Genomic DNA, 72,089 nt, shown 5'->3' with positions numbered 1-72,089 from the left:
ACTCACTTCCAAATGTAAATTGTTTTTAGGTTTTATATACTATCTTTTAAAATGAGCATTTACTGGACTGGAGAGATATCTCAGTGGTTAGGTGCCCTTGTTGGACTAAACTCCCAGCACCCTCATAGTGGCTCACAATAATCTATAACTCCAGCTCCAGAGTATCCAATGCCCTCTTCTGTCCTTTACAACACAAGGCAACACAACTGTACTGGCTAGTTTTGTGTCAACTTGACACAGCTGGAGTTATCACAGAGTAAGGAGCTTCAGTTGAGGAAATGCCTCCATGAGATACAACTGTAAGGCATTTTCTCAATTAGTGATCAAGGGGGAAAGGCCCCTTGTGGGTGGTGCCATCTCTGGGCTGGTAGTCTTGGTTTTATAAGAGAGCAAGCTGAGCAAGCCAGGGGAAGCAAGCCAGTAAAGAACATCCCTCCATGGCCTCTGCATCAGCTCCTGCTTTCTGACCTGCTTGAGTTCCAGGCCTGACTTCCTTGGTGATGAACAGCAGTATGGAAGTGTAAGCCAAATAAACCCTTTCCTCCCCAATTTGCTTCTTGGTCATGATGTTTGTGCAGGAATAGAAACCCTGACTAAGACAACAACACATACATACATGCAAGCAGAACATTCATACATGCCTTAGTTAGGGTTTCCATTGCTGTAAAAAGACACCATGACCAAAGCAACTCTTACAAAGGACATTTAATTAAGGCTGCTTACAGGTTCTGAGGTTCGGTCCATTATCATAATGGCAGGAAGCATGGCAGTGTCCAGGCAGGCATGGCGCTGAAAGAGCTAAGAGTTCTACATCATGATCCAAAGGCCAACAGGAGAAGACTGTCTTCCAGGCAGCTAGGAGACAGGCCTCAAAGCTCACCGCCAACCACAGTGACACACATCCTCCAATGAGGCCACACCTCCTAACAGTACCACTCACTGGGCCAAATATATTCAAAGCACCACAAAACACATAAAATAAATAAATATTTAACATTCTTTAAATAAAATTGAATTGGCATTTACACAGAGAAACTTATGATACATAGTGAATTTCAACATTTGTTTGAAATCAGTTATCATATTCTGCTGAAATTGTCTTCAATGGCTCATTCAGAACAAAGCAAGCCCTGTTAGAAGGAAAGAAATCTTCTTGCTTTTTAAATTTTGCTTCTTTACCTGCCTCTTTAAGTTTTTCCAAGTTTTTTAAAACAAGTCTATATGACAATAACTTTTTATCTTACAGGAAGTAATTGGTTCTCTGCCACTAGCAACTATTTGATATTTAGAAGACAGCACAACTCCTTTAATTTTCAAAGGGGGAGGTAGTGCTCATAGATAACGAAGGGCTTCACTTAGCCATGTCACCAACATGAGATATAAACCTGAAATACTATTAGAATGTTTAAGCTATCTGAGAAGTGTGCCAGTGGTTACAGAGGCAAAATTAAGTATCCGAAGGTGCTTTCTGTGTATTCACGTAATACTTTTCCCTTTTGAGGAATAAATACTTTCTTAAAATACCCTTTTCTTACTTAGAATCATTAAAGAAATGAATATTGTTCATTTTCTGATTATTTCATCACAAGGGACATAGTCCCTGGATCTCCTGTATTAAAAAAAAAAAAGGAATCAAATGAAACTCTGAAGGCCTTTGTGATGATTCTAGTATGTATAAAGAAAATCTAAATATTTTCAACTGCGACTAGAAAAAGAGCATCTAATATATTTAGTAGTTGAATAACTGATACTTGTCTTTTGATCACCTCATCCATGTTAATGTGTACTTGAAGTAACTGATATCCTAAAGCTGAAAGCAGATCTCCCACTGCCCATGTGGCAGAAACACGTGATGTTCCCAGTTGCTCAGCAAGAAGGGAATGGGGTCCAGCAGTAAGCAAAGCCACTTCTCATCAATGAAATTGAACAAGCTGGAGCCAGCCCTCATCTACTACACCTCTACAGACAAACTCGCTGAAATGGAAATGAAGTGGGGAGCCAAGTTTTCTGATACAGTGCTCATTCTCATTCTAAGAAAGAGAAAATCACATGAATGAGAAGTGACAACAGACATCAACACCAAGACAAATCAAATTCAGAACTCATGAGACAGCATGTTGTAACAGCTACTGAAAAAATACTTCAACAAATAAGTGCAATTCCTCTTAATCAGAAAACCAGAACATTTCAGTCAGAAAAAAAGAGAAATTATGGAAGAAAACATCAGTAAATTAGAGAAAGAAAAAATTAAAACTTAAGTCAAAAATCCTTCAGGTTAGAATCAACAGGAAAGTGAGAGTAACCAGATCTGAGAGACAGGGGGCAGAATTTACTCAATCTAAACAACAGCAAGAAAAACAGTCTGGAGGGAAAAATGTTTCCCAAAGACCTATGAGACAGTAACAAAAGAGTTAGCATTCAGAGAGTAAGATGGCTCGGTGGGTAAAGTCGCTTGCTGCCAAGCTTATAACCTGAGTTAGTCTTCAAGACGAACATGATAGTAGGAGAGAACTGACTCTGGTCTGGCAAGCTACCCTCTGACTTCCGCATGTACTCATGACATGTAAGACTCTGGAGAGCCTTAGCTTACCAGGGACCCCCTGAGTGAACCACGAGGAGTTGGGAATCAATGCAAAAAGCAAGAGGAATTTATTGTTCCCGTGCACTGGGGTCGTCCCCAGACTGGAAGGAGAGGTGGCGACCCTGCGCAGCTCAGTCAATGAGCTTTTTATACAGTTTTTCAGGGCAGCAGTCATTAGGCACAATGTGATTGACAGAACAGTGTGACTTTTTAAACTGATTGGTCTTTAGGGAATGAGGTGGCAAGGACTTCCCTTGTCTGAAGGTGGACAATGATCCAGCCCCACGGAATATTAGCCTCTCCCTTGCGGAAGGGGGTGGGGGAGGCGCAACTGTTCCATGACCTTTTCAGACACACACACACACACACACACACACACACACGTGGTGGGTCTGTCAGGTAGCCAATCAACGTGATAGCAGTGACCTCAAGCAAGTCTGTGCAATCTCCTGCTTCACTGTAGGGCTACACAGTGTTTAAAATACAATAGCAGTGATAGTCTTACACTTCCGAGGTTCATTTATAAAGACGATGACGATTTTCTCTCCTCCTCTCTTCCCTACCTCCCTCCCTCTCCCAGATTCTGCTCCCTCCCTATATAAGTATACTATTTTTGGATATGCATCCTCTAATCAAACCTTTAGAGAACTTCAACTTTACAAATAACTTAAACTTTATAAAACTTTCCGTGTGAGGGCTAAGGCACTATTGTTAGCCTCATTTTATACGTGACAAAACTGAACTGATCTTTTTTAAAACTCAATCAATAAATGTAAAAATCACTTTAAGTTAAAGTGGCTCATTTAAAACCACCCAGATAGAAAGTGGCAAACTCAAATCTGTTTCCAAGGAGCCTAGTCTTGATTCACAGCAAACACACACTCAGGAAATGTAACTCCACTCCTGCTGTGTCCCTCTTAGAATTTCTGTGCAGCTGCAGAGGTTAGCACAGTCACTGTGTCCCTCACAGCACAGAGGTATGAGGCAGAGTCTTTGATCTGGAGCTCTGTCAGAAGCAGGTAACTGTACCCATTCGAGCGGCTCAGGAAAGTGGAGAAATGCCCACTGTCCTTCAAACCATCCAAAACAACATAAGAAAGAAATACAGGGGCTTGGCCTTCACGTTGCTGGTACCAGGATAACCCGTTGAACCCTGAGGTGCTGTATGTGCAGTTGACCCGAGCAAAGGTTCCCTCCACAGACATCAATTTGGCAGGCTGCTCCACACCCTGTCCTGCAGCACCTACGAGACACAGGAAAGATTAGCAGGGGGAAAGGGAGCGTGGAAATGCTGTAGATAGATTATTCCCACGTTGAATTGTTTAAAAATTAATTTTAAAAAATGCCATGCTTCCATGTGGTCCAGGAAAACTTAGAGTAACAGGGAGTTTTCAAGATCAACAATGAGTGTCAGAAACAGTGGTAACAATGACAGCTGCTCATTACAAGAAAGCCCATAACAGTGGGTACATCATAAGAAAGCATCTATCCACAGGAGATGATGGTGCACGCCTTTGATCCCAACACTCAGGAGGCAGAGGCAGGAGGATCTCTGAGTTCAAGGCCAGCCTGGTCTACAGAGTGAGTTCCAGGACAGCCAGGGCTATACAGAGAAACCCTGTCTCAAAAGACATTAAATAGATAGATAGATAAATAAATAAATAAATAAATAAATAAATAAATAAATAAATAGAAAATTAAGAAAGAAAGGAAAATATCTAATAGCAAAGGCTTTTTTCATTATAAAAGTTGCAATTATTTAGCTGGAGAAAAATTATTTTGAAAACTCCTAGCCATGTTCTCTATGAAGTTGGAACTTACCTCCCACCGTCAGGAAGAGATAGAGAACAAACCCCCACATCTGCAGCATGACACCACCAGCCTGACACTGAGTCCCCAGCTCCTGAGCACCAACAGCTTCAGAGAGAAAACCCTCTGTGGGTGGGGAGGAGCCTCATCCTGGGTGCAAACCCACAGAAGCAAGAAGAGGATGTCCTTTCTTGAGGGGTGTCTTCAAGATGCTTCAGTGACAGCTGAGGAAGTCCCTTTGAAATCAGGAGTCCCTTCTGAAGAGTGTGTTCTGACTACTCCATAGAGTTTAACCCATGTGACTTTGATGAAGCTCAACTGTGAAGAACAAAAAAGACAGCTGGGTGAGGTGGTGTGGGGATCTAACAGTAGCTCTTGAAAGGCCTGGGAGGGTACTGTGCTCAAGGCCAGTCTGCGGTATCTACCAAGAAAAAGGACAAGAAAAAAAAAACAAAACAAATCGGAACATAATGCAAGAGCAGAAGTGGTCAACTGCCCCATGCTAAGCTTCTTTTCCCAGGATAGAAGAAAAACAAAGACACAAGGCTGTAGATCATGCACACGATGTGATACACTGCTATCTCCACAGTGGTATTTGTGCCGGTGAATAAATGGACGATAAATCTCTGTGTGAGGATATGCGTCAATGTATGTGTGAACAGAGCAGAAGTGGAATGTTAAACTATTCATTATTTCAGACACCTGGAATTAAAAAAAATAGACTAGAACCGGGCGGTGGTGGCACACACCTTTAATCCCAGCACTTGAGAAGCAGAGACAGGTGGATTTCTGAGTTCAAAGCCAACCTGGTCTACAAAGTGAGTTCCAGGACAGCCAGGGCTATACAGAGAAACCCTGTCTCAAAAAACCAAAAAAAAAAAAAAAATAGACTAAACGTCAACACTTTCTTAAATTTTTCTGTTATTTAATATTTTTGCTCAGTTACATATAACCTTGAAAAAGAGAAAAGGCAGAAGGCAAGAAGTGGAAGACTAGGCTAAAAAAAATGAAAGTTGATGAAGACATTCGGGAAGAAATCTGCACTTCAACCTACTTCCTAAGTGTTAAAAGTTAACCCAGAATTGTTCCTGTCTAAAGGAGATACAGGGACAAAGAGTAGAGCAGAGACTGAAGGAAGGCCATCCAGAGACTGTCCCACCTGGATATCCATCCCATCTGCAGACACCAACCCAGTCACTATTGTGGATGCCAAGAAGTACTTGCTGACAGGAGCCTGATACAGCTGTCTCCTGGAAGGCTCTGCCAGAGCCTAACCAATACAGATGCTGATCCTCTGATGCTCACAGCCAACCATGGACTGAGCATAGGGATTTCAGTGGAGGAGTTAGGGGAGGGACTGAAGGAGCTAAAGGGATTAGCAACCCTATAGGAAGAACAACAATATCAACTAACCAGACCTTTCCCACCCTCCCCCAGAGCTCCCAGGGACTAAACCACCAACCAAAGAGTACACACAAAAGGGATCCATGGCTCAAGCTTCATATGTATCAGAGGATGGCCTTATCTGTCATCAATGGAAGGGGAGACCCTTGGTCCTGTGAAGACTCAATGCCCCAGTGTAGGGGAATGTTAGGGGATAAGGTGGGAGTGGGTGGGTGAGTGGGGGAGCACCCTCGTAGAAGCAGGGAGAGGAGATGGGATGGGGGATTGTGGAGGAGAAATCAGGAAAAGGGATAACATTTGAAATGTAAATAAATAAAATAACCAATAAAAAAAATTTTAAATAATAAAATAAAAGCTGCAGTTAATACCACATGTTGTGGTGAACCATATCCCAACACTCAGGGGTAGGGGAAGGAGGATCAGGAACTCAATATCATACTTAGCTATGTAACAAGTTCAAGGCCAGTTTGAGATATATGAGACCTTTTTAATGCATTGTTTTCTCAAATTAATGTCTTCCATGTAACATCTTTTTTCTATTATTTGTATTATTTTTTTAACTTTTTATTCTTTGTGGATTTCACATCATGTACCCCAATCCCACTTATCTCCCTGTCCCTCCTTATCTGCCCTCCACACTTGCCATCTCTTCCACCACAGGAGAAGAGGGAGAAGAAGAAGAAGAAGAAGAAGAAGAAGAAGAAGAAGAAGAAGAAGAAGAAGAAGAAGAAGAAGAAGAAGAGGAGGAGGAGGAGGAGGAGGAGGAGGAGGAGGAGGAGGAGGAGGAGGAGGAGGAGGAGGAGGAGGAGGAGGAGGAGGAGGAGGAGGAAGTAGAAAGGGAGAAGGAGAAGGAGAAGGAGAAGGAGGAGGAGGAGGAGGAGGAGAAGGAGAAGGAGAAGGAGAAGGAGAAGAGAAGGAGAAGAAGAAAGAAGAAGAAGAAGAAGAAGAAGAAGAAGAAGAAGAAGAAGAAGAAGAAGAAGAAGAAGAAGAAGAAGAAGAAGAAGAAGAAGAAGAAGAAGAAGAAGAAGAAGAAGAAGAAGAAGAAGAAGAAGAAGAAGAAAGAGGAAGAAAAGAGGAGAAGGGGCAGGAGGAGGAGAGAGCAGGAGGAAGAGAAGGAGAAGAGAGGAAGAAATAAAACAAAAAACAAAAGTCATCTTGCCGTGTGTCTTAGTCAGAGTTTCTATTCCTGCACAAACATCATGACCAAGAAACAAGTTGGGGAGGAAAGGATTTATTCAGCTTACACTTCCATACTGCTGTTCATCACCAAAGGAAATCAGGACTGGAACTCAAACAGGTCAGAAATCAGGAGCTGATGCAGAAGCCATGGAGGGATGTTTTTTACTGGCTTGCTTCCCCTGGCTTACTCAGCCTGCTCTCTTATAGAACCAAGACTACCAGTCCAGAGATGGCACCACCCACAAAGGGACCTCCCCCCCTTGATCACTAATTGAGAAAATGCGTTGAACTGGATCTCGTGGAGGCATTTCCCCAACTGAAGCTCTTTTCTCTGTGATAACTCCAGCCTGTGTCAAGTTGACACAAAAATAGCCAGTACACCGTGGAAGCTGCAGTCTGTCACAGATGTGTCACATAGTATAACCCCTTGTCCAAATGTCTTTACTTGCAAATGTTCATTGCAATGAGTCATTGGTCTAGTTCAAGGCCTCTTGGCTTCTGCTACACTATCAATATACTAGATCCTCCCTGGAACTTTTCTCAGTTGTCCTGTTGTTGCTCTGTGTCATGGAGATCCTGCAGCTTTGGATTTACAAGATCAGCTTCTTCACACACTCAGTTCACAGATGAGGCAGATGTTGGGCCGAGCCAGCACAGAGCCCTGGATCTGAGTAGCTGAGTTGGCGAGCCTGACAGCACTTTTGCACTCACACCACCAGGGCCAGCTCTCCTGCTTTCCCCAGGTGAGGGACAAGGCCAGCTCTCTTGCCTATGACAGCCATCAGGGGGCAGGACCAGGCTCTCCCGCACTCACTCTACACTCACACCAGCTCACCTGCACCCGTGACACCAGAGCCAGATCTATTATGATGCCCAGAAGAAGTGGGTGCAGGGCCCATTCTCCAGAGTGCTGCAGCAAGAAGAGGTGAAGTCAGATCTGGGCAACCCTTGGACGTCAACATGACCCCAGGTGGCAGCCCAGGCTTCGGACATCCACATAGCCTTTGGTGGTAACATGGGCCACAGACACCAACACAGATCCCTGCTTCTGCAGGGCCATGAACCCAGACATGGCCCTTGGTGGTAGGCCATGCCAGGACCTTGCCATGGCCTCGGGGGGCACCACAGGCTCCTCATAGCAGGCTGACCCTCACTACCCTCCTGTCTGGAGCTCCGCCCCCCCCCCTCCTTCATTGTGCACACACCACTCTGCCTCTATTCCTCTCCACCATATTCTCACACACATTAGTGGTGCCTGTGATGGCAGACGACTCAGTGTCTTTTGCCTGCCTGCCTACCTGCCTCATTTAGTTTTCTGTTTGTTTTCTTTTGTCTTGTCTTGTCTTGTCTTGTCTTGTCTTGTCTTGTCTTGTCTTGTCTTTTGTCTTGTCTTGGTTTGGTTTCCTTGCCTTTCTTTGCCTTTTTTATATTGAATTGACTTGTTGGTTTGGCTTGGTTTTGCTTTATTTTAATTTGTTTTGGTTTGGCTTGGTTTGGTTTGGTTTGGTTTGGTTTGGTTTGGTTTGGTTTGGTTTGGTTTGGTTTGGTTTGGTTTGGTATTGAAGTAAACCTAGCAGTGTAGACCAGGCTGACTTCAGAATAATATCCTTCCAAGAGATTCTTTTACAAACATTTACCTCCATATATGGATCAACATGTGGTATTCTTACTAGAGTATCTACTCTCATCATGAATCATTTGGATTCATTTCTGTGTAGTCATTCCATAAAGTAGAATGTAATACATTGCTTTATTAAAAATTATAATGGGTTGTGGATCCTGTATGCTATTACTTTGACCTACTAGGAAATATTCATCCACTGGGCAGTAGTGTCAGACTACTATGAGCTAACCAACTACTTTCTAATAGAATTTGAAGCCCTCTCCAGGAGAGTGAGCATACACCTTGTACTATAAACCTAGTCAAAAGCCTCTCATTGAGGAGATTACAGGCTCTGGAGAAGAATGTACTACTGATATTATAAACAAACTGTGGTGGTTTAAATGAAAATGGCCCTCATAGGTCCATAGGAAGTGGCACTATTGGGAGGTGTGGCCTTGTTAGAGTAACTACATCACTGTGGGGGTGTGCTTTGAGCTCTCAGATGCTCAAGTCAGGCCCAGTGTCTCTCTCTGTTCCAGTCACCTGCTGCTCTAGATATAGAAATCTCCACCCCTTCTCCAACACCATGTCTGCCTGTGTGTCCCCATGTTTCCCTCCATGATGCTAATGGAGTAAACCTCTGAACTTTAAGCCAGCCCCAGTTGAAAGTTTTCCTTTATAAGAGTTGCTGTGGTCAGAGTGTCTCTTTACTGCAATATAAACCCTAAGACACAAAGTGTCTCCTCAACACTTGTGCCCACAGACTAGAGCTGCTCACAATCTAGTTCAGGGAAGTTTCTTTCTGCAGAGTTAATACAGAAATTGACAACTGTCAGTGTGTTGAGAATCAGTGAGACTTAGTGCTCTGCCCTAAGCAACACATCTCTGTCACCCATCCCCAGGCCTGGAGAGCATCACAGAAGAGAAGGAAGACAAGTGTGGAGGTAGAGGATGGAGAAGAGGTGGAAACACTGTCCTCTGGATATGGCAGGGCTTCTGCAACCTTGAGCACACAGCAGATATGGCTGCCTGAATGAGGCCTGCATAAAAAGGGGAGGGAGATGGGGCTCACTGGAAAAAGAGTCATTGAGAGTGGAAGAGGTGACAGAGAGTGATGAGAGGTGAATATGATCACAATACACTCTATACATATATGTAACTGTCAATCAATCAATCAATGTGGAAAAATAAAGATGATACAATCATCTTTTGGTGAGATATATAAAGCTCTGCAGTTGTGCACACATGCACACACACATGCACACACACACACATCACTACCACCATCAAACCAAGCTTTAAGCAGTTGCTTCCTAATTTAGAATTGAAAGACCCTTTAGAAGCCACTCAATCTTCACAGACCTCCATTAGTCAGTATAGTCTCCTACAGCTAGTACCACACTCCAAGAATTGTTTCTTCATTTCAACCAAGTCTCCAGTATTACTTATAATATTAACTTATTTTATGTAATTGTTTTCTTTTCTTTTCTTTTTATTTATTTATTATATGTAAGTACACTGCAGCTGTCTTCAGACACACCAGTCAGATATCCTTAATGATGGTTGTGAGCCACCATGTGGTTGCTGGGGCCTGAACTCAGGACCTTCAGAAGAGCAGTCGGGTGCTCTTACCCACTGAGCCATCTCACCAGCCCTGTTTTCTTTTCTTTATTAGTTACAAAATAATAGGTCTCCTTGTTTTCACATTTTATTATACATACTACTTTGGTTGGCTGGCACTCTCTTCCCACATTTCCCTGCTCCCTGTCCCTGCTCATACACTTCTACCTCCAGTATTCCACCTCACTGTCACCTTTCTAGTCACCTAGACTCTATACATTACAAATGAAAGGTGGGTAGACATATAGACAGAGAAATATATTAGAAGGAAGGATACACATATAAAAAGAACATTCAATAATGCAATATTTGTCTTTCTGAGCCTGAATTATCTCACTAAATATAATCTTTTCCAACTGTATCCATTTTCAAGTAAATCACATATCATTTTTCTTAACTTCTGAATAAAGTTCTATTGTGTATATGTACTATGCTCTCATTACCCCTTCATCTGTAGATAAGTTAATTCCATTAGTTGTCACTGTGTATAAAATAATTAACATGGATATACAAGTATCTCTTTGATAGGACATAGACTACTTTAGGTATATGCTCAGAACTGGCTTAGCTGGGTTATATGGAAATTCTGTTATTATTTTTTGAAGGACCTCAATACTGGTTTCCTTATTCACTGCACAACTATACATTTCCATAGGCAGTGAATAAGGTTTCCTCTTTCCTCACATCCATGCCAATATTTGTTGTTTTGTTTTCTTCTTTTTGTTTGTGTGTTTGTTTGTTTGTTTGTTTTTTCAAAATACGCTTTCTCTGTGTAACAGCCTTGGCTGTCCTGGAACTCACTGTGTAGACCAGGCTGGCCTTGAATTCACAGAAATTTACCTGCCTTTGCCTCCAGTGCTAGAATTAAAGGTGTGCACCACCACCTAGCTGTTTGTTTTCTTCTTTCTTTTCTTTTTTTAAAGATTTATTTATTATTTATTATTATTATTTATTATTATATCACTGTAGCTGTCTTCAAACACACCAGAAGAGGGCATCAGATCTCATTACGGATGGTTGTGAGCCACCATGTGGTTGCTGGGATTTAAACTCAGGACCTTCGGAAGAGCAGTCAGTGCTCTTAACCACTGAGGCATCTCTCCAGCCCTCTTCTTTCTTTTCTTTACCAGTTATGAAGTGTCTATTCACTATATACACCTAAAAGAAGCACTGCATACTTTTATTTCATGTTCTCCATAGCAAGATTATGAAGAGACGGTATAGAATATTTATAAGTTAAAATACAATTGGATTAGAGATAAGGGCAACTAGAGCTCTTCACAGCTATGCTGTAAGAACATAGGTGGTTTAAGTTCAGGTTTTGGTCATACAAGCAATTCAGTTTATCTAAAAAGACACAAAAGCAAGTGTTGAATTGTGAGAGCTCCAATCAATTATTTTTAGAACGCCTATTAAGGTTTCTGTCCCCTGATTTCTTGTCTTCTGTGCCTAAGTCTTAAACAGGCAATCATTTCAGGGAATGTTGGCCATGAGGGAAGTGTTAGCAAACATGAGAAAGCAAATCTGACCACATCTATATAAACAGTCCACACAAACTGTTCAGTCACATACCTGCTAGTAAACCCAACTACTGCAGAAAAAAAAATCCCTGAAACATCTATTCAACTAGATTCTTCCCCTTGCAATCCATGACTGGCTGAGAAGATCGAGACCGATAGTAAAACAAGAATAGACGATTCTTTTTTTTTTTTCTTCATTAACTTATTTATTTATTCACTTTACATCCTGGTCATTGCCCAACCACCACCATCTACCCCTCACACAATCCCTTCTCCCATCCCCCTCACCTTCTCCTTTGAGATGGTAGAGGACTCCCTGGGTATCCCCCAACCCTGGCACATCAAGTCTCTGCAGGGCTAGGTGTAACCTTTCCCACTGAAGCCATACAAGGCAGCTCAGTTAGGGGAATGTATTCCACAAATAGACAACAGCTTTAGAGACAGCCCCCGCTCCAATTTCTGGGGAACCCACAAGAACACTGAGCTGCACATCTGCTACATATGTGTGGGGAGGCCTAGGTTCAATGAGTATGTTCTTTGGTTAGTGGTTCGTAGAGTTCCTATCCCATTCGGGGCCCTCAATTGTTCCCCCAACCCTTCCATAAGAGTCCCCAAGCTCCATTCACTGTTTGGCCGTGGGTCTCTGCATCTCTTTCAGTCAGCTGCTAGGTAGAGCTTCCCAGAGGACAGTCATGCTATACATTACAGAATGTCTGCAAATAGAACAGAATGTCATTAATAGTGTCAGGGATTGGTGCTTGCCCGTGGGATGGGTCTCAAGTTGAGCTGATTATTGGTTAGCCATTCCCTCAATTTCTGTTCCATCTTTTTTCCTGCATTTCTTATAGATAGGACAGACTTTGAGTCAAAAGTTTTGAGTGTGTGTTGACATCCTTATCCCTCCACTGAGGACTCTGCCTGGCTACAGGAAGTAGACTAGTTATCCTTAAGGCATATGGCTTGTGGGGTGTGACACTGGATGTAGCCTGACTGTTATTTTGGGTTTTTTTTTTCTCTTTTTTTCTTTTTTTTTTTCCAAATTGGTTATTTTATTTATTTACATTTCAAATGTCCCCCTTCCAGGTCTCCCCTCTGTAAACTCCCCATCCCACCTTCCCTCCCCTTTACCTGTAAGATTGTGCTCCCCCACCCATCCACTCCTACCTCATCCCTCTAGCATCCCCCTATGCTGGGGCATCAAGGCTCTACAGAACCAAGAGCCTCCCCTCCCACTGATGCCAGATAAGGTAATCCTCTGCTACATAGGTAGCTGGAGCCTTGAACTCATCCATGCATACTCTGGTTAGTGGTTTAGTCCCTGGGAGCTCTGGGCAGTCCAGTTAGTTGATATTGTTTTTCTTCCTATGTGATTATAATCCCCTTCAGCTCCTTCAGTCCCTCCCCTAACTCTTCCATTGGGGTCCCCAGGCTCAGTCTGATGGTTGGCTGTGAGTATCTGAATCTGTCTTAGTCAGCTGCTGGTAGAGCCTCTCAGAGGACAGTCATACCTGTCTTAGAGCACTTTTTGGCATCAGCAATAGTGACTCAGTTTGGTGTCTGCAGATGAGGTTGATCCCAAGGTGGGGTGGATTCTGGATGGCCTTTCCTTCAGTCTCTGCTCCATTTTTTGTCCCTGCATTTCCTCTAGACAGAAACAATTCCAGGTTAAAATTTTTGAGATGGGTGGGTGGGCCCATCCATCAACTAGAGGCTATGCCCATCTACTGGAGGTGGTCTCTTCAGGTTCTATCTCTTCTCTGTTGGGTATTTCAGCTAATATCTTTGCTGTTGGGTCCTGGGAGCCCTCATTTCCCTGGAATCTAGGACTTTCTAGTGGTTCCTCCAACCTCCCACTGCTACATATTTCTATTCATTTTCCTGGTCCTCTGGACTTCTCTCCTCTCTCTTCCCATACCTGATCCTGCCACACACACACACACCCATTTTCCCTCCTCCTCCCCTCTCTCTCTCCCAGGTTCCACCCTCTCTCTACCTCTCGTGATTATTTTGTTCCCCCTTCTAAGTAGGATTGAAGCATCCTTAATAGTAGTCTATCTGACTGGGGTGAGATTTAATCCCAAAGGAGTTTTAATTGTCATTTCCCTGATGGTTAAGAACATTGAACATGGTTCTAAATATTTACATTTACATTTTTCCTTTGAGAGCTGTCTGTTCAGCTTATTAACTAATATTATGATTCAGTCAATTCTATTTGTTTCATTTTTCCTTTGCATATCTTTATATTAATCCTCTGTCAGATGTATATAGCTGACAAAAATGTCCTCCCACTCTGTAGGAGTCTCTTCAATCAATTGTCTCTTTTTAATTCTATAAGGTATATTTTTTTCATTGTTGAAATTAAGAGCTAAAGAGGCAGTTTAGTAATTAAAGGCATTTTTCAGGTTATATTTGGAAATATATATGTAGGTACAAATACATACATGTATGCAATAGTAATTAATGAAAAAGAAGCCATGAATTTGAAGGAAAAGTGGGAAGGGTATAAGGGAGGGCTTGGGTGGAGGAAAGGGAAGGGGAAATAAATTACAATCTGAGAGAAGAGAGAGAGAGAGAGAGAGAGAGAGAGAGAGAGAGAGAGAGAGAGAGAGAGAGAGAGAGAACTTGTTGCTCTTTCAATGGACCCAGGAACAATAGTACCCAGCATAAACACAGTGTCTCACAACCTAACTCCAGTTCCAGGGCATACAATATCATCTTCTGATTTCCATGGGTATCAGACATACACACAGTGCACATAAATACATTTAGGTAAACAATTATACACATAAACTTTAAAAAATATAAGTCAATCAATCAATTAATAAGTGTTGTGATTCCCATTGAGAAAGTCCTGTGTCTTGAAATGTTTTCCTTACTTTTTCATCTAGTGGTTGCAGAGTTTCAGGTTTTCCCTTAATGTCTTAAAGTTCCATTTGGAACCTATTTTTATACAGGGTGAGAGATGGGGATCTAGTTTCATTATCTTACATGTGTATAGTCAGAGTTCCCTGGTCAGTTCAAGGTTGATTTCTTTATGTCTTGTGTCCAAAGTCAATGGCATCTTCAACAAAGAGGTCTTACCATCTAGTTATGGTGGGCAACCAAGAGCAGTGACAGTACCCTGTGTTGTTTGAGGACCTCCCTAGCCAGTAGTTGATATGGAGGTATCCTATGCATGACAGCCTGGCACTGAGATTTCCACTTGCTAAGCCATGTCCTCTGTGAGAAGCACTGTCCACCTGCACAGAATAGTTCTGTTCAAACCCATATGAATTTGTGTGTGTGTGTGTGTGTGTGTGTGTGTGTGTGTGTGTGTATTCTTAATTGTCTCACAAACTAATGGGTTTCCACAAAGCTGATGTATATATCCTTATGAATACACAACTTACTCTTTCCTTTCTACAACCCCACTACCCCCCCTTAGATCTTGAATCCCAGGCATTCTCCCATCTCTTCTGTGTCACCTGTGTTCTACTATCCCCTTTCATTAAATTGTAATCAGATAACATAGAAAAGTCCCCAATCTGCACAGGCTGAGACACACAGAGCTCACAAACAAGGCCAGTCTGTATTCTTTAAGAAAGGAAAATGTAAAAGAAGAGGATCTGGAGTGGGAGGAGGGAAGACCAAGTAGGAATGAGCTGACTGGCAAAATTAATGTGTATAAAATAGTAGGATAAATATGAAGGAGGGGAAGCAGCTGAGTGCTGTCTGCACTGATTCCTGGACCAGTCTCAAGTCTCTTGATATTTCTTTGCAGCACCTGAAAACCTGTCTTATCCCTGAGAATTCCTTTGCAGTGGGGCATCCTGTCCTCCCTTCCAGCTCTTTCTTTGGAAGATTGGGTACAAGTTCTGGTCAAATTCATGTGGCGCCGCATAGATGGGGTCTCTGATACTGGTCACACCTCAGGATGGTCCTTCAGGAGTCCAGTTGTGAACACTGACCGTGTCCCTGTATAATCTGACATTTCTTCATTTTATTCCTGGAGGCTCTGGCAGACTGTGCCTGGGTATCATCCACCATCTTCCAAGCTTCTTTCAGATTACTGAAACTCTGATTCCCCTGAATATTAGAAAAGGAATTCTGTGGCAGTGGGTGTGGTTCCCACCTAGCCCTGGGGTATAGGGCCCTGATCCACCGATTTCCTAATTTCATCAGATGCAGATAGGCTACGTGGTTTTCCTTTTTCATTTTTTACTAGAGATATCATTTTTGGCAGGGCCACATACACACCATGGTGCATATGTGCAGTTTGAAGGACTGCTTGTGAAAATTGATTTTCTCCTTCTACTATGTGGGTCTCAGGGTTCAAACTTAGGTGTACAGGTATGCTAACTGACTCTATGTCAGCTTGACAGAAGCTAGAGTTATTTTGTAAGAGGGAATCTCAAGAGATTGTGAAAATGTTTCCCAGATTGGACTGAAGGCAAACTTATGGCACATTTTCTTGACTGATGATAGACGTGGGAGGGCCCAGCTCAGTGTGGGTGGTACCACTCCTGGGATGGTAGTCCTGGGTGCTATAAAGAAGAAAGCATGGGCTCTGCTTCATTTCCTACCTCTAGGTCCTGTTTGAGTTCCTGCCCTGACTTCCCTCGGTGATGGACTGTGATATAGAACTATAAGCTGAAATAAATCTTTCTTCTATAAGTGGCTTTAGGCCATGGTGTTTGATCATGGCAATAAAAGCCCTAACTAGGACAGCAAACTTTGTGGCAAGCATCCTTACCCACTAAGCCATCTTGCTGGTCCTAAAGCTATAAACAATTTTCAACAAAACCATTCCGGTCTCTTTGGGTTCCTTTCCTCAGTGAGTGACAGCCACTGTCACTCACTGGCTCCAGAACCCACACAACAAGTCTCAGGTGACAGACTATTGCACATACAAACACCTGACACAAAGTTTTATAAAACAAATAGAGTGACTTGCCTTGGAATATAGACATAAGGGTACATGTAGAAATCAATTTGATATCAAGAATACTCCAAGTAACTTTGTTCTCTCTCTCTCTCTCTTTCTCTCTCTCTCTCTCTCTCTCTCTCTCTTCTCTCTGTCTCTCTCTTCTCTCTGTCTCTGTGTGTGTATGTTACAGTGTGTTTGTATATGTGTAGTTGGTATGTGTATGGTGTACTCATATAGGGTATATAGTGTATATTTCCATATATGTGCTGTGTGTATGTACATGTGTGGTATATATGTGGGGGGGATGATATATAGTATATCCATATGTATAATTGTGTATTTATGTGTTCTTATGTGTGTTGAACATGTATGTGGGTACATGTGGGGTGGCATATGATATATTCATGTGTTTATGTGTGTGTCAGTGTATATGAGGGGGTACATGCTGTATTCACACGTATTGTTCATGTGTGTGCACACACACATATATGTATGTGGTGTATGTGTATATATGCACTCAACAAACACTTCTATCCAGTGATCCATCTCCCCAGCCCTACTCCAGGTAACCTTAAATGTGAGGTTCATATTTGAAACCATGGCTTTCTTTTTTCTGCTCAAGGCATTCATTGAAAGTTATCTATTAAGAACCAACTAAATGGGGGCTGGAGAGATGGCTCAGCGGTTAAGAGCACTGACTGCTCTTCTGAAGGTCCTGAGTTCAAATCCCAGCAATCACATGGTGGTTTACAACCACCCATAATGAGATATGACGCCTTCTTCTGGTGCGTCTGAAGACAGCTACCGTATACTTAGATATAATAATAAATAAATCTAAAAAACAAAAACAAAAACCTACTACATGAAAAGCACTATGATAAATGGTGCCAGGAGTTACACAGTGAGCCAAAGTACTATTATGAAGCCTACATTCTAGGGGAGGGAGACAAATAATTTGACAGGCAAATACAGTATGCCCAGTAGTATTAACAGGAACCAAGAAGACTAAATAGAAGAGGAGGAAGATCAAGGGAGATTTCATCCACTCAATAGCATCTTAAAAGGAAGCAGCCAGAGCAGGGTAAGTATGTGAGAGACAGGGGGATAAATGGAGATCCTGAGGCACAGCAAAGAAGTCTGCAGAGCACACTGAAAACACATACTGAGAGCTCACATACATGTGAGCATTCTCCATTTCCCCTTTCCAGACAGCTACTGTTCATGTTGCCTGATCCCTCTCTCCACAAAAAATAATGAGGATTCAGGGAGGAAGGCCTCATTAGGGGAATACTTTGCAGTAGGATTTCCCTTGAGGTCAGAATTCTGCTTCGAATCTCTAGGCAGTGCTTCTTCTTGCCCCCTCCCTTAATCAGACGGAGAAAAGCAACACGATAAAAACTGGTGACTTGAGATATAGAAGTCACACTCCTTGGAGAGCCATGAAGGGCATTTGCCTACAGGGCAAACTCTTGAAAGAATGCTAAATCCTTTTTAAAACAGAGAGAGGAGCCCTGTACCACAGGCTGGACTGAGCCTCTGGACGGCATCTCTCTATCTGCAGGACAAGTCCACTCAGGGACAACCAACCAATTCTGCAGCTCTATACAGGTAAGTCTAAGAGGAAGCAGTGTGGAGAAGCGCTCCACCCAAGAGAGCACAACCAGCCTTGGAGACCAGATTGTATGGTCTAAACATTAGTCTCTTCCCATTTCTTTCTGGAACTTTCCCCAACTACTAGGATAAGTTTGACTTTTATAAAGTTGAAAAGAGGACTCAGAGAGCTTAATATCTTTTTTTACTTTCTCTTTTTATTATGATAGCAATGAAAGGCAAAGGCCGGGAATAGCTCAGGAGGAGGTGTTGTTAGCTATGCAGAAACAAAGGCAGGCCAGATGCACTTTCCTCTCCATTGAAGAGGGGCTAGGTTTCTTCCAAGGTAAGCTCTTTTTATCTATGGTAAAGGACAGAAATCTACTCTGTGGAGTACTTCAAGTGTGCCCAGGATACTCTACATTCCCTTTGATCTGCCTGTCCTTACCAGGACATCTAACTGAATGAAGGAGGAGGAAGGTAAATGCCCTTGCCAGAAACAGATTCAGACTAGATACTTGCCCCATCATAAATAGGCGTCCTTTGAGCACACTGAACACAGCACTCAGCCAGTTTCCCTCCCCATCTTCATTTCTTACCTGTTTTTTCCTAGTACCCCAGATCTCCAGGGTCACTGTAGAAATCCAATGTTTCACTCTGCTAGGGAACTGCTTCACACACTTTAAACCTCCCCAGGAAATATGCTCACATCAGAGAAGCCTGACGTAGGTCCAGGATGCACACAAGCAGCTCATCCTGGGGTCCCAAGATGTAAGAGGTCTCTGTAATGTTTCCCTACCCTTCGCATCCTTAAACACCTCAGTGGCACTCTTCTGACTATCCTCACAGCCTTCCTAAAACTTTAACTGCAATTACTTTTCAGAGATGTGCCATTTAGTCTCTGATGTCACTGGAGTTTTATTGTGCAGTGCCTTTATATTGAATTTTAGTCATTCAGTGTTTTTATGTGTTCTGATTAGATTTGACCATATTTCAACATAATTTTATCATTATCAGATACAAAATAATATTTGGATTTTTTTAGAATATCTTGATTATTTAATCAGCCAGAGTGGATATACTCAAACTATTTGCAACATTTTTTGAAAGTTTCAACAACTAAAAACAAGAAAGAAACTAACAAACCACACAGGAAGCTAAAGAATGGGAGAGGCAGTGCAGGAGGATCCTGGGTAGTCGTCTTTGCTTCTTTTAAGCTAGCCTGGCCTGTTCTAGTCTCATTATCTGATCCAAATCTTTGGCAAAAACATGCTCCATTGTTCTAAAAATCTATATCTGGAAAATCCAAGATATGTCCTGAATACCATACCTCAAGTTTTGAACTTCTTTATTTACATGTGTGAGACTGTCCCAGAACAGCAGCAGTAGCAGCAGCATTAGGGATAATACTTTAACACAGAAATTCTTATTTTAGAAAATAAAATAAAAATCTATTTGGAGAAGTAGGTGTGTGTGTGTGTGTGTGTGTGTGTGTGTGTGTGTGTGTGTGTGTGTGTGTGTGTACATGTGTATACACACAGGCATGGGTATGAAGATCAGAGGAAAACTTTCAAGAATTTGTTCTTCTCTTCTGTGTGGGTCCCAGGAACTGAACTCAAGTTGTCAGTCTGTCAGCAAGAGCCTTTAACCACCAAACCATCTTGCCATCCCCTGTGAGAGTTTTTGATGGCAGCTAAATGGTTAAACATGGCTATAATTTTGTTGCCTTCTAAAAAATACTCACAAAACTATAGATACTTTATGGTTAAATGGCAGATGAATGCATTTTAAACTCTGGGATAGGAAAAAAATCTTTATTCAGCAAAAACAATGAATTAACAAGTCTTTCCTCTTTGTCTTTTTGTTTTTATTTTGGGAGTGGTTGTTGCTGCTGCTGCTGCTGCTGCTGCTGCTGCTGCTGCTGCTGCTGCTGCTGCTGCTGCTGCTGCTGCTGCTGCTGCTGCTGTTGTGGGTGGGATCTTAGGGGTTTCGGGAACTTGGGAGGGTTTTTTGGTTTGGTTTGTTTTTTGGTTGGTTGGTTGGTTGGTTGGTTGGTTGGTTGGTTGGTTGGCTAGTTTTGGGGGTTTTGTTTTTTTGTTTCTTTTAAGAGAGGAAAGATATTTGGTTCATAGTTTGGTACATGTCTGCTTGGCCCTGTGTACCTGGGAGAATCTCTGTGAGAGAAACCTTGGTGGTGACTTCTTGGTAAGCAAGAAGCAGTATGAAAGCATTTCCTTGTCGCCTGGTTGGGTCAGGTATTTGAAATCTTTAACATTCTTTAGAAAGAGCTCCTGGATGGCAAACAGAAACTTGTGTGTATATACATGCACAAGCTTGCTAACAACCATGTGCTGGTCAATACTTTTATAACACACAATAAAAAGTTCCTTTGCAATTCTGCATTTTACAAAATTCAATCTAAATCAATAGACATATAAATCAATAAAATGAAACAATATTCTGAAATACTAAAGAGCATGAATGATCGTTAGAATTTGTTATCATGAAACTAGATCCATATTGTATAATCCCAAAGACTGACTTTGGCCTCAAAGAAGTAGAAGGGTCCAACAAGCGAGATTGAATTATTTATCACTTTTAATTCACTAGCACTTGAATAATGGAAAGATTGATGAGGAATTAGACTATGTAAATAGAGTAAGATAGTTATTGAAAAGGTGTATATCATTATCATCAATAATCAGAAAAGAATTCTTCAAGGTAATGATCCCCTAAGCAAGGCTGAAGGGAAGAACGGGTCCCACCCAGGGAAATGCTAAGTGCAAAACACATACAGGAGCACACTTCAGAAGAGCCTTCAGTCTCAGGGATGCACCAAACACTAGGTGGAAATGGACAGAATGGTGAAGAAGGGCCAGACACTGCACATTTTGCATGCTATGGTGAGTATAGCTGATTCTTAACTGTAGACAAAAAGGCAATGTGACAGTGAGGTCAGTGAGGGGGAACACATGATTTTAGCCCTGCATTTGCTTTAGCCTCCCTTCATTAAAATCCTTTCTGATTGAAATTATCAGTCCATCCTATAGCTGACAGTTTCTTCTGTTCCTTGATCTGTGCAATATTGCTCCTTGCTGCCCCTCACTGAACAAGAGGTTCCATACATCCACCAAAACAGCCAGCCTCTGGGTAATTTTTCCCCCACATAAACCTAAATAATTAATAGGTGACACCAACTCTTCTTTCAAAACAATTTTATACACATATATTTCTCTCCTGCTAGCCACTGGTCATCAAACAAAAGCATCACCTTACCTCCTCCCTCTCTGCATTTCCCTTGTCTAACTTCATGGTTCATCTTAACAGACTAAGACATGAGAAGAACCAGAAACACATCGCTGGACGCTGTGGTGACAGATTTCCTTCTCCTGGGCTTGGCTCACCCCCCAAATCTAAGAGCCTTCCTCTTCCTGGTCTTCTTCCTCATTTACATCCTGACACAGCTGGGGAACCTGCTCATCCTGCTCACTGTGTGGGCTGACCCCAAGCTGCATGCCCGCCCCATGTACATTCTTCTGGGTGTGCTCTCCTTCCTGGACATGTGGCTCTCCTCAGTCATTGTTCCTCGACTTATTTTAAACTTCACTCCTGCCAGCAAGGCTATCCCATTTGGTGGTTGTGCAGCTCAACTATATTTTTTCCACTTCCTAGGCAGCACCCAGTGCTTCCTCTACACTTTGATGGCCTATGACAGGTACCTGGCAATATGCCAGCCTCTTCGCTACCCTGTGCTCATGAATGGAAAATTATGCACAATCCTAGTGGCTGGAGCTTGGGTGGCTGGCTCCATCCATGGGTCTATTCAAACCACTCTGACCTTCAGATTGCCCTACTGTGGGCCCAACCAAATAGATTATTTTATCTGTGACATTCCTGCAGTGCTGAGACTGGCCTGTGCCGATACGACTGTCAATGAACTGGTGACCTTTGTGGACATTGGGGTAGTGGCTGCCAGTTGCTTCATGCTGATTCTGCTCTCCTATGCCAACATAGTTCATGCCATCCTGAAGATACGCACTGCCGATGGCAGGAAGCGTGCCTTCTCCACCTGTGGCTCCCATCTCACTGTGGTCACCGTCTACTATGTCCCCTGTATTTTCATCTACCTTCGGGCAGGTTCCAAGAGTCCCTTTGACGGAGCAGTTGCTGTATTTTACACTGTTGTCACTCCATTACTGAATCCGCTCATCTACACCCTGAGGAACCAGGAAGTGAAGTCTGCCCTGAAGAGGCTAACAGCAGGTAGAAGGGATGTGGGTGGAGAGAAGTAGCCAGTGGCTCAGGGACCACACACACACATCATCGTCATCACCATCGTCGTCATCATCATCATCATCATCGCTGCCATGTTCTTAACTACTGCTCCCGGTGGGGCAAATGCTCAACAATGATAATGGTTTAAACTAAACTGAGTTTAATTAAAATTGGAAGAAACTTCCTATCATAATCTTTTCATTGTAGACTATTTTAGAAATAAATGGGCGCATGATTTTTACCATCTAACGACTTCCTGAGAGGAGAAGATGCTTTGTGTAAGGCAGAGGCAAACACTAATGCAGGTACATCTTAGCAAGCACATAATTATACCAGCAACTTTGGAAGGAAAATAAGATAAAACAACGCCAACCACGCTCCTGTTTTCACTGTCTTCACCCTTAGTCAGGCCCATCCAAACTCTGTGGGATTTGCTTGTCCATGGCATCAATACTCCCCCAAGTAGCTGAGCTTGGAAATCCTGACTCATTTTGATAGTTAATTTTGGTTGTCAGCTTGACACACCTGAGAGAAGGGGACCTCTCTTGAAGAGTTGGTTTTATCCTATTGGCCGGTGGACATGTCTGTGGGGTATTTTCCTGATTGCTAATTAGTAGATGAGGGCCTAGCCCACTGCAGGTGGCGCCACCCTTGAACAAGTGGTCCTGGGTGGCAAAAGGAAGGTAGCTGAGCAAGCCACCACGCAGGACTCCTCCATGGTCTCTGCTTCAGGGCTTTGTCTCCAAGTTCCTACCTCAAGTTCCTGCCTTAGCTTCCCTTGATGGTGGACTACAAGCTGTAAGCCAAATAAATTATTTCCTCCTGTAAGTTGTGTTTGCTTAGTCCCTTGTCATGGCAATAGAAATCTAACTAGGATAATATAATTATTAATGGTTCCTTCCTGTTGTTTACTGCCACTATGCTTATATATCAAACTGATTCCTAATTAGTCATGTCTCCTTTTACTCCTCATTTATACCATAATCAAATTTAATTTTCTCCTAAGCCTGCTGGTGCAGGCCTATGATCCTAGCACTTAAGAGACTAAGCAACCAGATCAGGAGTTCAAGGCCAGCCTGAGAAACATAGTAAATTTGAAGTCACAAACAGCAATCCCCCAGCGTTGGCCTCTGCAGTGCTAGGATTATAAGCATAAGCCACTATGCCCAGTTACTTTATTACAGACCATGTGACAGTCTGTCCTATATGATACTCAAGGTGCCATCACTTTACTCCAAATATACTGTAAGTCCCATGACAGACACAGTATTCTTTTGTTTCTCATCCCTAATAACTATCAATCCGATTCCATTTTTTCCAAGTCAAAACATTGCTGGAAAAGTGTCCTGAAATGTTTCTTTAAACATTAAGACATCAGGCTGGAGAGATGCAGCAGTCGTTAAGAGAACTTGCTGTTCTTGCAGAGGAAGTGAATTTGGTTGTCAGCGCCCATCTTGGGTAGCTCACAACCACATGTAACTCAAACTCCAGGAGATCTGACCTCCTCTTCTAGTCTCTGTAGGCATTCACACTCACATTGATATACTCATGAACAGACACACATGCGTATTCAAAATTAAATAAATATTTTAAATAAATAAAATAAAGCCATCATGGGGCTGGAGAGATGGCTCAGCAGTTAAGAGCACTGGCTGCTCTTCCAGAGGATCTCGGTTCAATTCCCAGCAGCTACATGGAGGCTCACAACAGTCTGTAACTCCTGTTCCGGGGATCCGACATCCTCATACAGGACACACATGCAGACAAAACACCAGTGCACATTAAAATAAATAAAATTATAAAAACGTTTAAAATAAAAAATAAAGTCATGGTACCCGCTGGTGCTAGGGTGGCATGTGTGCTGTGGGGTTAACTTCTAACTAGATTTGAGGTCGGCCCTACTGGAAGGAACTCAGCTGGTACTGTAAACCTGGCCCTGAAGAGGAGCCTACACTGTTGTTTTGCTAAATGGACATGTTACCAAACTGACCAAGCCTGCTCAGTCAATAGGTAGTCCAGCTCAGGAGTGAAGATTAAAAAGAAGAAAAAAACCAATTAGACAACATTGTAGCCTGTCCCCAGTCAATTCTGAGACTGAAGGCAGGTTTAATTTTTCCCAATCCACTTTTATACCATTTTAATTACATGCAAGTATTAAGGGTGAGCAGTACAATAAGGAACTAACAAGGCAGTAAGCAAAGTCCAGTGATTACTCCTATGAGTTGTTTCCAAAGGCTTGTCAGAATGACCAAAATACCTGAGCCCACTTCCTTGACCAAGCCCAAAATCTTGCCTGAAGCCTACTTCATTTGTTCCACCCTAAGATTAAAATTCCTTCCCTATTATACCCTAAATTTAGATTCTTGCCTGAACTTACTTCCTCATCTTGCTGGGATGTCAGATTCCTGCCTGGAGCCCATTTCCTTGTCCTTGGCCAATGTCAGGTTTCTGCCAAGCTACCCCCAAAAGGCTCTCCACACCAAACTGACTTCAAATATTTATGCTTATACCTCTAGATTAGTGCTTGGTCAAAGCTTCTGCCTGCAGTGGACAGGGTTAACACAAAGATTCAAACCACGGAGAAGAATCAACTGTTGAGCACTGGGTTCTGAACAAGACATCTATCACCACCATCAGCCCATGCAAGGTTCAGGGTACATGGAGGAGGAGATAGAAAATGGAAGAGAGTACCGTGAAATGCTGACTTCTGGATAGATTGAGCCACTGTACCCACAGACTCAGATGGGAGAGAAGGTCATGAGGCTCCTCCCCTGTCTGGACAGCCATTGGCAGTTTATGGCTACTGAAGGGATAAATAGCCATGTTCCTTTGATGGTCTAACTATTGGTAAGTCGTGAATAGGCCTTCACTCGGGCTCATGCAGCAGTCCTTATTAAACTCAGGAAGGAGGAGGGAGACGGGAGACAGAAAAGAGTGATGTGGATGAATGTAATCAAAATATAATATATACATAAAATATAATATATACATAAATGGAATTTTCAGGGGTCCGGAGAGATGACTCAGCAGTTAAGAGCACTGACTGCTCTTCCAGGGGTCCTAAGTTCAAATTTCAGCAACGACATGGTGGCTCACAACCATCCGTAATGAGATCTGACGCCCTCTTCTGGTGTGTCTGAAGACAGCTACAGTGTACTTACATATAATAATAAATAAATAAATCTTTTTAAAAAGTGGAATTTTCAAAGAGAGCATTCTTAAAATAAATAAAAAATAGAAATAAACTCAAGATAGAATCAGTTATTCCTGTTACCTGTTTTACTTTCACCTGGAAAAACTAGAGCTCAAAGAAACTGGAGGAAGAAGATCCAAGTATTTGTGCTCTAAACACACAGTCAACAACTTAAAAGCATGTTCTTACTTGTTGTAAATTTCATCTCTTTGAGTGAATGAGGTCTTGGAGAGACTTAACTTCAGAAATATCTTAGTATAACACCACCTCTGCCTTGCAGAAAGACCATAGCAACAGAAAGTAGACATGATCAGAAAGAGGAGCATTACAGTCCTAGAACAGTGTGTCAAGCTTTAAACATCTAAGCAATTAAAGAATCATGTATTTGAAAAATAGTAAGAGGGACACGTGTAAAGATGGCGAAGCAGCTCATTAGTAAAGTGCTCCTAGGCATCTTTGAGGAGCTGACTTCAGTCTTCACCACAAACAATAAATAAACAGAATCTAGAAGTCATGACAGGTTTCTTCATGTCATTTAAGTCACTGTGCCAGGTTGTTGATAAAAGACCTTGAGATCATAGACAAATTCATCCACAACATGTAACTACTTTCAGAATTATATGTGCAAATGCCAAGCTCATCAATAAAGCAAGTAATTTTGTATTACAAGTTTGTTAGTAAGAACTCAGTCTCAACATAAAGCAAGAAGTGAGGGCCAGGGACAGTCTCAGCTGGTAAAGATGCTCGCCACTAAGTCTGACGATCTGAGTTCAATCCCTGGACCCGTATGGTGGAAAAAGAGAACTGACTTCAAGTTGTTCTCTGCCATCTACAAGCATGCCATGACACTAGAGCACACAGGTGCCTATGAAACATACACACACATTAATTAACTAATGATTTTTAAATTTTTAAAGAAAGAAATGAGTCAGCTGATCAGAGGAGTATATGCCTGTAATAGCAGCACCTGGAAATCTGCTAGGTGGATTGCTATATGTGAGGTCAGCCTGACCACCCAGTGAGACTCTGTCTCAAAAAGAAGATAAGAGAGGAGGAAGGAAGGAAGGAAGGAAGGAAGGAAGGAAGGAAGGAAGGAAGGAAGGAAGGAAGGAAAGGAGGGAGGGAGGGAGGGAGGGAGGGAGGGAGGGAGGGAGGGAGGGAGGGAGGGGGGGGAGGGAGGGAGGGAAGGAGGGAGAGAGGGAGGGAGAGAGGGAGAGAGGGAGAGAGGGAGAGAGTCAAACTGAAATACCACTTCCTTTCCCACAGCTGCCTCCTTTTTCCTTCTTTACCCCATCCACTTTAAGATCATTTCCACCCCTCTAAAAGAACTAGAGTAATTTATGTTGAATGTGGATGGCTGATGGGTCATTTAGTGTCCTACAGATGACCACCAAGGAAGCCTTACTTGAGAAACCTCACATTTCAGTGATGTAGCCCAGTTACCTGCTCTTGAGAGAAAAAAAAAAAGTACAATTTCTAGAGTTTATTAGCAGATACTAATTTGTCACCAGCTGTCCTTCCTGTCTCTTCCAGCTGCCTGAAGATCCAGATGTAGAATTTTTGGCTCCCTCTCCAGCACTATGTTTGCCTGCATGCTGCCATGCTTCCTGCTATGACAATAATGAATTAAACCTCTGAACTGTAAGCCAGCCCCAATTAAATGTTTTCCTTTATAAAAATTGCTGTGGTCCCCAATGTAGGGGAATGCTAGAGCAGTGAGGCAAGAGTGGGGGGGGGGGGGAGCTTGCTCACAGAAGCAGAGGGAGGGGGATGGGATAGGGTTTTGTAGAGGGGAAACCAGGAAGGGGGAACAACATTCGAAATGTAAATAAATAAAATAACCAATAAATAAAATAAAATAAAATAAAATAAAATAAAATAAAATAAAAAGTAAAAAATTGCTGTGGTTATGGTGTCTCTTCATAGCAATAGAAACCCTAAGAAGAAGAAGGAGAAGGAAGAAGAAGAAGAAGAAGAAGAAGAAGAAGAAGAAGAAGAAGAAGAAGAAGAAGAACAACAACAACAACAACAACAACAACAACAACAACAACAAAAACAAAAACAAAAACAAAAACAAAAAGAAGAAGGAAAGAAAGAGAGAGAGAGAAGAAAGAAAGAAAGAAAGAAAGAAAGAAAGAAAGAAAGAAAGAAAGAAAGAAAGAAAGAAAGAAAGAAAGAAAGAAACTATCACAGGTGTACCTAACCATTGGTTTTTAATTGATTCCAGATGTAGTCAAATTGACAACCAAGAATAGCCAACATAGATAATAAATCTTGGATAAAAGAGAAAAGAGAAAGACACCATCATTGTTTGAACTTCAATTTAGAGAAAGAATAGAATAAAATTCCTGAAATGTCGAGAGAGGAAAACCTCCAAGTGAGTCCATCTGAAGACTGTTCTGCTTGTTTGAGTTGAGGTGATCTAGCAGTGGTGTAGTGACTGCAGGAAGCTTCATGGCCGGCCACAGCATCAGGGAGGTATAGCTTCTTGGAAGCCAGCACAAAAATAAACCTGGGACCAACTGGATATTGGACCCAGAAATGAACCCACACTTATGTCACTTAGTTTTTGACAAAGTTGACAAAAGCAGACTATTCAGGGAAATCCTCTGTAACAAATTATGCAAGGAAATCTGGATCTCAGCATGTACAGTGACAAAGCTAAACCTGTATTTTCCTCCCTGAGCACAACTGAGGCCATGATAGAAGTACCATTCAGGACATAAAATCCAGCACATAGCCAGCATCACAAAAAAAAAAAAAAAAAAAAAAAAGACCTAACCCATCTGTCTTAGTCAGGGCTTCTGTTCCTGCACAAACATCATGACCAAGAAGCAAGTTGGGGAGGAAAGGGTTTATTCGGCTTACACTTCCATACTGCTGTTTATCACCAAAGGAAGTCAGGACTGGAACTCAAGCAGGTCAGGAAGCAGGAGCTGATGCAGAGGCCATGGAGGGATGTTCTTTACTGACTTGCCTCACCTGGCTTGCTCAGCCTGCTCTCTTATAGAACCCAAGACTACCAGCCCAGAGATGGTCCCACCCACAAGGGGCTTTTTCCCCTTGATCACTAATTGAGAAAATGCCTTACAGTCGAATCTCATGGAGGCATTTCCTCAACTGAAGCTCCTTTTTCTGTGATAACTCCAGCTGTGTCAAGTTGACACAAAACTAACCAGTACACCATCAAAGCACATGGTTCTGGGAAAGTCTCTAAACATACTTCTTGTGCACGCTTGACTGGCCAGGAAGAACGACGCTGCAACAGGATCCTTCTGCACACGTTTATTGGGAGAGCTTGATTGTAGAGGCGAAAAGACTTCGAGCCCAGAACTAGTGCTGCTTTTATAGGCCTAGGAGGGGCGTGTCTCACACCCGGATTGGTTATGCACTAAGCCTCATTTGCATGTTCCTCATCTGATTGGCTACTCTCTCTCAGTACCTTACAGAACCTCATTATCATACCTCATTTGCATGTCTCACATCTGATTGGTTATACTCTCAGTACCTGACAGAACCTCATTATCATACCTCATTTGCATGTCTCACATCTGATTGGTTATACTCTCAGTACCTTACAGAACCTCATTATCATGCCTGGGCCAGGCAGTGTCTTTGCAAAAAACTTTACTGCATATGTACACATTGGTTGTTTGTCCAATCTTATGCGTGGTGGCCAGCAGTAGTCAGTACCACTCAGCAACGGCACATGTGGCTTCCCACACATACTAATCTTGCTTGTTGGCTTCTGTAGTTCTGCTTCTGTCTGTTTTTACTAATTAAAATATGTCAACACAGGATATGGTTTTGTGCTTAAAAGCTCACCCTGAGAAAAGCTTGGGACTACATTGGAATCCTGAATAATTTCCAGTGAAGTCACCAGCCCTCTAATAAAGGCTTTCTGGTTTAAACCTGTGTCCACACAGTCTTCCCTGGTGGAAACCACAATACTGGGAAACGGCTCAGCAGGTGTGAGCACTTGCTTTATAGCATGAGAATCTGAGTTTGAATCACCAACAACCACATAAAAAGCCAAGTATGGCTATGCATGTCTATAATACCGGCACTGGGGTCAGAGACAAGCTGATCCAAGCTCACTGGACATCCAGTCTAGCCAATAGTGAGATTCCAGTTCTGTGAGAGTACCTGTCCCAAGGAAATAGAGAGAGAGAGAGACACCTGTTCTGCTTTCACAAACATGATCACAGGCACATCTTCATACTCATAAGCATGCCTCACACACAAATACAACACACACAAAGACACACAAATGTATACCACTCGCATACAACACACACACATACAACACACATATACACATATCAATACCAAATGGATCAAAATTGAAAACATAGTAAAACATTTTTAAAGCCTTTACCTGGTTTGGTTTGTTTTTTAAAAAACAACAACAACAAATGCTGGCAAGAATGCAGAGAAAGGGGAACCCGTATCACTGCTGGTGGAAGTGGAGATCAGCTCGGAGGTTCCTGATGGCACTAAACATAGCACTACCATTAGGGCCTAGCTAACTAACTGTTGGATATACACCTGAAAGACTGATCCTTAATCAGCCATCTCTAATTGCTGCTGTATTCACAATTTTCAGGAGATATAACTGTTGTGGATTTGGTTTGTCGCTTATATTATGTTAATTGAGTTCCCAGATTACATGGGAATTTGCATGTCTGCAGGTAAGACTCCACAGATCCCAGTACCCAGTTGGCTCTAATTGGTAAATAAAGTTGCTGGCATCCAATGGCTGGGCAGGGAGACAGAGGAGGGACTTTAGATTTCCCAGGCAAGGGAACCACAGGAAGAAGGATTTAGAATTGCCATGATGGGGAAGCAGGAGGATCAGGGTTGAGAGCTGCAGGAGAGAAAACATGCAGCCATGTAAGATCCAGGGAAAAGTGGCCCCAGGGGTCCCTCTCCTGTTTGGGTCTGGGGTAGCAAAGATGTAATAAGGATCTTAGTAATAATTCAGGAGTATCAGAGGGGAGGCGTTAGCATGTGGAAGTTTGAGATTGACTCAACCATTGAGCCACTTAGGGCATGTTAAAAAAAAAGTCTGTCTGGGTGTGTGTGTGTGTGTGTGTGTACGCGTAAACACATGAACATGTGCGTGTGTCTTTCATTCAAGAATCCACAACATTGGGATGGTAGCAAGAAGCTCAAGAAGCCACCAGTGGGGAGTTTAGAGTGGCTTAAATTACTACCACTACATATAACCAGCCTGCATCTATCAAAGATGAATATGTGAAGACAATATAGTACATACACACAATGGAATTTTGTATAGCAGTAAGGAAAAATGAAAACATGACTTTATTGGAATATGACTAAAATCAAAAATTCAGGTGACAGCAGATGCTGGTGAGGATGTGGAGAAAGAGGAACACTCCTCTATTGCTGGTGAGATTGCAAGCTTGTACAACCACTCTGGAAGTCAGTCTGGTGGTTCCTCAGAAAATTAGACATAGTACTACCGGAGGATCCAGCAATATCTCTCCTGGGCATATACCCAGAAGATGATCCAACTTGTAATAAGGACACATGCTCCACTATGTTCATATCAGCCTTATTTATAATAGCCAGAAGCTGGAAAGAACCCAGATGTCCCTCAACAGAGGAATGGATACAGAAAATGTGGTACATTTACACAATGGAGTACTACTCGGCTATTAAAAACAATAAATTTATGAAATCCTTAGGCAATTGGATGTATCTGGAGGATATCATTCTGAGTGAGGTAACCCAATCACAAAAGAACTCACATGATATGCACTCACTGATAAGTGGATATTAGCCCAGAAACCTAGAATACCCAAGATACAATTTGCAAAACACATGAAACCCAAGAAGAAGGAAGACCAAAGTGTGGATACTTCGTCCCTCCTTAGAATGGGGAACAAAATACCCATGGAAGGAGTTACAAAGACAAAGTTTGGAGCTGAGACGGAAGGAAGGACCATCCAGAGACTGCCCCACTTGGAGATCCATCTCATAATCAGCCACCAAACACAGACACTATTGCATATGCCAGCAAGATTTTGCTGAAAGGACCCAGATATAGCTGTCTCTTGTGAGGCTATGCCTAGCAAACACAGAAGTGGAGGCTCACAGTCAGCTATTAGATGGATCACAGGGCCCCCAATGGAGGAGCTAGAGAAAGTACCTAAGGAGCTGAAGGGGTCTGTAACCCTATAAGAGGAACAACAATATGAACTAACAAGTATCCCCAGAGCTTATGTCTCTAGCTGCATATGAAGCAGAAGATGGCCTAGTCAGCCATCATTGAGAAGAGAGGCCCTTGGTCTTGCAAAGATTATATGCTCCAGTACAGGGGAATGCCAGGGCCAGGAAGCAGGAGTGGATGGGTTGGGGAGCAGGATGGGGGGGGAGGTATAGGGGACTTTCAGGATAGCATTTGAAATGTAAATGAAGAAAATACATAATAAAAAATTGTAAAAAAAAATAGGAATACAAGTACAAATATGAGCAGCACTGTTCACTATCCAAGATGTTGAATTAGCCAAAATGTTCAACAGCAGAATGGATGGAGAAGTTAGGTATGAGGGATGGAGATGTGGCTCAGTTGGTAGAGCGCTTGTCTAGCATGAAGGAGGCTTTGACGCCCAGCATGGTATAAACTGTATATTGTGGGAGGCACCTCTAATACCATCACTCCCAACGTGGAGGCAGAAGGATCAGTTCAAGCATATCTTCATCATAACGTAACCCTAGCTCCAGGGTCTCCAGTGCCTTTTTCCAGCCTCTGTGAGCACCAAGCACTCACACAGCACACATAGAATTATGCAGGCTGTCCTTCTTCTTGAGTTTCATGTGGTCTGTGAGTTATATAGTGAGTAAATTCTGAGTTTTTTGCTTAATATCCACCTATCCGTGAGTACATACCATGTGTGTTCTTTTGTGTCTGGTTTACCTCACTCCCAATGATATTTTCTAGTTCTATCCATTTGCCTGCAAGTTTCATGAAGTCATTGTTTTTAATAGCTGAGTAGAACACCCAAATGGGGACACTTCGGTCCTGCTTAGAAGGGGAACAAAGTAATCACTGGAGGTAGAAGGAGGGGGGACCTGTGAGGGAGAGGGGAAGGGAAAAGGGGGGACAGGATCCGGTGAAGAAGGAGACAGGACAGGGAGAGAGAAGTACAGAGGGTCAGGAAATTGAATAGAAATATGTACTTGTTGTGGGGGAGGGGAACCACTAGAAAGTCCCAGATGCCAGGAAAGCAAGAGGTTCCCAGGAGCCAACGGGATGGCATTAGCTGAAATACCCAACAAAGGAGAGAGAGAACCTGTAGAGACCGTATCTGGAGTTTAGGCATGCACGGCCCCCGGTTGAGGGATGGGGCCACCCATCCATCTCAAAAATATTAACACAGAATTGTTCCTGTCTAAAAAAACATGCAGGGACAAAGAGTGGAACAAAAACTGAAGAAAAGGCCATCCAGAGACTGCCCCACCTAGGGATCCATCTCATCTGCAGACACCAAACCCAGACACTATTGCTGAAGCCAAGAAGCTCTTGCTGACAGGAGCCTGGTATAGCTGTCCCCTGAGAGGCTCTGCCAGAGCCTGACCAATACAGAAGCGGATGCTCACAGCCAACCATTGGACTGAGCATGGGGACCCCAATGGAGGAGATAGAGGAAGGACTGGAGGAGCTGAAGGGGTTTGCAACCTCATAGGAAGAACAACATTATCAACAACCAGACCTCCCAGAGCTCCCAGGAACTAAACCACCAACCAAAGAGTACACATGGAGGGACCCATGGCTCCAGCTGCTTATGTGGCAGAGGATGGCTTTGTTGGACATCAATGGGAGGGGAGGCCCTTGGTCTTATGGAGACTCGATGCCCCAATGTAGGGGAATGCTAGGGTGGTGAGGCAGGAATTGGGATGGGAGCTTCCTCATGGAAGTAGGGGGAGGGGATGGGATGGGGGACTTTCCAATGGGAAACCAGGAAGGGGGACAGCATTTGTCATGTAAATAAATAAAATAACCAAGAAAAAAAGAAAAAAAGATATGCAGGCAAAATACTCATATTAAAATAATAAGTAAAAGAGGGTTCATGAAAAGAGGTCAGGGAAAGGAAAAAAAAAGGGAAGGGAATGGGAAGAAAACAGGGCAGGGAAATGAGAGGCAGGAAAGGGAAAGGTTCATATACAATGGAGTGCTATCCAGTCACTCAAAAGAATGAGAGTGTGTTATTTGCTGCAATGTGGATGAAAGTAGAAGATGCTTTGTTAAGTCAAATAAACTACACATAGAAATATGTGTCCCTGTGCTCACTCATGGGTGAAGGCTAAAAGCATTGACTTCACAAAAGTACAACAGTAATTGCTAGAGCCTGGGAAGAAGGAGAGATACACTTAGCAGGACCTGAAACAGTAGATCGGCAACTCAACAAAGCTGCTTTATTTTAATAAAGAGAGGGCTCCGAAGTTCTCTACACAAAACAGTGTCAGAGTTTCAGAGAGGAAAAACCTGCTCTGACTGCTACATACTGTATGCATGTATGGCATTGCCACACTATGCCATATGTAAATTGTAAAATATGTAAAATTATGCATCAGTTAAAAAAGACAGGGACTGGGCAGATGGCTCAGCCAATAAAAGTACCTACTGCGCTTCCAGAGGACCAGAGTTCAGTTCACATCACCAACATCAGGCAACTCGCCACCACCTGTAACTCCATCTCTAGGGCATGCAGTACCTTTGGCCTTTGAGGTCACCACTCATCTGCACATGTCCCTACATACAGGCAAATACATGAATACACATAATTGAAAATATAAAAATAATTTTTATTACTTTCATTTTTTTACAATCCAAACAGTCATTACCTCCCTCCCAGTCTGCCCTCCCACAATTCCTCATCCCATTCCTCCTTCCCCTTGTCTCCATGAGGGTGTCTATTGTTTTATTTGGGATTTTTTTTCTCAGTATTTAGAGAAATGGGAAGGTGAGGAAGATACTTAATTATTGAAAATGTATAAAGATGTCAATACACTTCCAAGTAAAAACAAAGAAGAGGATCACGGAAACTGTAGCTCATCCAAATTGATTATATTGCTAAAGAGCAGTATAATTGTAAAGACAATTCACTTTCTAAATGTGTGGAAATTATTCTTGCTTGCTGCCAAAACAAAGAGTAATGAGGACCTGGGAGACAGTTCTCACCTGGGAAGTGTTTGGGGTGCAACTCCCAAGAGGCAGAGGGTTTGGTTTGGTTTGATTTGGGTTTGTTTTTTTTTTTTCAAATCTCTTGATGGTATTTTTTTTCAATAACTAACCACGTTTAGGATAGAGAAAAGCTGCACTCTATAACAAGCCTTCAAGAACAGGTCTTAAGTCCGGCCACTGTCTGCCCCGGAAGGTTTTAAAAGAGCTTGCTGGGGGAATACTCTGAGGGCACTTTCCTCCAGGCCACCCATTCTGGAGAAGAGAGGGCCTCCTCCAAGTCTGCACTTCTGCGGACTGCTATGTCCTCACGGATCTGAGGGAAAGGTGTTCCTAGCACCTGAACAACTCACACTAGTACCAAATTCATTCCAGGACTTAGATGGTTTTTTTAAACAATTTGATCAAAAACAATATTTACTTTTTTAAAAGCCTCTTCTTCCTCAGTCCACTTGAAGTTAAAACATTAGGCATATTAATTTTACATTAACGTTTTCTACTTATTGTTTGTCTCTTTAGAGGATGAGAAAGCAATAGATGATTCCTGGTGCAGCTTTGCCGTGCAAGCACAGTAAGAGGTAAGACCCTTAACCCTCTCTGTCCTAATGAGACACATTTGGCCAGAGTGTCTTCTTTCAGAAGCCTTTCCTTAAGAATACTTTTTCTTTTAACTTAGAATGCAAGGACACTGGTACAGTAATCAGATGGGAATGTGGCTTCTGTCTCCCCACACTGGGCATGCGCACTTCAGTCTGCCTCTTCTGCCACTCAGCTCAAGCTGCTAATGGCCTGAAAGGGCTGATGTCTGAATAATGTGGCTCTAAAAGCAGACCCGAGCCAGAACGTAATTCTTCACCCCACAGCCTTAAGCAGTTCATCTATTCATACAAAAGTGTCCTATGTAAAAGCAACCTCAGTACAGACATGTTGAAAAAGCCAAGCTCAGTGCAGACATGCCAAAACAAAAACAAAAACAACAGCCTACTGCCCTTCGTAGATCTAATTCTGAGAAAGGCAAGAAGCCGTTACCACACACAGGCCTCAAAGGAACTCAGCCTCCCAGCGAAGGGTCACGGCAAACAGTCCAGCCTATGGTTAAGAGGGTCCCGCTCGCCAGGTGTGGTGGCACACGCCTTTAATCCCAGCACTCGGGAGGCAGAGGCAGGCGGATTTCTGAGTTCGAGGCCAGCCTGGTCTACAAAGTGAGTTCCAGGACAGCCAGGGCTATACAGAGAAACCCTGTCTCCAAAAAAAAAAAAAAAAAAAAAAAAAAGAGGGTCTGGCTCCCCTTATGTGGTTTGTCCTTGCTGCTCTCATTCATTACAGTGCCAGGAATCTCTACCTTAAACTACCATGCCATACCCCTGACCCACATTGTTTCAAATGCCTATTGTATCAGAGATGGTGCCATCTTCCTATTTGCTTTAATTATATGCTTTTAATATTAAATGACAGCTATTATATAAGATGGCATTAAACAAACTACACATTATTTTAAAACAAGAAGTTTTAGAATATGCATTTAAGAGAAGATATGTAAATTTTTTATTTATTCTTCTCTCATATATTAAGACTGAAGTTGCCTCTCCCTCCTCTCCTCCAAGTCCCCACAACTCCTCTGCTCACCCCAGTTCCATTTCTCCTCCATTTCATTTTAGAAAAGAGCAGACTTCCCAGGAATATCAACCAAATATGGCTTATCAAATTGCAATAAGACTTGGCACCTCCCCTCAAATTAAGGCTGGACAAGGCACATACTCATATACTTCATTTTATATGCTTTATTTCATCTAGAATATATTGATTTTATTATTTTATGTGTGTGTGTGCTGTGGATGTTCATGTGTGTATGTGTATGTTGAGACTAACGGCCAATGCTGAGTGTCCTTTTCAATTGCTTTCCATGAATTTTTAATTTATTATTTTATTGGATGTGTGTGGGTGTTTTGCATGCATGTGTGTCTCTGCACCACATGAGTGCCTGGTACCCATGGAGACCAGAAGGGGCATTGGGTCCCCCAGAACTAAAGCTACAGATACTGGTTAGCCAGTATGTGGATGCCAAGAACCGAATTTGGGTCCTCTGGTAAAACAGCCAGTGCTCTTAGCTAGTGAGCCATCTCTCCTCTCACCACACTTCATTTTGAGGCAGGGTCTTTCATTGAACCTGAGCTCGTGAATTGGCTCTACAGGCTGATCAGTGAATTCTGAGGCTCTTCCTCACCTTACCCAGTACTGGAGTTACAAATGTGTGCCACCTTGTCCAGTTTTAGATGGGTGCTGGGAGTCTAAGCACAAGTTCTGATGCTTGTATAGAAGGCGCTTTACCAACTAAACAAGTTACTTCTCCCCCAATATTTAAATATCTTAAGTGATGAATCTAAGATTGCTTTTATGCCTCAGTTTCCATAGACCAAGACTACACTGCTTCACGTGATTAATATTCATTAAAAAAAATTCAATTACTCTTGGTTTTCATTTTTCCCCTAGGTTGGCTCCCTTTTGTCTGTAAAAAACAATTAAGATTCTCTTGCAGTGATGCATCCTGCACCATGCTTTCTACCCGCGGAACGCGTCCACTTCCAAGAACTATCTTCCCCTTACCGCCCTGGTCAAATTTCCCGGGGCTCCAGTAGCACACACCCAACTGAAACCCACCATTCTGTACTCTCTCTATCAGAAAAAGGAGCCTGTCCCTTGGGCCCACCCACAATAAGCACCTTCCATCCCCTTCCTACCATCTGAGTTCCTCAGGGTCTGACAAGAAGGAAAGGGTAAAGGGATCCCCCTCTCAACTGAAGCGCTGGGGAAAGTGCACCAGAGTTTCCTGTCTCCGGCTGAAAAAAAACACATGTTTTATTCCATGCAAGGAATAAATAACCTACATTTAAGCTCATTGTCTATGATATTTAAACAACTGTCTTCTTCATTGTTCATAATTGTAGTATGACCAAGTTTTCACAAAACTTTTAGAAACATTTCATTTCCTGAGGTGGCATGTGCTGAAACTATACCATCTCTTTCTCTTCCAGCCAAACGAAGAGCCAGCCATCTTTCCACGGGGAATTAAGGCACCCTCTCCTAAAAACAAGGTGAGAGAAATCTAACTTAATCTCTTTGTGGACAGTCTCTGAAATTAGCACTTGTGTGAGCCCTGTAAAGTACAATACATTCAGCGTTATTAATTACTAAATGTTATTGTATACTCTGATCCTTTTTCAATAGTAGCAGTACGGATAGTGAGATTTGTATTTATAAAGAAGAATGTTCTAACGGTGTATCTATGGATCCACCTCTTGATGCCAGGGTCTCCATATAATTAACCTTCTTGTTTGTTCAATTATTTGTTTTGGTTTTGGTTGTGGTTGTGGTTTAGACAGGGAGTCTGCATTATATAGCTCTAACTGTCCTAAAACTTGCTATGTATGCCAAGCTGGCTTTGAACTCCCAGAGATCCATCTGCCTCTGCCATCCAAGTACTGGCATTTAAGGCATGTGCCACCACCACTGGCTTCTAGTTAACTTCTTTTAGTTTGGTCTGGAACTTGGTGGTTCCTGATTGTGATCCCTTCCACAATGTACATATAGATGTGAACTGTTCTCTCTGCAGGAAAGGACATTGTGTGAGGTAATGGGCATATTAATTTGCTGGAATACAGCGACCATCGTGTCTCATAACATCACATTGTATAGCTGAAATTTACACAGTAAAAGTAATTTTAGCTAGGTAAGGTGATCTATGCCTGTAATCACAGCACTTGGGAGACTAAGGCAAGATGATCACAAGTCCCTGATTAATCTGGGCTACAGAATGAAACTCAGTTTCAAAGAATCAAAAATTACTTAAAACACCATCTTGGCAAAAAACAAAAAAACAAAAAAAAACAAAAAAAAAAAACCTTGGTGAGAAAAGAAAACCTTCATTAACAAGATGTGGCACACACTGTAAATAACTCAAAAGACTTTTTGATTGATTGTTGTTTGATTGATATTGGAAAGCAATAACAGGACATGGTGGCATATTCCTGTAGCCCCAGTTATTCCAGAGACCAAACTAGGAAGACAACTTGATCCCAGGACTTTGAGACCAACCTTGACAATATAACAAGACCACACCATCCTCTCCTAAGGCAAAGGGGACCAGGGGTGTAGCTCAATGGTAGAGTACTAGCTGGACACTTACCGAGTGCTCCAAAGTCCTGGGTTCAATCCACAGCACTGCAAAAGTGAATAAAGAAAGAAAAAGAGGGCCAGGTGGTGTTGGTGGCACATGGCTTTGATCCTAGCACTTCGGAGGCAGAGACAGATGAATCTCTGAGTATATATAGTGAGTTCGGGAATAGCCAAAGCTATACAGTAAGTCCCTGTCTCAAAAACAAAAAAAAATAAGTAAAAGACTATTGCCATTTCCAGTTGTTCTCTGTTTCCTGCTTGCCATTTAAGATGTAAGCTCTCAGCTTGCTGCCTGCTGCCATGCCCCCATGCTATGATGGGGATGGACTGTAACCCTCTGGAACTGTGTAAGCCCAGATAAACTCTTCCTTCTATAAACTGCCTTGGTCACAGTGTTTTATCACAACACAAGAAAAGAAATTAGTACATATCTGAAGCATGATGAATTATAATTAAATGATAAGCCAATAAACTTTTTTCTTTTTGATAGAGGTGTTCACTATGTCATCCTGGAATTCACAATGTAGACCAGACTGGCCAGGAACCCACATAGATCTGGCTGTCTCTGCTTCCCAAGTGCTAGGATTAAAGATGTGCGCCACCATACCTGGCAAACCCTCTTTGCCAAAATTGCTGTTGCCCGAGTGTTTTATTCACAGCAACAGCAAATGTAAGTAATTCGGGTACTAAAGGTCAGCTCCTATAAAAATCCACATAATCCAAACCAATGAACTCCTTGGGTCATTTAATAAATGCATACGACATTCCTGAGCAAACAGGAAGCTTGGGCTTTTCTTACATTGAACATGGATTCACATTCCTTGAAGTACTTCTCCTACAGTCTAGTCTGCAGCACGAAGTATCAGAAGTGTTATATACTGTGTATGTTTCAGGTATACAATGGGATCTGATGAGGCACGATGGTCACTGTACTTATAGCATCAATAGAAGAGGCATTAGTCACATACCTGGCCAATTGGCCAACAGATATTTCTCAATTACCTTCAATTTGCCAAGCAATAGGACAGTTGCTACAGATTTATCAAAGAACAAAATAGATTTGGTCCTTGCTCTGAAGTAGATTGCAGACATCATAGAAGAAAAAAGTAAACATTTAAGCAGATGATGCCTTTAAATTGTTCTGCAATAATCTTTCATAATAGGAGCTCTTGTCCCTTCAAAGACTGGAGAATCTCTTGCCAAAGAGATGGCAGCTAAAGTGAATGTTGAGGAAAAAGATGTATTATAATGGATCCATCTATTCATGGGTTCAAAAGCATGATGCCCTAAGAACCCTGAAGAAACTTAGAAATACCCAGGACTATGTCGCAAAAGTACTGGAAGAGTCCTCATAGAAAGAGACATTGTCTTATGGTTATTATTGCTACAATGAAACACCATGACCAAAAAGCAATTGGGGAGGAAAGGGTTTGTTTGGCTGACAGTTCCATATCATCATTCATCATTGAAGGAAGTCAGGACAGGAATTAAAACAGGGCAGGAACCTAGAGGCAGGCGCTGATGCAGAGACCATGGAGGTGTGTTGCTTACTTATTCATTATGACTTGCTCAGCCTGCTTTCTTGAAAAACTCAGAACAGTAAGCCTATATGGTTGACACCACCCACAATGGGCTGGGCTCATCATTGGAAAAAGAAAGTCCTTCAGGCTTGCCTACAGCCATAGCTTATGGAGACATTCTCAGTTGAGGCTTCCTCCTCTCTAACTTATGTCAAGTTGACATAAAACTACCCAATACAGAATTGTAAAGCAATTAATCTGAAATGAATGAGACAGATGGAAACTGTGGAGTAATTGTTTCACATTTCTCCAAACCACTGAAATTCATTTCTCTGTGGTTCCTCTTTGAGGCACTAACCCATTGTATGGTATCATCTGATTATTTAACCACTCTTCCATTACATGGTTTCCAGCAATTCTGTGTAGTGTTTCCCAGTAATGTCTAGACATCTGAAAACAAGCAAGCCTTGGAGTGTTGTCTTGCCAAACAACTTAGATGACTGATGCTATACTGGTTAGTTTTAACTATCAACTTGTCATAATCTCAAATAACCTGAAAGAGGATTTCGATTGAGTGGTTGTCTAGATCAGGTTGGCCTGGGAAGGTCTGGAAGAGATTTTCTTGATAGTTATTTGTACAGAAATACCCAACCCACTGTGAGAGGCACCATTCCTACAAGGCCATAAACTGTATAAAAGTACAGAAAGCTAAGCTAGCAAGCAAGCAAACCTGCAACGTGGGTGCTTTTGTTTCTCTGTACTTGACAGAGGATGTAATGTTCCTAGCAACTTGAGTTCCTGCCTTGACTTTCTCCATGTGATTGACTGTAACCTGGGATTGATCATAAAGGGAAAGAAACCTTCCCACCCCAACCTCCAAGTACTTGTTTTCAGGGTATTTGACACAGCAACAGAAATTAAATTAGGCAGATGGCAAATGCTTTCCTTCAAATTATGGACATTCTCTGTTTTACTCCTAAACTCTCATTTCCAGATATAAACATTGCCTTACCTCTTCCCTTTATACATTCCCCTTATCTGACTTCATGGTTCATCTTAGCAGACATGAGAAGAAACAGAAACACATCGCTGGACACTGTGGTGACAGATTTCCTTCTCCTGGGCTTGGCTCACCCCCCAAATCTAAGAGCCTTCCTCTTCCTGGTCTTCTTCCTCATTTACATCCTGACACAGCTGGGGAACCTGCTCATCCTGCTCACTGTGTGGGCTGACCCCAAGCTGCATGCCCGCCCCATGTACATTCTTCTGGGTGTGCTCTCCTTCCTGGACATGTGGCTCTCCTCAGTCATTGTTCCTCGGATTATATTAAACTTCACTCCCGCCAGCAAGGTTATCGCATTTGGTGGTTGTGCAGCTCAACTATATTTTTTCCACTTCCTAGGCAGCACCCAGTGCTTCCTCTACACTTTGATGGCCTATGACAGGTACCTGGCAATATGCCAGCCTCTTCGCTACCCTGTGCTCATGAATGGGAAGTTGTGCACAATTCTAGTGGCTGGAGCTTGGGTGGCTGGCTCCATCCATGGGTCTATTCAAGCTACTCTGACCTTCCGATTGCCCTACTGTGGGCCCAAGGAAGTGGATTACTTCTTCTGTGACATTCCTGCAGTGCTGAGACTGGCCTGTGCCGATACGACTGTCAATGAACTGGTGACCTTTGTGGACATTGGGGTAGTGGCTGCCAGTTGCTTCATGCTGATTCTGCTCTCCTATGCCAACATAGTTCATGCCATCCTGAAGATACGCACTGCCGATGGCAGGAAGCGTGCCTTCTCCACCTGTGGCTCCCATCTCACTGTGGTCACCGTCTACTATGTCCCCTGTATTTTCATCTACCTTCGGGCAGGTTCCAAGAGTCCCTTTGATGGAGCAGTTGCTGTATTTTACACTGTTGTCACTCCATTACTGAATCCCCTCATCTACACCCTGAGGAACCAGGAAGTGAAGTCTGCCCTGAAGAGGCTAAGAGCAGGTAGAAGGGATGTGGATGGAGAGAAGTAGCCAGGGGCTCGGGGACACACACATCATCATCACTGCTGTGTTTTCAGTTACTGTTCATGTGACAAATATTTAATACATTGATAATATTTTAAGATGAACTGAGTACTGTAGTGAGAATTTTGGTTTCTTTTTTAAACACAGAAATATAATAATGTCTTTTCATCTTAATCTCATCTGTGGGATAAGGGGCTGCTTCAGACTGTCCACAGCAGCTGACTGTGATCGGCTTCATGCTCTAGCAGGGGCATTTTTTGCCAGCTGCAGATAGTTTCTGTGAGTGTGTGACATATGGAATCCTGAGGACTTCCAGAGGATATATAAATGCTAGGGGCCCTAAGAGTTGGGGAACTGTAAGCAGTTTGGTGGTTGGACACTGTTGGTTGCAGTTGGTTGAGGTTGGTTGAGGTTTGTCAAGTGTGTGAAGAGAAGAAAAGAAGAAATTAGATATCCTGACAGCAAAGATCAAACTTGCCCCCGAGAAACCCCACACACCTAATAAGCAGGAAGTAGTCTAACACTATCGCTGCCCCCTTTCCCCTCTATCATTTTTCTCTCCTATTTAGTTTTAGAGGTTTAAAAGGGTGAAAGAAAAGGGGTACAGAAAGATGGAAGAAAGAGCCCACAAAATAGCCAAAAGTCTATTACAGAATACAACTCTACTAATATAAATGCATCTGATGATCTATAAAAATCTCAATAATTTGCCCAAATATTATACATGTTTCTGACACATTCCTCAGAAAAACACATATCTTACACTAATGTAAATGGCAAAGCATGAATATCTAACCGGGTTTGAGGAAAACAATGCCATAGGACTCCATTTCCTGCTGTCTATTCGCTACAATCTAACTCCCAAGCTCTCAGAATTCAGGGTCAATTGTACAAGTCAAGGCAGATGTGTCCTCTCTGGCATTCACTTGAGATCTCTTTAGAGCATTTGTGTATCCACCCACTGTCTTCCTCTTCCCCATGCAGTAATTCACCAAGCTCAGTCCACACTGCCCCAGGAATGTCCCTCGGGCTCATTGTCATCCCATCCTTCACCATAGCACGACCAGAAGCTCTTTTCTGAAAGAACTTCCATCTTTCTTCTTCTGAATAGTCACTGGCTTTCTACTTATTAAGACAAAGGTAGACTTTTTAGCATGGAATTCTAAGTCCTTTGCATCTATTTCCAACATTTTTCACCTCTCAAATCATCTCTACCTCTTCATCTCTCTCATGCCCATTAATGTACCTGCCATCCCTTAAGCATTCTCTGTGCTTTTCCATATCTGAGACTTTGGCTTAGTCCCATATGTGAAATATGTTTCTTCCTCCTCCATGTCGGATAGCTGATAACTTAGGCTTCACTTAAGACCTGGAGAAAATTTCTGAGTCAGAAAGAAGCTTTTCCTAATGCTCCTAACCATAAGAGCTATCTTCTTCTGTATGACTATATAGTTTGCTAAACTCTAAAGCAGTACTGTTCTTTAGTTAGCCTGTATGATCATTTAGGTAGGAATACTGGAGAAGAGAAAGCATGTTTCATTGCTGTTTGTGTTACAGCTTTACAGAATAACTTCCCTATACACAAGTGATAGAAACACTGAGAAATAAATATGGGAAACAAACCCCACCCAAAAAAATACCTTAGGGTAACTCTGGCAGAGCAGGTGAAAGAAAGACATGTATAATGAAAGCCTGCAGACGCTGAAGAAGATGTCAGAAGATGGAAAAATCCTCCATGCTCATGAATTGCTAAGGTTACTATGGTAAAAATGGCCATCTTATCAAAAGCAATCTACAAAGTCAATGCAAACCTCATCAAAATTCCAACACAATTCTTCACAGAAATTAAGAAACAATTTTTAACTTTACATGGAAACAAAAAAAAAAAAACAAGATAGCGAAAAACAATCCTGAATAATAGAAGAACTTCTGGTGTTATCACCAACCCCAATCTCTAACTGTCCTATAGAGCTATAGTAATAGAAACAGAATGGTATTGGCATAAAAACAGGCATGTTGATTAATGGAATCAAATTGAAGATCCAGACATGAACCCACACATCTGTGGACACCTACCTGATTATTGATAAAGAATCCAAAACCCAAACTGAGGGAGGGAAAAGTCTTCAATAAATGGTGCTAGTCAAACTGGATGTCAGCATGTAGATGAATGCAAATAGATCCATACTTGTCACCACGCACAAAACCCAACTCCAGATGGATCAAGGACCTCAACATAAGGCTAGATGCACTGAACCTGATAGAAAAAAAAATGGGGACTAGCCTTGAAATCATTGGCACAGGACATGGAAACACTTTCTGAACAGAACACCAATAGCATAGGCACTAAGATCAACAATTAATAAAAGGGGCCTCAAGAAGATAAAAAGCCCCTGTAAAGGTAATGAACACCATCATATGGACAAGTGGCAGCCTATAGAATGGGGAAAGATTTTTACCAACTGTACCTGTGATAGAAAAGTAATACTCAAATATATAAATAACTCAGAATGCTAGATATCAAGAAAACAAATATCCCAGTTTAAAACTGGGGTACAGATCTAAACAGAATTCTCAAAACAGGAAACTCAGATGGCTGAGAAATACTTAAAGAAACATCCTTAGCCATCAGGGAAATGAAAATCAAAACTGCTGTGAGATTTCATCTTATACCTGTCAGAGTGGCTAAGATTAATAATACTAGTGGAACCACCACAGTGATTTTTTTTTAGTAGCTGTATACATTTACCGTTCTACCAGCAATGAAAGAGTTGTTTCCTTTGCTCTACATCCTTGCCAGCATGAGCTGTCACTAGGAAATGATAGAACTAGAAAATATTGTCCTGAGTGAGGTAAACCAAGCCCAGAATTATGGTATTTGCTTATATGTGGATATTAGCTGTTAGGTCAATAATAACAGAGCTATTATCTGAGAACCATAGAGGTTAGATATAGAGTAAAAGACTAAGTGATACAGCTAGATCTCCTTAGGAAAGGGAAATAGATTAGTCATGGATAGATGGTGGGGACTCTAATGGAAAGATAAATGGGGAGGAGACAAGAAGGAAGGAATAGGGAGGGAATATGGAAGACAGCTAAAATTAAGGACGAGGGGTAGTATTTCCATACTTCCATCTAAATCAGTAGAAACCTCCTAAGATATATACATATGATATACATATTCATCTACATATACATATATGTAAAGACAATATAAACGAAATCGCTAAGTAATGGGGGAGAAAAAGACACACTGTTAATCTCTTGTCACCAATGGCTTCATCTTCATGGTACCAGTATTGGATTACATCAAACTAAGTTGTTGGCCAAAGGGGTCCAGTGGGAATCACCAAATAATTCAGTCTGTGCCAAGTTACTCTCTACAAACTGATGGCAAGGCCCCATTGCTAAAGACACTATTTGCACAACTTATTGAACATGGGAAAAATAGAGCTGATGCCTACATAGAGCCTCCATCCCTTACTTTTAGCATCTTTGGTACAGGAAGGAAGGTGCTCTGCAAGCTACCAAAAAGGAAACATAAACACCAAGCCAGCCACGAACCCTTTATCTACAGTAGTGTTTTGCCTGCAAGATATATCAGGGCAATGGTGGCACAAAGCTCATAGGAGTAACCAACCAAGATCTAGATTTGACTTAAGGCCCACTCCATGAAATGGAACCCATATTTGACCCAGCTTGGATGAACAAGAACTTAGAACTACATATTCCAGGGACCTAAGGTAAAACCAAATAATACTGGTCTACAAATAAGGGGGAAAAGGATTTAGTGATAAAAATGACTCCTAATGACATTCTGCTATACCCATAGATTAGTGCCTTTCTCAGCCATCATCAGAAAAACTTCCTCCTGCTGCAGATGGGAACAAATACAGAGACTCACAGCCAGACAGTATACAAAGAGTGAGAGACTTTAGAACATTCAGTCCTAAATGGTATGTCTCCATAAAATTCCTACCCTCAGGGCTAAGAAAACCCCATGGAAAAGGAGGCAGAAAGGAGCCAGAGAGGGTAGAAGACACCAAGGAAACAGTATCTTCCAGACAATAAAGGACTGACATACAGAGACTGGGCCTTCAGCGGTCTGTGCGAGATGGAGTCCCAGTACTGAGATGGGGAATGGACACAAGATATCATCCCTAAACTAGAATTGTTCACACAAAAAAATTAGTTTTCTCCAAAGGAGTCTCACTGGGTATACAAACCACAATAAATATTTACCCAAAGGACTTGAAGCCACCATATTACAAAAAACATACATCAGTGTTTATTCTAGCACAATTCACAACAGCTAAGATAGGTGTGCATGATAAAGAAACTGTGGTATGTGTAAACAATGGATACACAGATACAAAAAAGGAAAGTTATCCCAAATGCAGGAAAGTAGATGAGACTAAAATCATCACATTATAGGAATTAAACTAATCTCAGAAAGACAAAGATGTTAGTGTCTCTCCTACTGGATTCTAGACTATACAAATATACAATGTGCAAACTCATGGAGATTAAACAGCTCAGTACTGAAGAATGAATGGATCAAAGAAGAAATCAAGAAATAAATTTTAAAATTCCTGGAACTAAATGATAATGAAAAAATACACAGCAAAACCTCGAGCACACATTAAAAACAGCAGTCTTACCAGGGAAATTTATAGCTCAAACACCTACATTTAAAACTTGTTTCAACCACCCACCCAAACCCACCAAATCTAGCTCAGGCCCCACATCCATCCAGTTCCCAGCCTCATCTGGCCACCCCTGCATATGCTGTAAACTTCCTCTGTGAGCCCACCAGGGCCCACCCTACCTATCACTAACACACAGGTCTCTCCCACACTACATCAACCTGTCTACTCAGCCAGATTTCCCACATCCTTCTCCAAGGTCTAGCCTAGAAATGAATGGAACTAGAAAAGATCATATTGAGTGAGGCAACCCAGGGCCAGAAAAACAAAAATCATATGTTTTCTTTCATCTAAGGCTCTTGGTTCCAAATTCTCAAGAGTAAATACATATCATGAAGTAACTAAGAAACAAAGAAAGTAAAAAGGGACCATAGTCAGTGTCATAGTTAGGATTTTACTGCTGTGAGCAGACACCATGACTAAGGTAAGTCTCATAAAGGACAACATTTAATTGAGGTCAGCGTACAGGTTCAGAGGTTCAGTTCATTATCATCAAGGAGGGAGCATGGCAGCACCCAGGCAGGCACAGTGCAGGATGAACTGAGAATTCAACATCTTGTTTCGAAGGTAAACAGGATGGGTGGGTGGGTAGGGGAGCACCCTCATAGAGGCAGGAAGAGGGGGGATGGTATAGGGAATTTCTGAAAGGGAGACCTGGAAAGGGGAAAACATTTGAAATGTAAATAAAGAAAATATCCAATGAAGAAGAAGAGGAAGAAGAAGAAGATGAAGAAGAAGAGGAAGAAGAGGAAGAAGAAGAAGAAAAAGAAGAAGAAGAAGAAGAAGAAGAAGAAGAAGAAGAAGAAGAAGAAGAAGAAGAAGAAGAAGAAGAAGAGGAAGAAGAAGAGGAAGAAGAAGAGGAAGAGGAAGAAGAAGAAGAAGAAGAAGAAGAGGAGGAGGAGGAGGAGGAGGAGGAGGAGGAGGAGGAGACTGGCTTCCAGGTAGCTAGGACAAAGATCTTTCCTTTGTTTCTTTTTTATTAGATATGTTCTTTATCTACATTTTAAATGTTATCCCCTTTCCTTGTTTCCCCTCCAAAAACCCCCTATCCCTTCCGCCACCCCACCCCTGCCCACCAACCCACCCACTCCCTCTTCCTGGCCCTGGCAGTCCACTATACTGGGGCATATAACCTTCACAGGACCAAGGGTCTCTCTTCCCATTGATAACCGACTAGGCCATCCTCTGCTACATATGCAGATAGAGCCGTGAGTCCCACCATGTGTTTTCTTTGGTTGGTGGTTTAGTCCCAGGGAGCTCAGGAGATATTAGTTGGTTCATATTATTGTTCCTCCTTTGGGGCTGCAAACCACTTCAGTTCCTTGGGTACTTTCTCTAGCTCCTTCATTAGGGACCCTGGGCTCTGTCCAACGGATGGTTGTGAGCATCCACTTCTGTATTTAAGACAAAGAACTTAAAGCCCACCTCCACAATAATACATTTTCTCCAAAAGGCCACACCTACTCCAACAAGGCCACACTTCCTCATAGTGCCACTCCCTGGGCCAAACCTATTCAAATACCACAGTCTGAAAGGAAAACTAGGAAGACTAGGAAAACAATAGAGAGTGGGATCTGATCAAGGAAGTGGGAATGTGGGGGCTTTGATTAGGGAGTGGAGATAAAGATAAAGATAAAAATGGAGGGAGGAGGGTCTACAGTGGGGATGTCTGAAAAGTCATAAGAAATCAAACTATTAACTACCTATTTAAAAACTATACATGTAAGTCTGTACATATATATGCATTCATAGTTTAAATATAATTTTATCATCTGAGCTGCTAATGCTTCCTCCAAGAGCCATAGAAACCCATATCTAACAAAAACCCCATTGCTTCTCAGCCTTTTGGCTAAGATCAAGTGTAAAAAACCCCATCATAAGACACAAGAAGCTCTCTTGAGTTGTTGGTCAGGAATGTCCAAAAGACTTTCAAAACATCACAGACAATTGCTATTACCCATGGTTGACCCCCAGTTGTGGAAGGTAATTCCCTATTGCCGAAGATGCCATGCATGTTGGTTACAGGATAAGAGCCCATGCAAGCTTCCAAATGAGAGAGCAAACCAATAGTCCTACCCAACCGTGATACCTACAAACCACAACAACCAGAATAACACCATAACCCTAGGGATGCAGTAGTAGTGCACATACCTTGGCAGTAACCAAAAGGTCTCTAATTGGACTTACTACTGACTTAAGAAGAGGGAAATCATGCCTGATACTTGAAAGCTAGCCAACTACACAGGAGTAGTGAAGCCATGGAACTGAGAGGAGAATCTACAACTATTTTACTAAACCATCATAATCCCTAATTGCATTCTAAATGTTTCTCCTTATACTTGGAGATTAGCTTAGTCCTAGCCCTTTATCAAGGAAACTTCTCTTTGCAACAAATGGAGACCATTACAAAAAAAAAAAAAAAAAAAAACACAACCAATCAAAATGCAGAGTTTTGGAGCCTAGTTCCAGTGGGTACATGAATGAAACACTCTTATACATGAGGCTCAGGGAATACTGTAGAGAAGGGAGAAGAAATAATGGAAGAGCCAGAGAATCAGAGAGTTTGTTGTGAGATTGAAGCTCCTAAGAATGTCAGAAGCTACACCTATAGTCTGACAAACATGAGTGCTTAAATAGCTGAACAAGGACAATAGACATGCCAAAGTGAATGAAGGAAAGACCAGAAGGCCTCAACAAAGAATTACAGGCAGCTAAGGAACGCTGTGAGCTGGAGAAATAGTCTTTCCCATGGAGGAGCACATCAACGGGTTATCTAAAATCCCAAAGAGTTAGCCCTGAAAACATATGCACAAATAGCATTGTACAGACTGACCACGTTCTGTGTTTAGGAATATATGTGTATATAAGTGTGTGTGTGTGTGTGTGTGTGTGTGTGTGTGTGTGTGTGTGTGTGTGTGTGTGTGTGTGTGTGTGATATGCATTTTTTGAATAGGAATGACCCCATAGGCTCATATATTTGAATGCTTGTCCATTAGGGAATGGTGTCACCTGACAGGGAGTAGGAGGTGTGGCCTTATTGGAGGAAGTGTGTCAGTGGGAGTAGGCTTTGGAGTTTCAAAAACTGGAGTAAGACCCAGTGTCTCTCTCCTTCCTGCTATCTGTGGATCAGGATGTAGAGCTCTTGGCTCTTCCAGCACCATGTCTGCCTGTGGATAGAAGATTTGAAGGAATGTGGGTTTTTTAATACTTGAAAATAAATAAATAAACACTAGGAAAAGAATAAACGGACTGAACCTGTGAAACTGTAAGCAAGCTTCAATTAAATGTTTCCTTTATAAGAATTGCCACAAGCCAGGCATGGTGGCACACACCTGTAATCCCAGCACTTGGGAGGCAGAGGCAGGTGGATTTCTGAGTTCCAGGCCAGCCTGGTCTACAGAGTGAGTTCTAGGACAGCCAGGGCTACACAGAAAAACCCTGTCTGGAAAAAAAAAAAAAAAAAAGAGTTGCCACAGTCATGCTGTCTCTTCACAGTAGTAGACCATCGACTAAAACAGCATGTACCAGTTAATGAATAAAAGAAGCCATAGATTTGAAAGAGAGCAGTGAGTGTTATATAAGAGGGGCATATGGGAAGGTTTGGAGGGAGGAAAGGAAAGAGGGAGATGATATCATTATATCATAATCTCAAAAATAAACAATGTTTTAACCTTATAGAAGTATTTTTCAACACAAAGGACACAAAGTTAGGTGGGCAAGGAGGGGGCATGGATCTGGGAAGAGCTGTGGGAGAGAGATGAATATGATCAAAACATACTGCACAAAACTAGAACCTTGGGGCTAGAGAGATGCCTCAACATGTTAAGAGCACTGACTGCTCTTCTAGATAGGTCCTGAGTTTGCTGGAGCTAGCTGGTCAGTCAACATGGAAACCGCAACTGGGGGAATAAGGATGATTATAGAAAAGACAGAAAGAAGATGCAATAGACAGGTATGGGAGGGCCACTGGTTACTACCATGCCAGCAAACAAGTGTATTTTCTCAAAGCATGACCAATTCCAGGAAAATAAACAATGAGCACAAACCCTTATCTGGTGATTTTATGGTGCACAGTATCTATGTTTGACAAAGGCTGTTTCCTTGAGGCTAAGACAGTATCTCAAGGACATATGCATAAGCAGAGGGTATTAGGAACTTCTTAGTTAAAAACTAAGCCATTGGGCTGGAGAGATGGCTCAGAGGTTAAGAGCACTCTCTGCTCTTCCAGAGGTCCTGAGTTCAATTCCCCACAACCACAGAAGTCAGCCTAAGTTAATTCCCAAAGTGCTCTCCACATAAATTCAATTCCCAATAACCAAACAGTGGCTCACAACCATCTGTAAAGGAATTCAAAACCCTCTTTTAGTGTGTCTAAAGACAGCTATAGTGTACTCATATAAATAAAATAAATAAATCTTTTAAAAAAACCGTAGAACCTCTCAAATAACTCATAAAAAACAAATTTAAGCAGGCTAATAAATAATAAAGCAAAGAAGATACTGTATGTGTGTGAAATGTAAAAGCAAATTAGTCTAGAACAAATGAGACTATAGAGAGAGAGAGTCAGAAAGGGTTGGCAGAAGGCTTGAAGAAATGTGGGATTTCTTTTTTTTTTTTTTTTTTATTTATTTATTATATGTAAGTACACTGTGACACTCCAGAAGAGGGAGTCAGATCTCGTTACGGATGGTTGTGAGCCACCATGTGGTTGCTGGGATTTGAACTCCAGACCTTCGGAAGAGCAGTCGGGTGCTCTTACCCACTGAGCCATCTCACCAGCCCCGCACTGAGCCATCTCACCAGCCCCGGGATTTCTTTCTTGAAGAAATGTGGGATTTATATACTTGCAAAAAAACTTAATAAATACATACACTTAATGAAATAAAGACAGTGAATATCACAGAGAATGCTTGAGACACTGTACATGGGGACCCAGCAAGATAGCTTGCAAGGTAAAGGTATTTGCCAACACAACTCTGATCCTCAGAATCCACATTGTAGAAGAAAACCCACTCTCAAAAGTTGCCCTCTGGGGGCTGGCGAGATGGCTCAGTGGTTAAGAGCACCAACTGCTCTTCCAAAGGTCCCGAGTTCAAATCCCGGCAACCACATGGTGGCTCACAACCATCTGTAATGAGATCTGATGCTGTCTTCTGGAGTGTCTGAAGACAGCAATAGTGTACTTACATATAATAAATAAATAAATCTTTAAAAAAAAGTTGTCCTCTGAACTAAACATGAGCACCTAAATATCTGATACACATACACATACATTTACACAAATATCAAGTAGATAGAAAGATAGATAGATATCTAGATAGATAGATAAATGCAAAAGCATATAGATACATTTCAAATGATAGATGGATTAGAAGATCTATAACAAAGCCAGAGGTGGTGACCACAACTGTAATCCTGACACCTAGGAGGCTCCAAATTAGTTTCAAAGTAGTTAAAAATTTGTTTCAACTTCATGAGACCAAGTAGCAAAAACAAAATAAATTATAAAATAAATATTTTAAACAGCCCGTGGACCCTGAGAGTCAGGTCTTACGTTTCTGTCTATAAAGATCTATCAAAGCACCTTAGGCATTCAAAAAAAGAACCTAATTTTGTGGTATATGGATATGCTAATAAAAAATCTTCACCTTTAACAACCATGCTCCTCTCTAATCTTCATCTTCCTTTGCCCCTTCCTCCTCCTCCTTCCTTGCCCTCCACCTACAACCATACCTCACCACGTTTCCCCCCTCCATCCCTTTTTCCTTCTCTTCTTCCCCCAATTTCATAATTGCTTTTGTGAGCAAAAGGAAACTTCAGATATGAAGTCATCAAGTCCTGATAAGCCCCAAAGACATTGTCCCACCTGGAATTACAAAACTAGAGAAAGCTAGAAAGGTAGGAAGTCTCCCAGGAGACAGATTACAGACTTGAGCGCCTCCTTCTCACAAGGGTGCTGTTACAACAGTCCCACACTAAAGAGCTTACACACAAAGTGCCTCTGGGAAAAACAAACCAAAAACAGACCACAGCAGGGACCACCTTCAGTAACAGCCTCAATCTTCCCCAGTCCACGAACCAATGGGAAGAGAAGATCCACAATAATAAATCATTCAAGTTTCAGTCTCTCAGTCTGCTGCGTCTTCTCCTCACAAAGGCTGTCGCTGACCCTGCTGCGGCATGTAGAGCTCTCTCCAGCAACAGAGCATATGCCTTCTCTCAGACCGCAACAGGACATTCTTCCGTGGATGCTGGCACCTCCTGATGAGAGTCACTCACCCTTCCACACCAGCCACGGTATGAGTCCCATCTTTCAAGTCATCTGGAGGCTTGATGACTATGTCCCCAAACACAGATACAGGCAAAGACCAGGGCAGAGCCATAAGGCATGTCTCCACTCTGTCACCTCTCAGTCTGCTCTTTATTAATTATTGCGCATAAATGTATTTCTACTCTCCAACAATGTTTCTTTCTGTCCTGTTAAATCATGTGACACTACCTCTCCAGCTGTTCATTGGCTACATCTTTTCCTCTTTCTCCCAAGCTCTTCCTCATTAGCAACAATTCACCAACTGCCTTCAGTGTGAGCCAAGTTAGGTGAGAGTGCCTTGGTGTCTGTGGTGGCTCCAACTGTGCTGCTTCTGTGTGGTCCTTGTCAGTAAGTCACTCCCCAGCTCTACCCACAATTCCAAGGTTAGATTAAGCTAGTTGGAACCTGGTTGTTGTGTCGTCAATGGATATTTTAAAGGGATAATCCAGACCAGTTACGAAAGGCTTTATATTCTTATCGTGTTTTGTTGTTTTTTTGAGACAGGGTCTCACTATGTAGCCCTGCCCGGCATGTAACTCACTTTGTAGACCAGGGTGACATTAAAGTCATAGAGATCTGCCTGCCTCTGCCTCCTGAGTGCTAGGTTTAAAGGCATTTGCCACCACACGACCAGCCCTAGGGCTTTATATTCTTTTTGGAATTTGTTATTCTCTTGTCTCAGATTTCATTGCAACACTTACACATGCCTATGTATTCAATTTTTTTAAGATTTGTTTATTATTTATATGTAAGTATACTGTAGCTGCCTTCAGACACACCAGTAGAGGGCATCAGATGTCATTACAGATGGTTGTAAGCTACCATGTGGTTTCTGGGATTTGAACTCAGGACCTTCATAAAAACAGTCAGTGCTCTTAACCACTGAGCCATCATCTCTCCAGCCCCTCTATGTATTCATTTTAATGTAGTTCATCTTTACATTATTTTTGGTTTAAAACCCTTATTGTAAAGTTCAGAAAAAGGACAAGGAGCTAAGATTTTTAAGTAGAGTTAGGATCATTACCCCCCCATTAAAAAATCCTTGAAAATTAAAGGATGATACAAACATACATACAAAACATATGTAAAAATGTATCAATGGTAATTGCTAGTGAGGAGGATTCAAATACGTCACTTCAAAGTATGTTACTTTGGAGCTGTAAATGGTGGCGTGGATGTGTAATCCCACTGCTTACAAGATAAGAGACACAGAAACAAGAGCTCAACACCAGACAGGGCTACATGTGACCCTGCCTAAAAAAAAAATTTTTTTAACAAACAATTAATGCCACTTTAGCGCAAAGATTATTTTGGGCTGAGTAATTTGAGCAATTAAGACACTCCAGCTTAAGCCAAGTGGTGGTGATGCCACCCTTTCATCCCAGCAGGAAGGCAGAGACAGGTGCACCTCTGAGTATAAGGCCAGCCTGGTCTACAGAGTGTTTTCCAAGGCTACACAGAGAAACACTGTTACAAAAAAAATTTTTTTTAATTAAAAAGTAAGCAAACAAAAACAAAAACGCTGCAGGTATAAAACGAGCTTCCTCCTTTCTCCCTTTCTCCAAAAGCACAGCTTAAGTTTCCTCTTGTAACTGTAACACAAACTTCAGTACGTGAAAAATAAACTGCGATGACTATTTTCCCACATGTGACTGTTTCTATTTCCCTAACGGAGCAGAGAAGACAGCTCACCACTGCGAGCAGCGTCAGCTGCAGTCTACAGAGGCCTTGCTACCAACGGCCCATCTCCTGTTAGCTTCCCGGTGTGCTTGTCTGCTCAGTCAGTTCCCCTAGAAGCCCAAACTCCTTTCCTTTTTCCAATCACGTCCCCATGACTACCTTTTGTAAAAATGATGTGTATGTTCCAGGACCAAACCTTCCTTAGGATTTCCTTATTTTCTGTGAAGTTTCATTGCGCAGGCTAAATAAACTTACTCCCTATTTTAAAAGGTAAATAATAACAATGAAGAAAACACTCATAACAAGATAATAGGCAGTGAAAAAGCCATGGGTAACTTTGTAGAATAGCAGAAACAAACTGACTCTTTGACTGACCAAAGAACTTGCACAAAAGCTGAGGGCGCGGCTGGGATGGTAGAGGAACCTTCGTGAGTTTCCAGCGCTGTCTGTACACCTGGCATGGTGGGAACACACTAGTAGTGTCAGTACAACCATGGAGGTGGAAAGATCAGACTCAGCCCATGTTTGGCCACATAATGAGGCCAAGACCAATGTAGATTACCAGACATGCCTCAAAAAGATGCAGTTCACTACATCTGTGTTTTGTATTAAAAGGGGGTTTTGCTTTTTAATTTTATTTGGCTTACATGTGTGTGTGTTATGTGTTTATGTGTGGCATGTATGTGATATGTGTGTGTCATGTGTGTAATTAATATATTATGAAGGTGGGGTGTGCATGTGTATGTGGCATGGATGTGTGTGTGTGTGTGATATGTGTATGTTGTATGTGGAGGGGGTGAGTGTCTCTATGTGTGTGTGGTATATTTGTGAATGGTGTATGTGTGTGTATGTGTGTATGGTGTGGTGTGTGAGTGGTATGCAAGTGTGTGTATGATGTGTGTATGTGTGATGTATATATGTTGTATGTGGGGGGGGTGAGTGCCTCTATGTGTGTGTGGTACATGTATGAATGGTGTGGGGTGTGTGTGTGTGTGTGTGTGTGTGTACATGTGGAAGGCAAAGGACACTTTAGAGGATTCAGTCCTCTCTTTCCACCTGTTGAGGAGGGATCTCTCTTGTTTCAGCCATACTCTGTACTCCAGGCTGGCTGTCCCAGGATCTTCTGTGCCATCCTCATGTCCCCCGCTCCCAACTCACCACATCTATCCACGTCTATTCTCACTTCCCATCTCGATGGGTAAGGAACGCTGAGGTTACAACTGTGCACCAACATATCTCAACCTGGTTTCTGAGAACTGAACTCAGGTCATCAGCTCACATGAATGCCAGACCTGTTCACTGAGTCATGTTGCTACCTACATCTGTGATTTGAAAGAGGATAGTAACACCGAGTCAGACTCTGACTCTTTGGTTTTTTGTTGTTTTTTTGGTTTGTTTTTTCTCAAGACAGGGTTTCTCTGTATAGCCCTGGCTGTCCTGGAATTCACTCTGTAGACCAGGCTGCCCTCGAACTCAGAAATCTGCCTGACTCTGACTCTGACTCTGACACTGACTCTGACTCTGACTCTTAAACTCACTATTCAAACCAATGCTTGACTAAATTATTTATTATTATTTTGTTATTTTATTTATTATTTGGTTTGCTATTTGTTGATGTTCAGTAAAACAAAACACTTGTGGACAGGCAACCACAAGGCTTTATTGGAAAACACACACACTTTGTTGGATGCCACACTCCATTATGGCTGTGAGATTTCTCTGTCATTTAACCTCTGGGGGTCATGAGAACTCTACCTGGATGCACATGACATTATTCATTACACTATGACCCGTTTGTTTTTAACTAGAACATTAGCATATTTCACTCTCTCATCTCTCCAGCCACTCCCATGTCTTCCATAGGAAGCATGGCCTCTTGCTCTTAAATTCCTCTTACATGTATAGGAAACTTTATAAGTATATAAAACTTTAGTCTGTGATTTTTGCTACCACACTCCAGTGAGGGAGAGATTGCAGTATTGCGACTGTTTCAGTGCCAGAACTGAACTCAGCCCATTGTGTACGTTACTGTCCAGTGCTCTCCATGGGCCCCACCTCCACCCAAATGAGGCTCCAATGGTGCTTGGTTTCTTTCCTTTTCTGCAGTACTAATTCCTCTCTCTCCTTGGCTCTCTATTCTCCCCTCCTTCCTCTCCCCATCTCTGTCCTTAAAGGGCATTAAATTATCTCAGAACCATGTCTAGGGAATATTAATAAACCAAAGCTACATCATAGAGGATGATTGCCCTGCAAATACCAACCTTCATGCTTAAAAATGAGTGATAACGGATATGGCCCAGAGTGAACAGTGCTGACAGAGGGACAGGGAAGTTTGCCTATTGATATTTATAATTAACCGAAGAAAGAATGACAGGAAAAGTTTGCACCTAGAATGAATTTGCATCAAGTAGAAATTCAGTGTTACAAGCATTCCTCCTATTAAAACTCCCTGTCACCCGCAGATGGGCTTAAGAAATACTGTCCTCTCTGCCTCAGTGTGGGTGGACTGAAACTCACACTGAGAATGAACTACAACTCACTAGCGATGTGAACTTTCGCAAAAGAAACTACTCTTGCTGGACAGTAATTAGAGAACATTCTCAGCTGGGGTGTAGCTTTGTGTAGACATTTGCCTCGAGTAGACTAAGGTCTAGACTCAATTTTCAGCATTGGGATTAGAAGTGGGATTGGGGATGAGGAGGAGAAGAAAGATGATGAAAAAGAAGGAAACGAAGAACAGGTAGAGGAGAAGAAGGAAGAAGACCAGGAGAAGAAGAAAAAGGAGGAAGAAAATAAATTCCTTGACATAAACAAGAAAATAGTATGAAAAGTAGTTTAGGGCTATATGTTGAGGGGAGTAATGAATAGAATCTACTCTGAGAGAGACACTCTCAGGAAGAAAATGATAAAACTCTATCAATATATCCTCACTACCACCTACAGGAAAAGACTGAACCTACAACAAAGGTGGAAGTGTTCTTCAAATAAAGAGCCTGGTGACGAGCCAGACCCAACTCCCCAGAACTCACACGGCCCGGATTAAAGTGCTGAATCAAATTCCCTTTGCTCCCATTCAAACTGAAGAAATATACATGCAATTCCTAATATGATTTCTAATAATTAGTAAATAGGTGCCCTGGTAGGAGACACACCATTTCAGTCATAGGAATAAGCTATCTTTCTGTAACCTGATAAACTGTTTCTTTTGCTCTGCCATTCCCTTGAGTCCTTGAGTGGAACCAAATGATTTCCTAGAGACTTATCTAGAAGATATGACTGACTAAGCCTTCTCATTGTAAACAGAGCCCCAAAAAACTAGAAGGCCAGCGACTCCCAGACCAGAGCTGTCACCTGAGCCATCAGTGCTGAAGACCTACTGAAGAATGCACTGCAGAACTCAGGCAGAAGCATGAATCCCGTTTGGCTCCTAGAGCCTGGAAAGTGAGTGGAGGGAGCCAGAATCTACAACTCACATCTGGAAAAGAAAGGTCTTCCCTTTCTGAAGTTCAGCTGTCAGCAGATGGTTTTTCTTTTCTTTTTCTCAGATACCTCAGGCTAGCCCAAACTCACTATGTACCTAAGGAGGATCTTGAATTCCTCATCTTTCTGCCTATACCACTCAAGTACTGGAAATAACAATATCACTCTTGGCTTTAAAATGTTTTTAGGTTTTTTTTTTTTTAAATAACATTCACTACCACCATTTTGTTCATTGAAGAAGAACAAAATGGAGATGGAGATATGTCTCAGCAGTAATGTGATTGCTGTCATGAGCTATTATGTAGTATTACAAACAAGAAAGACAGACACAGAGAGAGAGAGAGAGAGAGAGAGAGAGAGAGAGAGAGAGAGAGAGAGAGAGAGAGAGAGAGAGAGAATCTCTGTGCTCATGTGCTTTCAGTTACAATCCTCCTGGCAGAGACCACAGTTCCTCCACACTGGTCACAGCTCCACAGAACTTCCCCATCACCACCCCAGGTTTCCACACTCTCCTTCTTCAGTCCCCACCCTTCCGCCCACTTGCGCATCATCTATGCTAACCCCTGCTTGTCTGTTCTCTAGATATCTCAAAGATGGAAAGAATCAACTACACAGTCTTGACTGAGTTCATCCTCACAGGGGTCCCCCACCCTCCCAGGCTGAGGACATTCCTGTTTGTGTTCTTTTTGCTGATCTACATCCTGACTCAGCTGGGGAACGCGCTCATCCTGATCACCGTCTGCGCCGACACGCAGCTCCATGCGCGCCCCATGTACATCTTCCTTGGTGCTCTCTCCGTCATCGACATGGGCATCTCTACCATCATCGTCCCCCGCCTCATGATGAACTTCACTCCAGGCATTAAGCCCATCCCATTTGGGGGATGTGTGGCTCAGCTTTATTTCTACCACTTTCTGGGAAGTTCCCAGTGTTTCCTATACACCACTATGGCCTATGACAGGTACCTGGCCATATGCCAACCCCTGCGTTACCCAGTCCTCATGTCTGCTAAGTTGAGTATCTTGCTGGTGGCTGGAGCTTGGGTGGCTGGCTCAATCCACGGAGCAATCCAAGCCATCCTAACCTTCCGCTTGCCCTACTGTGGTCCCAATCAGGTAGATTACTTCTTCTGTGACATTCCTGCAGTGCTGAAGCTAGCCTGTGCAGATACCACAGTCAATGAGTTGGTGACCTTTGTGGACATTGGAGTGGTGGTTGCCAGTTGCTTCTCTCTGATCCTTCTTTCCTACATCTATATCATTCGGGCCATCCTGAGAATCCGCACAGCTGATGGGAGGCGAAGGGCCTTCTCAACATGTGGAGCTCATGTGACTATTGTTACTGTGTACTATGTGCCCTGTGCCTTCATCTACCTTCGACCTGACAGCCACAGCATCCTGGATGGGGCGGCTGCTCTCTTCCCCACAGCCATCACACCTTTCCTCAATCCCCTCATCTACACCCTGAGGAACCAGGAGGTGAAGTTAGCCTTGAGGAGAATGGTAGGAAGTCAAAGCACTAAGAGTGAGGTCTGAGCACCTCTCCTCTTCTGAGGAGACACCCAGGTTTCCACTTAGTCTTGTGTTTGGGTTTCAGCAAGGCTTCCTGTTTTTCCTCATTGGTGGAGCCTGCCACACAGATCCACACAATGAAATGGAACATAGATGAAGGGAAAGCACAACCTCCTAGCCATTCTTAGTTTCTCCTCCAGACAAACAACTCCCAGCAGCCACAGAAGTAGAAGGTAACACTCCATTACCCAATCATGTTGGCACATTTGGCATTCTAAACGCACCCAATGATCTCTTGGTGTCCAGGACATCCTCAATCAAGCTCATCTTTGATAGCCTATAGGTCCCAGTTCAATACATACCTCAACATCTAGTGTTAAGCAAGGAACTAGGCCTGACTTGGGGTTCTCTAAGGCTACCCCAGTAGGTGAATGGGTGAAGAGAGACTCTTTCTTAATAAAGGTATAAACCTTCTTTTGAAATAATCCTTTTTGCATTAAACAACCCAGAAAAAAAAGAGTACAATAGGGTCTTTACAAATATTAACTTTCACCAGGTGCTGGTGATGCATGCCTTCAATACCAGCACTCAGGAGGTAGAAACAGGTGGATTTCTGAGTTCAAGGCCAGCCTGGTTTACAGATTGGATTCTAAGACAGCCAGAGCTACACAGAGAAACCATGTTTTAAGAAACAAGTGTGTGTGGGCTGGAGAGATGGCTCAGCGGTTAAGAGCACTGACTGTTCTTCTGAAGTCCTGAATTCAAATCCCAGCAACCACATGGTGGCTCACAACCATCTGTAACAAGATCTGATGCCCTCTTCTGGAGTGTCTGAAGATATACAACTACAGTATACTTACATATAATAAATAAATAAATCTTTAAAAAAAGAAAAGAAACAAGTGTGTGTGTGTGTGTGTGTGTGTGTGTGTGTGTGTGTGTGTGTGTACTATATATGTGAGGCAAAGCCCAATGTGAAATTGTACATGGAGAGAAAACCAGGCAATGGACCAGAGCGCCAGCATAACTAGTCAAAATGTCAAAACGAGCACTTCATGGTCCACGTTTGTGAGATGAGCAAGCTTTCCCTAAGCTGCCAGGGCCTAAAAGTGTGAGCAAATGCCATGGGAACTTTGGTTTGCACCCATTAACACTGGCACGTCCTTTTTGTTTCTGCTGTGTCTCTGCTTTGTCCTCTAGAGTTTCAACTTGGATAGCGGCTCTACCCATGTGCTAAGTCTCAGTGCCTACCCTGCAAACTCTCTCGGGCAAGTTTGGTTCTGTGAATGTTCATTCTCAAGTGACTCACCACTAGTTTATCTAACTCTTCACAGAGACAGAAACCCACTTTCTCCCTTATAAGAATCTGGTCCTCAGTATTCTCCACAGGCAATCCACCAAGGATCAGGTTCCTCTTGCCACAATATTCCTTACAAAATCTCTTAAATCTTTACTACAGTGGACAAATAATAAATTATAAAAAAGGGCTGGTGAGATGGCTCAGTGGGTAAGAGTACCCGACTGCTCTTCCGAAGGTCAGGAGTTCAAATCCCAGCAAACACATGGTGGCTCACAACCATCCGTAACGAGATCTGACTCCCTCTTCTGGAGTGTCTGATGACAGCTACAGTGTACTTACATGTAATAAATAAATAAATAAATAAATAAATAAATAAATAAATAAATAAATAGACTTGGACCAAAAGCCTTCAGCTATGTTGTACTTATAATAAAAATAATCCTGTCTGCCTTTTAAAAAATAAATAAATAAATAAATAAATAAATTATTAAAAAAAAAAGGCTTAAGCTTGTAGCCTGTAAGGTAAAAAGTTTATCCAAAGAATGCAAATTGTAACTCTTTTCTCTCTTCTAACTCATCAACATAATTGCGATTGTCACAATTAGAACTTGGGTATGACTCATCATTTTCACTCCTAAAATCACTGTGATTTTAACAACTAATAAATCATCATTACCATGATCTATAAACCTATAATAAAACACACGTCAAAATGGAGTGATTCTGAGCATGTAGTCAGTGCTTTGGGATGGATAGAGAGATAGATAGATAGATAGATAGATAGATAGATAGATAGATAGATAGATAGATAGTTCAGTTGTACAGTATTTGTTTAATATGCTGTAAGCTCTGGGTTTGACTCACCAAACCTACAAAAAAATCCAGAAAACATCATTTTCTGTAAAGATTTTGTTGGTAAGAGCAAACAACAGTACACAATGAAAAGCAATATGAAGCTTCCTCAGAGAACCACAATTAGAACTTGGGTATAACTCATCATTTTCACTCCTGTATCATCCTACCTTGCTTTCTACTCTTATGATAAAACACCAACCAGGGATGCTCGGAAAAGAAAGGGCACCATGTGTGGTGTAGAAGCGGTGCTTGAGTCCTAGAAGCGTTCCGCGGCCTGCTGGGTCAGCACCATGAGCTCCATCGGCACTGGGTATGACTTGTCAGCCTCTAGGTTCTCTCCTGATGGAAGAGTTTTCCAAATTGAATATGCCATGAAGGCTGTGGAAAACAGTAGTACAGCTATTGGGATTAGATGTAAAGACAGTGTTGTGTTTGGGGTAGAAAAACTAGTCCTTTCTAAACTTTATGAAGAGGCTCCAATAAACGTCTTTTTAATGTTGATCGCCATGTTGGAATGGCAGTTGCAGGTTTGCTGGCAGATGCTCGTTCACTAGCAGACATAGCAAGAGAAGCATCATCCAACTTTAGGTCCAACTTTGACTATAACATTCCCCTAAAACATCTTGCAGACAGAGTGGCCATGTATGTACACGCCTATACACTCTACAGTTCTGTTAGACATTTTGGCTGCAGTTTCATGTTGGGGTCTTACAGTGCGAATGATGGTGCACAGCTCTATATGATCAACCCATCAGGTGTTTCATATGGTTACTGGGGCTGTGCGATTGGCAAAGCCAGGTTACCAGGCTGCAAAGACAGAAATAGAAAAGCTTCAGATGAAGGAAATGACTTGCCGTGATGTAGTTAAAGAAGTTGCAAAAATAATTTACATAGTACACGATGAAGTTAAAGATAAAGCTTTTGAACTAGAGCTCAGCTGGGTTGGTGAATTAACTAAAGGAAGACATGAAATTGTTCCCAAAGACGTAAGAGAGGAAGCAGAGAAATGTGCCAAGGAATCTTTGAAGGAAGAAGATGAATCAGATGATGACAATATGTAATATTTTCTTCACCATCTGCTGGTTTACATTTCTGTAGCAGTTGCATATGGCTAGCACCATGGATTATATATACACCCACTGACTGATTTTCATTAAATTTTGTCTTATGAACATTAAAAAGAAAGAAAAAAAAAAGAAAGGGCTTGTTTGGTTGAGATACCTTGATAGCAGTTGACCATTGAGAGAAGTCAGAATAGGATCCTGGAGCAAAAACTGAAGCAAAGGCTGTAGAGGAGCACTGCTTACTGACTTTCTCTCTATGGATTGCTCAGATACTTCTTATATCTCCCAGAACCACCACACAGGGTCTTACACGCGTTCTCGCAACCGGCCAGGAAAGACGCAACAAACCGGAATCTTCTGCGGCAAAAGCTTTATTGCTTACATCTTCAGGAGCAAGAGAGCAAGAGAAAGAATGGCGAAACCCCATCCCTTTTAAGGAGAATTATCCTCCGCCTAGGACGTGTCACTCCCTGATTGGCTGCAGCCCATCGGCCGAGTTGTCGTCACGGGGAAGGCAGAGCACATGGAGTAGAGAACTACCCTTGGCACATGCACAGATTATTTGTTTACCACTTAGAACACAGGATGTCAGCGCCATCTTGCAACGGCGAATGTGAGGGCGGCTTCCCACATATCCCCCTTTCTTTTTAATAAGAGCAATAGGCTACCCATATTAATGAGAGTGGAGATAGAGGTCAAATCCCCAGTGTGCAGGTAAAGGAGCCATACACATAACCTCCTCCCAGGCTCATCACCCAGAGGGGTCCTGGTCTGGTCCCGTGTCGTTTTTCCTGGGGAGAAGGACACTTGGACACTCAACCTTCTTGAAAGATGACATGTCTCCCTAGAATAGGCTCATATGTGTCGCAGAGCCCTTCTACTGCAGTGCTTAGCCGTGCAACTCTCTTGGGCTGCTGAAGCACACTCACTCTATCCCGTGCAATGAGACTAGCCTCGTGGGGTGCAAGAGCTGAGTGGCCAGCGACCTATTGCTTAAGCATAGATATATCAGGGGAAGCACCATGTTCTAGAGCTGCAAGCGCCTGGGCAATAACCACCTTGTCTCTCCTAGTTTGGGCCTTAAGCTTACAGACCAACCAAAGAAGCAACACTAATCCACAGCAAAGTGTACCTCCAAATAATATCAATCCCACCCATTCTTTAAAGAAGGAAAATGCTGAGGAGATCCAATTGGGTAATCCTTTAGTCAGGGACAGGTCCAAGCGCGTGGAGTTGACCTGAATGATGGCAAGTCTCAATTCCCCAAGGGTCTGTTCAAATTCAGCCGTCCAATTCTGTAACATATACTGAGAAAGACCTTTTGACAAATTAGCTGCCCTAGTAAATTTCTCATACTGAATAGAAGTAACGCACAATCCCGGAAACTTTTGTTCACATCCCAGCTGAGCTATTTGCCATAATACATCTAGTTGTTTCTGGACAAGATCTATGCATTGATTAACCAGCATGAGACCTCCCTGTATCTTGACATTAGCTGAGGCCTGTTTATCTATGACTGTGGTCACCGAGGCTGACAATGTGTTAATGGTGTCAGTCGTCTGGACCTGTCCAGACAGAGCCAAGACTGTCTGAATCAAGGCCAAACCCAGTTCCTTGTTACTGGTAAAAAAGCAGGGGAATACTTGAGCATTATACATCACCGGCATTGGGAGTGGAAATGTCGACATTATCTCCCAACGCTGCTCTCTCTTTGTATTGTCGCCTTGGACATCACCAAGACGAGGGACATCAGTATTCCCTTGGTCAGTCTGGATTTTTCGGGTGAGTCTTTCTGGTATCCAAAATGGGTTGTCTTCATTCTGTGGAAAAACACAAACAGCTCCCCTGGATCTTATTAAGATAGGATCCGGGCCATACCATTTATTATCAAGGACATTTTTCCATTTGACCATCTCATTGGGCCTATCTGGCTCTGAACAATGACAATGACGTTCAGCTGCAGTATGGCCATGAGCATCAAGATTTAAAAAATTGAGTGTAAAGAGTGCCATAGACACAGACACTCTTGGTACTCGGAGTAGAGCCTCCTCGACTCCCCTCTTCTGTTTTAATAGATAGGATTTGAGGGTGCGATGCGCACGCTCAACAATACCCTGTCCTTGAGGGTTGTATGGAAGTCCAGTCAGGTGGGTGGGTCACGTCCATCTGACGGCAGAACTGCTGGAATTTTTGAGATGTATAAGCTGTTCCATTATCAGTCTTAAGGAGTTTGGGTTTCCCCCAAGCACTCCATGCCTCAAGGCAATGTTGAATCACATGTGAGGCTTTTTCTCCGGTTAATGGAGAGGCAAACATGATGCCAGAACATGTGTCAATGGACATGTAAATATTGATTTCTCCCAAAGGAGGAAATATGCGTGACATCCATTTGCCAGACCTGTAATGGCCTGACGCCACGGGGGTTTACCCCTACATGAGGAGTAGATAAAATTTGACAACAATCTAAAGGCATTATTAAGTAATCAGAATCATTTCCAGTAGAACCAATCCCTCTGGCAGCTCAAGGAATACCAGAGGAAGGAAAAACAGCCACGTAGGCTTGGCAAAATTATTAGTTGAGCTATTCTGTCCCCTTGTGATATAGAAAAGACAACGTGAGGACAAGAACAGAGAACCTGAAGTTCCCCTTTATAATCCTGATCTACAACTCCAGGGTGGACAATAAGACCTTGTAGGCTGCAAGAGCCTGCCTCTGTCTCCCAAGTGCTGGGATTAACGACGTGCGCCACCACCGCTCAGCTCCTTTAAAGACCGGAGATGCCTGTTGCATTTTCCTTTGTTCCTCTCTAGGAATGAACGAGTCTGCGCATTGCCTCTCTGTGTAGGACTGGCACACTACGCAGGGCGGGGGCTCCGCATAGGGTGGAAGTGCACTATGACCTTGAAGCCAACTGCCCGGAGGCCAAGCAGCAAGCTGGCCTTTGCCAGCCGCTTTTGGCTTTTTCCTTAACTGATTAGCTAGCATTTTATCTGGCTGGTACTTTTTTCTCTCATAACAAGCTGCTTCCTCCTCCAAGTCTGTTTCTTCAGAGGAGAATTCTTCATCTGATTCAGAGCTACTAAGAGCTGGCTCCTTGAGCTCATCTAGTGATGAGTATAGGCTCCTTCTCCTAGAGACCTCCGCTAATTGATCTTTTTTCTTTTCTTTTTTCTTTTCCTTCCTTCTAATCTCTCCCCAGGTATTCTTATCTGACCTAAACTTTTCCTCGGGTTCAAGACCCGTGGAAAGGCCTGTATACTTATTTTGTGCGCCATATTTCCTCTTTGCTTCTACTCTCTCTCCCCGCTTTACTTCTGATAGATTGCCCTGAATTTCATCCAGAATTTTCAGCCCTGCCTTAACCACTTGATAACATGTGAAAAGGAACAAAAAGGCTCCTAACACTAGAGAAAGTTCAAGGCCAAACATACCTTGTAAAGCTATTTCCCACTTTACTTCTGATAGACTGTCTTGAATTTCGTTAGAAAGTTCAAGACCAGACTTACCTTGTAAAGCTATACTTACGGGTACCCTGTTCCCCAGCTGAAGAGTTCTGAATTCACGCAGTTGAATCCTTCTCAACAGTCTGTGTTACGGGAACACTTCATTACCACCGTTCCCCAGCTGAGGAGTTCTGAATCCAGGCTGGATCCTTCTCAACAGTCTGTTTTACGAGATTACCAGATGGCGAAAGGCAAACATAAGAATCTTACTAACAGAAACCAAAACCACTCACCATCACCAGAACCCAGCACTCCCACCTCGCCCAGTAGAGGGCACCCCAACATACACGAAAAGCTAGACCGGATTTAAAAGCATATCTCATGATGATGGTAGAGGACATAAAGAAGGACTTTAATAACTCACTCAAAGAAATACAGGAGAACACTGCTAAACAGGTAGAAGATCTTAAAGAGGAAGCACAAAAATTCCTTAAAAAATTACAGGAAAACATGACCAAACAAGTGATGGAATTGAATAAAACCATCCAAGACCTAAAAAGGGAAGTAGACACAATAAAGAAAACCCAAAGTGAGGCAACGCTGGAGATAGAAACCCTAGGAAAGAAATCTGGAACCACAGATGCAAGCAAGCATCAGCAACAGAATACAAGAGATGGAAGAGAGAATCTCAGGTGCAGAAGATTCCATAGAGAACATTGGCACAACAATCAAAGAAAATACAAAATGCAAAAAGATCCTAACTCAAAACATCCAGGAAATCCAGGACATAATGAGAAGACCAAACCTACAGATAATAGGAGTAGATGAGAATGAAGATTTTCAACTCAAAGGGCCAGCAAATATCTTCAACAAAATTATAGAAGAAAACTTCCCAAACCTAAAGAATGACATGCCCATGAACATACAAGAAGCCTACAGAACTCCAAATAGACTGGACCAGGAAATTCCTCCTGACACATAATAATCAGAACAAAAATAGCACAAAATAAAGAGAGAATATTAAAAGCAGTAAGGGAAAAGGGTCAAGTAACATATAAAGGCAAGCCTATCAGAATTACACCAGATTTTTCACCAGAGACTATGAAAGCAAGAAGAGCTTGGACAGATGTTATACAGACACTAAGAGAACACAAATGCCAACCCAGGCTACTATACCCAGCCAAACTTTCAATTACCTTAGATGGAGAAACCAAAGTATTCCACGACAGAACCAAATTCACACATTATCTTTCCACGAATCCAGCCCATCAAAGGATAATAAAAGAAAAAAAAATACAAGGACAGAAACCACGTCCTAGGAAAAACAAGAAGGCAATACCTCAACAAACCTAAAATAGGACAACCACAAGAACAGAATGCCAACTTTAACAACAAAAATAATAGGAAACAGCAATTAGTTTTCTTTAATATCTCTTAATATCAATGGACTCAACTCCCCAATAAAAGACATAGACTAACAGCTGGCTACACAAACAGGACCCAAAATTTTGCTGCTTACAGGAAACCCATCTCAGGGAAAAAGATAGACACTACCTCAGAATGAAAGGCTGGAAAACAATTTTCCAAGCAAATGGTCTGAAGAGACAAGCTAGAGTAGCCATTCTAATATCTAATAAAATTGACTTACAACCCAAGGTCATCAAAAAAGACAAGGAGGGGCATTTCATACTCATCAAAGGTAAAATCTTCCAAGAGGAACTCTCAATTCTGAATATATATGCTCCAAATGCAAGGGCAGCCACATTCATTAAAGAAACTTTAGTAAAGCTCAAAGCATACATTGCACCTCACACAATAATAGTGGGGGACTTCAACACACCACTTTCACCAATGGACAGATCATGGAAACAGAAACTAAACAGGGAAACAGTGAAACTAACAAAAGTTATGAAACAAATGGATTTAACAGATATCTACAGAACATTTTATCCTAAAACAAAAGGATATACCTTCTTCTCAGCACCTAATGGTACCTTCTTCAAAATTGGCCACATAATTGGACACAAAACAAGCCTCAACAGATACAAAAATATTGAAATTGTCCCATGCATCCTATCAGATCACCATGGACTAAGGCTGATCTTCAATAACAAAATATCTGTGGAAAATGAACAACACTCTCCTCAATGATACCTTGGTCAAGGAAGGAATAAAGAAAGACATTAAGGGCTTTTTGGAGTTTAATCAAAATGAAGCCACAACATACCCAAACTTATGGGACACAATGAAAGCATTTCTAAGAGGGAAACTCATAGCTCTGAGTGCCTCCAAAAAGAAACTAGAGAGAGCACACATGAGCAGCTTGACAGCACACCTAAAAGCTCTAAAACAAAAGGAAGCAAATTCACCCAAGAGGAGTATAAGGCAAGAAATAATCAAACTCAGGGGTGAAATCAACAAAGTGGAAACAAGAAGAACTATTCAAAGAATCAACCAAAGGAGAAGCTGGTTCTTTGAGAAAATCAACAAGATAGATAAACCCTTAGCCAGACTCACTAGAGGGCACAGGGAAAACATCCTAATTAACAAAATCAGAAATGAAAAGGGAGACATAACAACAGATCCTGAAGAAATCCAAAACACCATCAGATTCTTCTACAAAAGGCTATACTCAACAAAACTGGAAAACCTGGACGAAATGGACAAATTTCTAGACAGATACCAGGTACCAAAGTTTAATCAAGATCAGGTTAATGATCTATACAGTCCTATATCCCCTAAAAAAGATCCAACAAAGATAGAGAACTTTAGACCAATTTCCCTTATGAATATCGATGCAAAAATACTCAATAAAATTCTCACTAACTGAATCCAAGAACACATTAAAGCAATCATCCATCCTGACCAAGTAGGTTTTATTCCAGGGATGCAGGGATGGTTTAATATACGGAAATCCATCAACGTAATCCATTATATAAACAAACTCAAAGACAAAAACCATATGATCATCTCGTTAGATGTGGAGAAAGCATTTGACAAGATCCAACACCCATTCGTGATATAAGTCTTGGAAAGATCAGGAATTCAAGGCTTATACCTAAACATGATAAAAGCAATCTACAGCAAACCAGTAGCCAACATCAAAGTAAATGGTGAGAAGCTGGAAGCAATCCCAGTAAAATCAGGGACTAGACAAGACTGCCCACTTTCTCCCTACCTATTCAACATTGTCCTTGAAGTCCTAGCCAGAGAAATTCAGCAACAAAAGGAGATCAAGGGGATAAAAATTGGAAAGGAAGAAGTCAAAATATCACTTTTTGCAGATGATATGATAGTATATATAAGTGACCCTAAAAATTCCACCAGAGAATTCCTAAGCCTGATAAACAGCTTCAATGAAGTATCTGAATATAAAATTAACTCAAACAAGTCAATGGCCTTCTTGTACACAAAGGATAAACAGGTTGAGAAAGAAATTAGGGAAACAACACCCTTCTCAATAGTCACAAATAATATAAAATACCTTGGTGTGACTCTAACTAAGGAAGTGAAAGATCTGTATGATAAAACTTCAAGTCTCTGAAGAAAGAAATTAAAGAAGACCTCAGAAGATGGAAAGATCTCCCATGCTAATGGATTGGCAGGATCAATATAGTAAAAATGGCTATCTTGCCAAAAGCAATCTACAGATTCAATGCAATCCCCATCAAAATTCCAACTCAATTCTTCAACGAATTTGAAAGGGCAATCTGCAAAGTCATCTGGAATAACAAAACACCTACGATAGCAAAAAACTCTTCTCAAGGATAAACGAACTTCTGGTGGATTCACCATGCCTGACCTAAAGCTTTACTACAGAGCAATTGTGATAAAAACTGCATGGTACTGGTATAGCAACAGACAAGTAAACCAATGCAATAGAATTGAAGACCCAGAAATGAACCCACACACCTATGGTCACTTGATCTTTGACAAGGGAGCAAAACCCATCCAGTGGAAAAAAAGACAGCATCTTCAACAAATGGTGCTGGCACAACTGGCGGTTATCAAGTAGAAGAATGCAAATTGAACCATTCCTATCTCCTTGTACTAAGGTCAAATCTAAGTGGATTAAGTAACTCCACATAAAACCAGAGACACTGAAACTTATTGAGAAGAAAGTAGGGAAAACCCTCGAAGATATGGGTACCGGGGGAAAATTCCTGAATAGAACAGCAATGGCTTGTGCTGTAAGATCGAGAATCTACAAATGGGACCTAATAAAATTGGAAAGCTTCTGCAAGGCAAAAGACACCGTCAATAAGACAAAAAGGCCACCAACAGATTGGAAAAGGATCTTTACCTATCCTAAATCAGATAGGGGATTAATATCCAATATATATAAAGAACTCAAGAAGGTGGACTCCAGAAAATCAAATAACCCCATTAAAAAATGGGGCTCATAGCTGAACAAAGAATTCTCACCTGAGGAATACCGAATGTCAGAGAAGCACCTGAAAAAAATGTTCAACATCCTTAATCATCAGGGAAATGCAAATCAAAACAACCCTGAGATTCCACCTCACACCAGTCAGAATGGCTAAGATCAAAAATTCAGGTGACAGCAGATGCTGGCGAGGATGTGGAGAAAAAGGAACACTCCTCCATTGTTGGTGGGATTGCAAGCTTGTACAACCACTCTGGAAATCAGTCTGGGGGTTCCTCAGAAAATTGGACATAGTACTACCGGAGGATCCCGCAATACCTCTCCTGGGCATATATCCAGAAGATGTTCCAACTGGTAAGAAGGACACATGCTCCACTATGTTCATAGCAGCCTTATTTATAATAGCCAGAAGCTGGAAAGAACCCAGATGCCCCTCAACAGAGGAATGGATACAGAAAATGTGGTACATTTACACAATGGAGTACTATTCAGCTATTAAAAAGAATGAATTTATGAAATTCCTAGGCAAATGGATGGACTTGGAGGGCATCATCCTGAGTGAGGTAACCCAATCACAAAGGAACTCACACAATATGTACTCACTGATAAGTGCATATTAGCCCAGCAACTTAGGATATCAAAGATATAAGATACAATTTGCCAAACGCATGAAACTCAAGAAGAAGGAGGACCAAAGTGTGGACACTTTGCTCCTTCTTAGATTGGGAACAAAACACCCATGGAAGGATTTACAG

At 42.1% G+C, this 72,089-nt stretch overlaps 3 protein-coding genes, 1 pseudogene, 1 gene segment (V, D, J or C) and 1 further gene; 4 read left to right on the top strand and 2 right to left on the bottom strand.

Annotated features, from left to right (window-relative positions):
• Tcra (T cell receptor alpha chain) overlaps positions 1-4,451 on the bottom strand; it is a 1,796,232-nt gene extending 1,791,781 nt beyond the window's left edge.
• Positions 3,542-4,451, bottom strand: Trav1 (T cell receptor alpha variable 1). The segment is given in 2 exon segments: positions 3,542-3,824; positions 4,403-4,451. Coding segments are annotated over 2 exon segments (332 nt in total).
• On the top strand, positions 21,491-22,529 carry Olfr1510 (olfactory receptor 1510). Its single transcript, NM_146431.2, has one exon. It carries the CDS (start codon positions 21,548-21,550, stop codon positions 22,502-22,504), a length of 957 nt encoding a protein of 318 aa, NP_666642.2. The 5' UTR covers positions 21,491-21,547; the 3' UTR covers positions 22,505-22,529.
• Positions 22,530-41,646: 19,117 nt separating this feature from the next.
• On the top strand, positions 41,647-42,603 carry Olfr1511 (olfactory receptor 1511). The gene has a single exon (NM_146271.2). The coding sequence runs from the start codon at positions 41,647-41,649 to the stop codon at positions 42,601-42,603; it is 957 nt and encodes a 318-aa protein (NP_666383.2).
• Positions 42,604-59,366: 16,763 nt separating this feature from the next.
• Olfr1512 (olfactory receptor 1512) lies at positions 59,367-60,308 on the top strand. The gene has a single exon (NM_146432.2). It carries the CDS (start codon positions 59,367-59,369, stop codon positions 60,306-60,308), a length of 942 nt encoding a protein of 313 aa, NP_666643.1.
• Positions 62,662-63,615, top strand: Gm4742 (predicted gene 4742; annotated as a pseudogene).

Source organism: Mus musculus, chromosome 14 (assembly GCF_000001635.26).
Source record: "Mus musculus strain C57BL/6J chromosome 14, GRCm38.p6 C57BL/6J".
In the NCBI taxonomy this organism is placed as follows: Eukaryota; Metazoa; Chordata; class Mammalia; order Rodentia; family Muridae; genus Mus; species Mus musculus.
The sequence above is the reverse complement of the archived record's forward strand: the minus strand, read 5'-3'. Positions and strand labels throughout refer to the sequence as shown.

Coding starts and splice junctions, on each gene's coding strand:
- Olfr1510 (NM_146431.2), top strand. CDS start 21,548: ATGAGAAGAACCAGAAACACATCGCTGGACGCTGTGGTGACAGATTTC.
- Olfr1511 (NM_146271.2), top strand. CDS start 41,647: ATGAGAAGAAACAGAAACACATCGCTGGACACTGTGGTGACAGATTTC.
- Olfr1512 (NM_146432.2), top strand. CDS start 59,367: ATGGAAAGAATCAACTACACAGTCTTGACTGAGTTCATCCTCACAGGG.